This window comes from Gossypium hirsutum, chromosome A12 (genome assembly GCF_007990345.1).
Source record: "Gossypium hirsutum isolate 1008001.06 chromosome A12, Gossypium_hirsutum_v2.1, whole genome shotgun sequence".
NCBI classification, from domain to species: domain Eukaryota; kingdom Viridiplantae; phylum Streptophyta; class Magnoliopsida; order Malvales; family Malvaceae; genus Gossypium; species Gossypium hirsutum.
Window position 1 is genome coordinate 398,949 of NC_053435.1, and position 53,459 is coordinate 452,407.

The 53,459-nt window shown below is 33.5% G+C and overlaps 4 protein-coding genes across 32 annotated transcripts in view; all 4 read right to left on the minus strand.

The window, feature by feature from the left end:
- The window catches only part of LOC107931374 (protein TIFY 4B), a 5,427-nt gene extending 876 nt beyond the window's left edge, over positions 1 to 4,551 (minus strand). Inside the window, exons 1-6 of the mRNA XM_016863255.2 lie at positions 4,138 to 4,551; positions 3,860 to 4,002; positions 3,530 to 3,699; positions 1,745 to 1,835; positions 1,488 to 1,650; positions 1,190 to 1,243 (exon numbers count right to left, since the gene is read on the minus strand). Coding sequence (XP_016718744.1) covers positions 1,190 to 1,243; positions 1,488 to 1,650; positions 1,745 to 1,835; positions 3,530 to 3,699; positions 3,860 to 4,002; positions 4,138 to 4,255 — 739 coding nt within the window. The 5' untranslated portion in view covers positions 4,256 to 4,551. The remainder of the gene's footprint in view (positions 1 to 1,189; positions 1,244 to 1,487; positions 1,651 to 1,744; positions 1,836 to 3,529; positions 3,700 to 3,859; positions 4,003 to 4,137) is intronic.
- A 23,959-nt stretch (positions 4,552 to 28,510) lies between these two features.
- Positions 28,511 to 31,454, minus strand: LOC107931397 (VAN3-binding protein). The gene is made up of 7 exons (XM_016863278.2): positions 30,919 to 31,454; positions 30,734 to 30,841; positions 29,784 to 30,216; positions 29,428 to 29,658; positions 29,280 to 29,329; positions 29,116 to 29,173; positions 28,511 to 29,021 (listed from the first exon to the last, which is right to left on the minus strand). Exons 1-7 carry the CDS (start codon positions 31,294 to 31,296, stop codon positions 28,759 to 28,761), a joined length of 1,521 nt encoding a protein of 506 aa, XP_016718767.1. The 5' UTR covers positions 31,297 to 31,454; the 3' UTR covers positions 28,511 to 28,758.
- A 2,970-nt stretch (positions 31,455 to 34,424) lies between these two features.
- LOC107921053 (uncharacterized) lies at positions 34,425 to 38,017 on the minus strand. Of its 18 annotated transcripts, XR_005905956.1 has the most exons (5): positions 37,646 to 38,012; positions 36,363 to 37,085; positions 35,190 to 36,245; positions 34,938 to 35,086; positions 34,425 to 34,696 (listed from the first exon to the last, which is right to left on the minus strand). XR_005905956.1 is itself a non-coding variant. In XM_041082371.1 (2 exons), exons 1-2 carry the CDS (start codon positions 37,892 to 37,894, stop codon positions 35,997 to 35,999), a joined length of 1,338 nt encoding a protein of 445 aa, XP_040938305.1. In that variant the 5' UTR covers positions 37,895 to 38,013; the 3' UTR covers positions 34,425 to 35,996. The 18 variants fall into 18 exon arrangements, 1 of the variants encoding a protein (XP_040938305.1); XR_005905953.1 differs by having other exon boundaries at positions 34,425 to 35,047; positions 35,190 to 35,268; positions 35,375 to 37,085; positions 37,646 to 38,013; XR_005905952.1 differs by having other exon boundaries at positions 34,425 to 35,070; positions 35,190 to 35,268; positions 35,375 to 37,085; positions 37,646 to 38,013.
- Positions 38,018 to 39,290: 1,273 nt separating this feature from the next.
- On the minus strand, positions 39,291 to 51,495 carry LOC107931443 (serine/threonine-protein kinase Nek2). Of its 12 annotated transcripts, none has more exons than XM_041082374.1 (17): positions 51,280 to 51,472; positions 51,071 to 51,158; positions 50,482 to 50,601; positions 50,129 to 50,296; positions 49,878 to 49,944; positions 49,449 to 49,514; positions 49,246 to 49,292; positions 49,081 to 49,126; positions 48,907 to 48,987; positions 48,739 to 48,781; positions 48,562 to 48,611; positions 48,395 to 48,476; positions 42,973 to 43,022; positions 41,838 to 41,911; positions 41,539 to 41,590; positions 40,648 to 41,106; positions 39,291 to 40,116 (listed from the first exon to the last, which is right to left on the minus strand). In XM_041082374.1, the coding sequence occupies exons 4-17, from the start codon at positions 50,212 to 50,214 to the stop codon at positions 39,487 to 39,489; spliced, it is 1,833 nt and encodes a 610-aa protein (XP_040938308.1). In that variant the 5' UTR covers positions 50,215 to 50,296; positions 50,482 to 50,601; positions 51,071 to 51,158; positions 51,280 to 51,472; the 3' UTR covers positions 39,291 to 39,486. The 12 variants fall into 12 exon arrangements, with proteins under 12 accessions (XP_040938308.1, XP_040938306.1, XP_016718817.2 ...); XM_041082372.1 differs by having other exon boundaries at positions 51,071 to 51,191; XM_016863328.2 differs by having other exon boundaries at positions 51,071 to 51,197.
- Positions 51,496 to 53,459: the final 1,964 nt, after the last annotated feature.

The window sequence follows — 53,459 nt, forward strand, 5'->3', positions numbered from 1 at the left end:
CAAGTTACAAAAATGAATATTTAAAGCCAATAGGGGAGAAAATGAAGTTATCGTCATAGCATAAAGGATACCAACATCTTTTATATTTCGTGAAAACCATCATAACAACATAGCCTTTTATTCCAGCTATGAAAGTACATCAGTTTTGTCACACTGATGTTTATACACAAACGATACAAAACCAGCTTCCAAAAAATAAAATACCCCTCATTGTCCTACTTCACTTTTGGAATAAAAAAGGTCCAGACATGAGCTGCAAAAAATTGAGGGCACAAGATAAAAGCTGAATCTGTAACAAAACTACACTCCAGGTTGGAAAGGACCTTAACCAGCTAAGCCAACAGATAAAAGTTTACTACATTAGTTATCAGGTCAGGCACGCATCTCTTTAGATTTATCAAGGTTCCACCACAGTGGTTATGTCATGGTCCAGAATCAATTAGTTCATCCTGGTGGCACACCATCTAAAAAACACCATATCCTATTTCACATCAAATTAAACGAGAAACAAGAAATAATCAAAGGCCATGACCCAAAAACTGTATGTCAAATACCAGATATCTCTATTCAAGCAGACAAGCAACTGAAATATAGCTTTCTAATAAATTGTAAAATTTGTATTCTATCATGCCTATTCCAGGCAAAAGTTTTATTTGAACACCAGTTCTTGCCTATGATCAAAGTCTGTTGAAGCTTATTTATTTGACCTGATGAGTAACAAGGAAAAGAAGTACGAAAGTTGCTCTAGGTTACAACCAACAAAAATGATTTGACACAGGAACGAAACAAGGGATAGAGGGAGGAAAGGAGTTTGGGGCACCTGGAGGCTGGTTCTATTGTATTAACATCATTATGAAGATGATAAGGGAAGGCAAAAAAGTCCTAATGAGCATGAAAACTACGAACAAGATCAAGTTTCAATCATAATTCATTAAATCAAGGATTGGCAACACAGCTGCATCTCTGTTGTTCAATTACTTAAGTTCATTATTCAAAAGAGAAGCCTTAATGGGGAAAAAAATTACAGGTTCTATAGCAAAAAGTTTAAACCTAACCCAACACCAAAACAAAATACAGCTAATGCGTATTCATGGCAAAACCATCATCCATTGCCATTAATCAGAGGAGAGGTGCTAAGCATGTAAAGAAGTTATGAAATTTTACGAGACAATTAGAAGGAAGTATTTACCAAGGCTGTCTTCAAGAGATGCATTGCTCTCTTCTCGAGGAAATTGACAGTTTTCTGCCAGATTTACAGCAAAAAAAGAAAGAAAAAAAGAAAGAGGCACGTCAATAATCAATAGAGGATTATCTTGGAATATAACATGGTTCATTATAAACTGAAACAGATTCATCCAAGAAAAAAGATGTATGCTTATTTGCTTATTACTCCTTTTTCCCACTCTAAGTCACACAAACTCCACATGGACTTAGAAGAGAAATGAAGCCGAAGTTAAAAAAGCACCTAAACCAACCCAAAATCCTACCTGTTTGCTGAGGTGGCAATATAACCATTTGTGAGCATGGGGTTGTTTTGACACTTGCAGCCTGTGAATGGCATGGAATGGACCATGGTGTGGTCCTTTGATCAGCTAGAATTTCGTGAGGAAATGAGACTGGGCTTGCAGCAAGCTGCAAGATTGCTTCAGCCTGCAAAAACCATTGTAAGTCAATATGACAACACTTATTTATAGTGAGATAAGCCATATAACATCTGAACTATTAAGAAAAGAATATAGATAACCTTACAACCAGGCATATCATCATAGACATTCACTTTCCCACAGTAAAAGATTGTCATCTGTCCTGCTGACTCTTTTGGTGCGCCTGCAATTCTGGGCAGTTGGGAAATTTTCACTCTTAGAACCTCAATCGGCAACATCAACTTAGGCAAACCAGTAATATGATATATTCCTTAAAAGAAATGCTCAAGATAAGTCTACATCAAGCCCAAAATTTTCACTCCAAATCAAGTTACTCTAAATCTTGCAGGAGTTGGTCCTTTGCTGAACTATGACCATAAGTAATTTTTTTAGATGAAAAATAATATGCACCAAACCAATAAGATGCAATATTTTAATTAGACAACCTAACATGAAATTAGGCAAGTTATCAAAGTAAAGAAGTAATGGAGTTTATCCAGTAAGGCAATAGGTGCAATCTCCTCAAAATCTTTCACTACAGAAGCTGACAGAAAACATTCATAGCCACAACCTTATGTATGATACTGTAGTCTAAACTCATACAATCAACAGGTATCTTGATACTTGGGAGGGGGTGAATGACTTTTTAAAGTTTTATGAAGACAAAACATATGATTATAAAACCAGCATATCTTTTAACTGCACATCTAGTAGGTAAAGCTTCGATCAAGTAATAGTTTTACATGCCAAAATCATGAAATCAAAGAGGAAGAGGAAAAGCATACGTTTTAGCTGCCGCTACATATATACAAGAACCTGTAACCAGTAGCCATGCAAGTTATACACCAAGGACTAAAGCAGGGCAGAAATGAAACTGCAGCTAAAAGATTTCAACTACCTGAATATTCCTGACAGAAGTATTTAGTTCCTCTAGAGTTGGTATTTATCAAAGAAAAACATCAACAAGAAATCAATAACCACACATTTAACAAGGAAAATAGTTAGACTCCTATCTGAGTGTTGTATTATACCATAACATGCATTGAAATGTAAGCTGTAGCTTTCTTGCTTCCATTAAATTTCAGTTAATCAAATCATTAAGTAAACATCCTTTACAAAAGCCATTTTGTCTCCTGTTAGTTCAAAACTCCGATCAACTACTTTCTTCATGATGAGTTCTTGATCTGTTTATGCGAGCTAGTTTGGTTTTCTCATCAAGAAATAGGGATCCATAAATTTAGGAGCAGTCCAATTCAAGAAAGCCTGAGACAGAAATGACGCTTTAATCAAAGCCGAGAAACTTTAATCTCAACCAACCACTCTTATACGCATGGGAGATGCTAGTCAAGCACTCTAACCAGCACAAAACTCTGCTTGGAACTTACTCCAAATTTCTTGTATAGCCAACTTCAATGTCATTCCATTTTGATGCCAAGACCAGTAGATTACTCTGACAAAACTAAATAAATCAACAGTTGTGCGCCACGTCATTTAGCTACATGTTGACCCTCCCACTCATCCCAAGCCACTAAATTAAATGGTTAAGAGTTTTAGAGCATAAATAGGTAACTCTAAAGGATCCTCCAGATTGCAAGTCTAAAATAATGGAAAGGAACAACTTATGATTAGCATGCCGTCATTGTTGACTTGAGGATTTTGTAGTAATTGCAAGCACAAACTCGACGTCGGAAATTACGGATACCACACAGATACTCGGGCACATGTGCGAAATTCACATTCCTTTCACATTGAAACGCTTAACAGTTGACTCTATGTTGGACAAAATTTCCTAAAGAAAAAGATAATTAAATGACCTCACCCTCATTGAACTAGGGTTATCTAGAAAGGAAAAAATAGGGTGCAAAAAAATAGTGTAAAAAGAACACCTTGGAGAAACAGAATCATTTCCAGAGATGACCGTTCGGCCAGAATTGTCGCCGGAAAAATCGGATTTCGAGGGATTTGAATGGGGACAAGGAACGGATTCGGGAACTGGAACCAAGATCCCGTTATTCGGTGTAATTTCCTTCGGTAGAACGTTTGAATCAGAAACGACCTGCGAAAATTTTTATTTAATTTGACTAGTTTGACCAAAAAAAAAAAAGGAGAAGTTTGTAAAATATTCTACTAAACTAAATACAACTTTTTCATGCCTTGGAAACTGAAATAAAATAACATAAACAAGATTAATTTATCCAAAAAAGAAATACACGCACGCAAGGCGGATATTCCGGGCAGGGAGGGTAAAGTTTCTTCCGAGCTTCAACGGCGTCGGAATCAGACGTCGTTTCTAGAAGAGTTTTCAACGAGATCACCTGCTGAATCGCCTGCGATTTGTTCCAAGACGGTCTCCGCATCCCTAAAAGCAAAGAAGAAATTGTGAAAAGGAATAGGAGTTCAAAAATTCGAATCAGAACATGCACACACTTTCACATTCAAAACAGAAAACATACATAAATTTAGAAGAGAAAAAAATAGATGCACAGAGAGAGACCTTTTTCTTTGAGGTAACGGCGGCAATCTTCGCGAGTGACCTGAGAAATGTCATCCTCAGTAAGCTGGTTAAGAGGCTTGTCTAGAGGTGACCGGGAGACCGTTTCTCCCGGAGACATGGCTTCAAATTTCCGGTTAACAGGAACCAGCTGCCTTTGGAGCACTAATTTCTCAAATTCCTTCTCTTAGACGCTGCGAGATCGATCGGACGAGAGAAAGGGGCAAAGGTCAGGGATTTTTTTTACACTCTCTTCACAGATTTCAGTGATTACTAATTTCGTAAATTGGAAGGTGCTCCAGGGTCTTTCGGACTTTTCGTTATGAAAAGAGTAAGAGAAAGTGATAAGGAAATAGAACGCGTGAATTTGAGACAAGCTTAGGTCTCCACTGTGGTGTCATCTCAGCCTTCCTTTTAAACCTTTTTCCAATTCATTACATGCATTTTTTTTATAATTTTTTCTTCGCTTTATATTTTTATTTAGGTCTAATTTTGCCCCTAATCCCTGTACTCTTAAATTTTTAAAATTTAGTCTTCCTGCTTTTAATTTGAAATTTTGAATCTCTATTTGTTTAATTTTTCTTTCAAAAAGAAAAAAAAAGAGCTGCTTAATTTTTAATATATATATTTATTTAAAAATAAATAATTTTAACATAACATAATAAGCTAGTAAAATATAGTCTTACAAAACTAATATATGAATTAAAAATAAGTAATCACGTAAATATTCAATAATAAAATATATTGTTTTTAAAAAATATTTTTATATTAATTTTTAAAAATATTCATTTTTTATTTTTATTTTTAAAATAGAAATAATTTTAATCATATATTCTATATTTATATTGCCATTTTATGTAATACCTTTAAAAGAATTTTTTTTACCATATTTAATCTTATCGTTACGTTTGGATCAAAACATATGTCTTATCATTAAAAATATTTTCATCGGTGATCTAAAGGAAACTTAAATGAAAATTCAATTCATAACGTATTTCTTTTAATTATACTTTAATTTATCAATCACAAAAGCAAATTGACTGAATGAAGGGAATCAAAAGTTGACAGACTAAATTTTAAAAGTTGAAAGAATACAGGGATGTGGGGCAGAGTTAAACCTCTTTTTGGCAGAAGAGTTAGACCTTTTTATTTATTTTTGTTTTAAGCCCACCCCGGGTTACGCCACGTAATGACTCAGTTTTCTACAAATTACCATATTAGCCCACTTCAGTTTTAATTAGAAAATAAATGAAACGAATAAAGTGGAGGCAGTTGTTCCAAAAATTTGATTAATTAAAAGCATTAAACGACGTGGAAGGAGAGAGGATTCTAGGGAGCTAAGAGTAAAAAGCAAAGGGCGGGAAATGAAGGGACGGAGGAGTTGAATCACGTGATGGAGGCAGCATAAATCGTGGTACGGATGATACAGTGTTAAGGACCCAGAAGCATTGATAGGTGCGGGGATGATCAGCCCTGTACCACCACTTGTCAAACAACCCACGTGTCTTCCACTCCCTGTTAAACCTAATGGGTGGACCACATCTTTAAGCCCCCCGCAAGTAGCACGAGCTGCCCTGCTACAGTCCTATCCAACCACGGCCGCTGGCCCACTTATCCCCTCCATCACACCACCACGTTTCATCTTTCTCTCCCTCTCTCCCCTCCCCTAATTCCAACCCCGCTTTTCCCCACACCTCCCTACACACCCACTCCTTAATGCCCCCTTTCCTTTTTCTTTATTTCGCTTAATTTCCATCCAATGCCCTTAAATTATCTTTCAATTTTTCAATTTATCTTTAATCTTTAAACCATTCAAATTAAGTCCTAAATGTCTTCGTATTTTATCAATTTAGGTGTTTGCTCAAATTTAACATAAAGAATATCTAAAACATACGAATTGAAGTGTAAACGCCTGAGTGCCTACTACATAAATAATTTAGATGTGACGTGTTAAAAAATAGATAGTGTTGTGGCCTATTGATTTTTTAAACATATCTTATTTATATATATTTTATATTATATTTGAACAATAATTTAAAGTTTAAATTAATGGCTAGGTTGATTAAAAAACATAATAAATATGTAATTGTTACTTTAAAAATTCAATTACAATGTTTTGTATAGTTTTGAGGATGTAGAATGGGATTAATCCTTATTTGTATACAAATTAATGAGTTTTTTTTCATCAATATATCATCTAATTTTACTTATAATGTATCATCAATAGAACTTAAGGTTTTCAAAATTAGACCAATAGGCGAACCGGTCAAACCATCGATTCTCGATTCAATCTGTTTGATTGAATAAATTATTAAAAATAAAAATATTTAAAAATAGATAAAAATCGATTCTATAACACCCTTAACCCTTCTCTGTCATCAGATTAGGGTCGCAGGCGTTACTAACCAATCACAACGTTTAATTACATCGTAAGTAAAACTCTAAGCTAACTATTTACATCACATCATATTGGGAGCAATACATGCTAATTTAATATTTTCATAATAGTGTCTTATACAATCAATTAATGAATCATGCCATACGATGCTAAACTTGGTCTTCCACTGTTTACACTCTTATCACTATTTATTCCCTCTTGAAAGATAAAAGTTGGATACATAACAAGACTATTCTAATTATTAGCACCAAATTATTGGTCTATACTCTACCTATCTACTTTTGATGATATTAGTAGAATGACTTACTTCACCTAATTTAAGTTTGTTATTTTCATTCCAAAACTAAGTGGCAATACTCTTACAATCCTTAATAAAAGTTTATGGGACCTTAAAAACAGTCTAAAATCAAACAGGGGCTAATTTGAAATAATTCTAGAAGTATAGGGAAAATTTTAAAAATACCTAAAAACAAAGGTCACACGGTCATGGGGAACGCCCCAGACTGTGTGACTTTCGAAGTTGGGACACACAGCCATGTCTCAGCCCATGTCTCTACCCGTGTAATTCACTGATTTGAGACAAATGGCTGTGTCTCAGCCCGTGTAGGATCTGCACCTATACTGTTTTACAACACGATTAGGGCACATGCTCGTGTGTGTCACACGGCCATGTGGCAGACTATGTCCTAAGCTAGTGTACCTAAATGTACCTTAAAACTCAAGTTTACAACTCAAGTTTACTAAATTGTGTTTACTTGGACACTAAGCAACCAATTCACCAGTCATTTAACCTATTCAAAACTCAATTAAACATGCTCAAAACAAACCAAAACAACCATCATAAGTGCCTAACCAATGTACCCTCACTGGTACCACATCCATTCAAAACCTTTATTCATACCAAATTTTCCATAATTGGACTAACATTTAGCTACTTAGGTTACCAACCTCAAGCTAAAGACATACCAAACTTTAAGCTAAACTATCATACCAAACATAGCCTCAACCACAACCATATATAAATATAACCATCATTGCACTTGAAAAGCAAAATATCATCATATTATAAACAACCTCAAACAAATGACCTCTAAAGTACATGCCATTACAAAATAAAACATCACCACACTTGAGCCCGGGATTGTCATTGGATAACGAGTCGACAATAAAATGAAGGTACCTAACCTGTACACGAAAAATAAAACCACACGTTGAGTATAACTTAGTGGTATTTCTATAATCCAAACAATTTAAACTTGATATGAATAATTAAAATGTGAGAATGTAACAAGTAAAGTTATGAACATATGTTTCAAATCAATAATACAAATTTACTCATTATTTACTTACATCCACTAGATTCCACATGTTTAAACACATATCAATTGTATTTCATATATAGCATTTCGTAATTCAATTCATGCAATAGCATGATTCATCTTTTTGTTCAATATATGAATTCATTTCAATATTCATATCCCATTTCATCATTCTATATTTCATTTTTCCCTATTAACTCAACTCGAACTTGGACGGATACACGGATCCAACCAACATACCAGTTTGGCACCCAATGTCTCATCGGATAAATCTAAAGTAATAACTAGGCTCAGCGCTATATAAGTTGACACCCAGTGCCTCATCGACTCGAGGTCGAAGAAATCTATGAACTCTTCCTATCTTATGACATGCCATTTATATTCGACTTAGCCCGAAACAGTTAATAGGGTTTCATTTCACTTTCAACACATCCAATGTTCCAATTTAACATATGTACATCATCACACATATAAGTATACATTAAATTTGATTACAACTAAAATTTCTCAATACACATATTCATAAGAATACCATATTTCTTGATACACATAAATTGTTTATTATAATCATTAATTGTTTCAATTTGGCCCAAAGTACAAGAGTTCTCACCTTAATTACTTACTATATGAAACAATTCAAAATGCAATAATTTATAACTTAGTTCGGATTATAGAAACACAAACTGTATATTTTGAGCTACTCGACGTCGACCTTGTCTTTCCCTTTCTTACTCGAAGATTCTAGGACGATGTTCGCAACGAAATAAAATAATTACAATAGATTAATAATACACAACTCAGTTTTCATTAAATTTCAAATGTTACACCATATTTTGCATGTAAAAGAGAATGAAATATTCTCTTTCTTTCCTTTTGTTTATTATTATGACTATTATTATTATAATTATAACATGTATATATATGTATTAAATTACATAATATATATATATCATAAATGCCACATTATGACCGTTCTCTTAGAAGAGCAATGGTGTAATGGTTACTTTAGTCCTTTAATTTATTTTAATCTATAATGTAATTTTTAGCCCTTATGCAATTTAGTCCTTGTACCTTAATAACTCTTATTTTCATGAAAATTTCTTACCTAAAATTTAATTAACTACATAAATAACTTCATAAATATTTATTAAAAATATTTAATACGAGTTCGTTTTACGAAAACAGTCCTGAATCTCACTTTCTGCACCCCTGACTATCGAGTCATTATAGATTCAATCGGTCAAATGTCAATTCAACTAGTTCAACCGGTTCACGAGTTAACCAAATTGACCCCTTATTTTGGATTGGTACCTTGGTCAGTTTTCGATCCAATCGATCTAACCAGTTGGTCGAGTTCTGAAAACAATAACTAAACTTCATATATTTTATTTAATACAGTATAAATGTTCAAAAAATTCATTTATACCATAAATGTCATAACTTTAAATTTAAACCCTTGACTTTTAATTTATACTTAAGTAAGTCCATTTACGCCTAGTGCAATTGGTCTGACTAGCTGGTTCGTTCTGATTTTCAAAATAATGACGAAGCTTAATGTTTATTTATTTATTCAATATAGCATAAATATTTAAAAATTTCATTTATACCGTAATTTCCTCGATTTTAATTTATAACCCCATTGACTTTTAATTTATATTTAAGTAAGTCAACTTATTTAAGTGCAAATAAATTTAATTGGTTCGATTAGTTTGATAAGCACAAGCGGTTCGATTGATCCATCCGATTCTATTAAATAAATCATCACAAAATAAAATAAGATGGTTTAAATACCCTTCAATCGATCTAATATATTTTTCTAGATCAGTACCCTAAACAATTTTCGATTCAATCAATTAATCCAATCCGATTCAAACAATAATATTCAAAATCTAAATTTGAATTATAAACAATAAAATTTTAAATATTTTAATCCTAAAAAAAATAAGAATAATGAATTGATAAACCATAAATTTGAAAGATAAAATTTTGCAAAATTGAATTGCAAACGCTACCTAAAGAAAAAAGTGTACAAGAGGAGAAAAATAAATCATGACTAAAGGTATAATCAAATTGAGTTAAGCTATTCAAACGTTGCTTATTTATGCACAAAATTCGATTTTATAATCTTATTTAATAAATACCGAATCTTTTATCATTGGATGAAATATGAATTTTTATCTGTATGCGTTGCGTCGGGGGACGCTACAGTCAACTTAAAATAAAAAATATTTTATTTAAATTTTTTAAAATTTTAAATTAATAAAAATAAAATTATATTTTATTATCTTTCAAAAATATTTTAAAAATTATAAAGATATAGATTATTAAAATAGTAAAATTATATTTTTACTATCATAAAAATTACTATTCAATTTCATCCCGTAAAAAATTTTCTAACTTCACTCCTACGTGGAGTATCAATAATGTTGGTTGTTATTGCCATTATTAATTTAATTATAAATTAGTGGAATCCATTCCAATTTTTTTTTGTATTCTACTCTAAAAAAATCCCACTTTCACCATTTTGATCCAACCTAGTTTTCCTAATAATAATAGGTTGTAATTTGTCGTTTGTAAACTTGACCTTGTCCTCTCAAACTTAGGGTGGGTTTGGATGGACGATTAGGTGCGGTGCGGTGCGTTTAGCTTACTTTTTGTCTCACGCTACAGTATCGCTACAGTATCTAATCTCACCGCCACCGCTATTTTTACACTAACCGCAAGTAAACGCACCGCCCATCCAAACTCACCTTTAGAGTCAATAATAACAACTTAATAATTGGGGGGTGGGGGTCATGACCAACAATATCCCCTCTTTTCACTAGAAGACAAAACACAACATCTAGACTGTTTTGTCAGTTGACGCACCTGCAGTGTTTCATTTCAATATATACAGTGTGCAGTTGCCCGTTCCACCACCAAACCGTGATTTTAATCTATAATTGAGTTAGAGTAACCAGTAACCACATTATATGTGAATTTATATATTTTTATTTAATATTTTTTAATCTTTAAAATGATAAATAATTAAGTCGATAAACTTAATAGAATTACGAGAATATAAAATCGTTATGGAATATATGATCCACCTTATTTAATTTATTTGATCGAAATGTAAGATTCGCGTTTTTTATTAGAGAAATGTAAGATTACTTTAAAGCAATTTTTAGTGTATTATCCTTGATATAAAATTTTATCATTTACATGTTCACTTCCTTTAAATCTTTTTTGTATTAATCTTTTCATAAAATTATAATAACTTAAAAAATTATTTTTTATTACGCGCCTATTGTTGGACATGCATTTAGTTTGTGGGAATGCTCCCCCAACTTTTGTTGCCCAACTTTCACATCTTGTATGTGTGATACTCGAACATGTTTTGATGGTTTTTGATTGGGAACCATCAATATAAATACCCTAAGGTTTCTAAGCAAAAATAAAAAATAAAAATTCTAAGAACAATTCCATCTAGTAAGGTTTTTTTTAGTGCTAAAAAGACTTTGGGGATTTTCGTGTATCCATATAGCTAAATTTGACGTTCTCATCGGTTGCTTGACGCGCTTGAAAATGGTGTAACAAAGTCTGAATTTTGACATTTGGTTCAAATAATAACCCGGAGATATTTATGTTCGATCTTTTCCGCCGCATTTTAACGTTTAAACCATAATTTATACTTACATTTGATATTAGAGCCAGATTAATCTCTGCCTTTTCTAGTTTTAAAAGTTTGTAAATTTTTTCAAAATAACAATGACAGATTAAACTTTTGTGCAAAATAGTTGGATTTTTTTTAAAGTGAAATTTCTAAAACTAATTATTTTATAAATAATTTAGTAAAAAAATTTAGAAATTTGTTGTTTGAATATTTTTTTTATCTGCCTGAAGTAAATGTTTGTATGTGAATTATCTAATTATTAGTTACATACATCTTTTAGATGCATAAAATTTTTTAGACTTATTGCATAGGGTATTTAGCAATAAAACTTTAGAATATGTGTTTAGGGATCCAAATAATTTTATTTAATTAGAGAATTAGCCACAACAACTTTAATTAAATGAAATTATTTATTGTAGTAAGGATCTCGTAAGGGTTATAGACATTAGATGTTGCATAATAACTTAGCAACGATCTTGAATAAAGTTGAAGGATTAATATCTAGCTAAGTTATATTCATAAATTTATTTAGTTAAAAACTAGCCACGACAATATCTTTAGTTAAATAAAATTATTAAAGTTAAAAATCACATACGGAAAGTATAGGTATTAAATCACATTGCATAATTTATTAAGATAAAATTATTAAATGATTTTTCATAGTTACTTATAGGAATTATGAAAATGAATTTAATAATTTTTATCAAATGAATAGTAAATAATTCTATCATAAAATGTATCTAATTGAATTAAAAATTTAGCCCGCATGCAATTTTTATGTCATTGGATTCATTATTTACGTAATTTGCATTGGTAAATTATGATTTATGTTTGTCTCGAATTTTTGTTAAGCATGTATGTTAATTTGTTTTGCAGTTTTACAACCTGTGAATATGTTTGATAATAGAGTAAATATCCCTGAATTAACTAGTGAGAACATTAAGTGTAACACCCCCTACCCGTATCCATTGCCGGAATAGGGTACGAGGCATTACCGGAGATTACTGAACATTTTCAGATTTTAGAAATAATCATAATGTCTCTCCATTGGGCCCTCGAAGCCCCAAACATACATTAGAAACCAACCGGAATTAAATCGGGATTATAAAAAAAATTTCGCAAAATCTTAAATTTTATTTTCATCTAAGTGCTTACTATTTCAATGCTCCTTATAATTAAACATGTTACTGTTCAATCAATAGTTTGGCACTTGTCTAAGCGTCAATGTAACACCCCTACCCGTATCCATTGCCAGAATAGGTGCGAGGCATTACCGGAGTTTACTGAACATTTTCAGATAATTCTGAATCATTTATTATTCATATTTTGAAAATAATCACAACGTCTCTTTATTGGGCCCTCGAAGCCCCAAACATACATTAAAAACCAACCGGAATTAAATCGGGATCATAAAAAGTTTCGCAAAATCTTAAATTTTATTTTCATCTAAGTACTTACCATTTCAATGCTTCTTGTAATTAAACATGTTACCATTCAATCAATAGCTTGTCCTTTGTCTAAGTGTCAAGCCACATCATTGTTAGTATACTTGCATATATTTCATATAAATTCAACACTGATATACTTATTTTCTCGACATGTCACACTTGAGTTTAATAATTGTCTTTACTTACATAATTTCCTTGTATCAACGTATCAAAGATAATTATATATGTACATGTCATGAAACATATTATTCTATTACCGTTTCTTTATAAGTATATATCAATCATTTCATTATATCAATATTTCATGCTTCATCATTTCCATATATTTTAAGTATATTTATTCCGGGAAAGTTTATATCAAACTTAGCATAAATTATATTCGATGTACTTATTCTTATTTTGTTTATCTATCTTCATAATTATTTCATACAACTATTTTGTACATATATTTCCATATGACCAGTTCTTGTAAACATTTCACACAACCATTTTATGTAACCATTCGTCATCTAATACGTATTACCTGAATATCAATTGTTCAATAGATATTGTAGCGTCTCCCATCCACGGTCTTATTTATCTTTGACATGATGCCATAGTGTCTTTCAACTATGGTCTTACTCATTTTCTGTCATGTTGCCATGGTATCTTTCAACCATGGTCTTATTCTTTTCATGTCACGTTGCCATGGTATCTTTCAACCATGGTATTATTCGTTTCATATCACGTTGCCATGGTATCTTTCAACCATGGTCTTACACATTTCATATCAGGTTGCCATGGTATCTTTCAACCATGGTCTTACACATTTCATATCAAAGAGCACACTCCCGCGAACCTCATCCTTACAGTGGGATTACTAGTCCAGGCTAAATCCCCTGTAATATAAACTCATAGAGTATTGTCGGGATTACCAGTCCAGGCTAAATCCCCTGCAACGACAATTACTTTAATGAGCTTGGATCTGAATTACCAGTCCAGGCTAAATTCAGACCCTAATTTGGATTACCCGTCTGGGCTAAATCCATTTTCCACATATTTTTCTGGAGGGCTATATCAGGATAGGATCACCCGTCCGGGCTAGATCCTTTTTACCGTCAATTCCTTTTCAGATATCCGTCGAATTTTCTTTTCATTCAACCGGGATTTTCTTCCCATTTTATCAAATATATCAATGTTACATGAATTTCCATATAATGAACATTCAAATCATATTCATATCAAAAACATGCATTTCAAGCATTTAAGAATATAATTCAAGTTACATGAACTTACCATATTGCTTGTTTGTGTTTATAATTTCATTAATCCGATATCTTTTCTTTTCCACGATCAAGTCTCATATTTGAGTCGTCTGGATCTTTATAAATAAATTTGATCATTATTTTCATTCATTTCATATTCTAATGCATTTAATTAATGCTCTAGGAAAAGTTACCATTTTGCCCCTAAACTTTTAATTAATGACGATTTCATCCTTAGGGGCTGGAAAATATAATTCTTGCAATTTAATCCTTATTTCCAGCTATTATTCTTATACATATTGATAACAATCCATGAATTCTGTAAAATATCAGAATTTTTCCATAATTTCAATACTTTTCAATTTAATCCCTAAAACATGTTTTCCCCCTATCTTGAACTAAATTAATAATTTCATTCAATTTTGTAATTTAAATAATAAAATTAATCCATTTCATGCAATTTGGTAATTTTTGGCATTTTTACAAAATTGCCCATAAAGTTTTACTTTTATTCAATTTAGTCCTTAAGCCTAAAACATGCAAATTAGCCATGCTTGCTGAATATTCATATATATATTTTCCTCCTCCTCCTCCTCTCCATTCCACATCCTTAAATTTATATAACATGCTTATAAGTAACATTATCAATAATTTCACTATTTACTTATATGTATATTCAAAGCTGTCCATTTGAGTCATAGTCACTAAATTATTTATTTCTTGAGTTACAGAACTCCAAATTAAGATATGTAAATTTTATCTGAAACTAGACTCACATATATTCTTACCATAAAATTTTTAGAATTTTTGGTTTAGCCAATTAGTACATTTTATTCATTAAATTCACCCATATTCTGCTGTCTGACAGTTCTAACCCTTCTTCACTAAAAATTAATTATCTCCTTGCACAGAATTCAAATGATGTTATAGTTTGTTTCTATTAAAACTAGACTCATTCAGGATTCTATAAATATAAATTTAAGCCCATAATTATTTTTATTCATTTTTTTATGATTTTTCAAAGTATGAACAGGGGAACCCGAATTCATTCTGACCTTGTCTCACAAAATTCATTATATCTCAAAATTTAAAAATCCATTGCTTACACTGTTTCTTCTATGAGAAACTAAACTCAATGATTTTTAATTACATATTTTTTTCATCTTCTAATTCGATTTCTACAATTTACGGTGATTTTTCAAAGTTAGACTACTGCTGCTGTCCATAACTGTTTTAGTGCAAGATATTAATTACCATGTTATAACACCCTTATTTTCTTTTTCTACACCATTTCTCATCACTTTCTCTTATTTTCTCTTCACTAACATATCAAGAACATAGGACCTTATGTAAGAAAACTCTACTATAACATTATTTCCATGCTTTGTTAATAATAACAAACTTTAAAACATATTGAAATCTTGATGTACTTACCTTGTTCTCTTGATACCAATCTTTAACTTGATTTTCTCTCTCCTCCAGCTTCTATTTCTTGAATCCAACTTGATATTCTTGCTCCCCATGGTCTCCTTAACATTTCTCTCTCTTAGTAGCTATGGAAATTCTTTTGATTTCTAGGTGAAAATTGTGAATTTTTGGTGGAAGGACCAAATTGTAAAGAAAAGAAAATTTCTTTCTTTTCCCTCTCTTCTAACGTTGGTTGCATGCATGGAAAGATGATGAAAATTCTTCATCTTTCCTTCTTTTTATACCAAATAATTAATAATAAAATAATAATAAAATAATAATAAAATAATAAAATATCTCATTAAAATAATATATATCTAATTAAATAATCATAAAATATCATCAACATATCATTACTTTCTAGATTTCTCTCTCTTCCAATTGACCATTTTCCCTTTATTATCTTTTGATATTTCATCTTTGAGTCATCCTTTAATTTGGTAAAATTGTAATTTAGTCCCTCATAATTCTTCACCTATTCAATTTGGTCCTAATTCATCAATTTTCCTTGGTTTCTAGATCATTCCACCCTTAAAATATTTGCACTATTAGTCCTTTAACTTTTCATATTTACACTTTAATCCTTTAAATTTTGAGCATTTACTCTTGGGCCATAAAACTTTTCTCACTTTTACAATTTAGTCCTTTCTTGAATCAATATGTCATAATATACTTCCCAATATTGACATAACTCAAAATTTACCTTTTTGTCACTTTATTTCCTTATTTTACTATATTACTGATAATATTTTACTGTAAAAATTTTGGGTATACATTTCTCTCCCCCTTAAAATAAATTTCGTTCTCGAAATTTCCTTGTTTTCTTTTGATCATGAATTTCATTATTTCTATAATTCTATAGTTTCTTTCTGCATATATTTACCTAGTTTATCATTTATATGCATTCTCTATCCTTTAATTTCACATTTTATTTTCAATTCAATATTTCACATTTGCCTCTCAGAACTTTTACCAACAGAAATAGAAGATAATATCATATGAATCTTATTATCAAGTGTTTTATCACATGTATTGGCTTGAAAAACCAAAGAAAGATAGAGTAGTACCATTTGTGAATCAATCAGACTTGTGATAATTTCTATCTATTAGCATATTTATCCAACCTTTCCATATATTGATTATAGCATCCAAACATGAACAGTTGTATATACCTCTGAAAATATCAGTACATATAAAATACCCGTACAAAATCCCCAAAAATTTTTACTGTAATATACTTATTTATAACAGCTATATTCACATTTGCCTCTCAGAACTTTTACCAACAGAAATAGAAGATAATATCATATGAATCTTATTATCAAGTGTTTTATCACATGTATTGGCTTGAAAAACCAAAGAAAGATAGAGTAGTACCATTTGTGAATCAACCAGACTTGTGATAATTTCTGTCTATTAGCATATTTATCCAACCTTTCCATATATTGATTATAGCATCCAAACATGAACAGTTGTATATACCTCTGAAAATATCAGTACATATAAAATACCCGTACAAAATCCCCAAAAATTTTTACTGTAATATACTTATTTATAACAGCTATATTCAAATATTTAATTTATTTACCAATCCATTGACTAGTAAAGTCATCAATAGTTTCACATCATTCAGTTCACTGAAGAAACTAATTGGGAAGGAATTTTCAGTTAACCATTCTGTAAATAACATATTTGAACAAATCGATTTTCCTATAAATAATTTCTTTATTTAACAGTGGTACTGTATATCCCAGCTAGTTTTCAGAAAAATTTTGATGTATCTATTCAGAACCCATCTTTACCTATTAACTCATTCTCAATTCCGACTATATTATCAATTGTTCAACCATTGAACTTTTCACTTTCCACTTCTGAACTTAATCAATATAAATCTCATGAATTTCATTGCATATAACTGTACTAGTAAAGGGGTATAGATCGTAAAGTCTCATAATTTAATTGTCATATATTTACTCACATAACATTTATCGTTCTCAAGTACTATAAAACATTTATTCGTACTTTTACAAGTTCTGCTTCATCATAACTAACATTTTTATCATTTACCTCGTAACGAAAATTGTTTAATTTTTACTTAGCAGATGCCCAGTAGACTAGATAGAACACTTCAGATATACGAGACTTATACAGAGGTGCATTATTATGCATTATTAAACAAAGAACACTGAAGTGCTATACAGAGAGTACAAATGTGCTGAATGTGCTAATAATCAGAGAACACTAACGTGCTAGTAATCAGAGAGCATACTGAGTTCCCTTAATATCCTAGTAGTTCTAATTTCGTCTACTTGGGCAAATTATTTCATGCACGTATATCACTTTTACACCTTTCGCATAATACTTTTACATGCTTTATAATTTAATCCTTGTGCCAATAATCCGTTTATTTATGTCTTCTTTACCTTTAGTACATGTAATATTTTTCAAAATTTACTATTCATCCATAATTTAATAATAATCCTTATCATGTACTTCATATACCACTTTTATATATTTTGCAATTTAGTCATCAGCACAATATTTCATGTAGCAATATAATTTACTTTTAATAATACACATAACATTCATCATCAACATGTATTTATTCATACCTTTCTGAATTTCGATTCATTCTAATCAACTTTTTACTCATATTCTTAAGTATCGTTTTTGGTATTATCGGAATTATCTTCGGTTAGAAGCATCTAATTTTATAAGTAAAACAAATCTCATCAGAGTCGGGAGATATCATACTTATCACATATTATAATGACACGTGTTTTTAGACTTCACATATACTACGTTTGGTCCGAGAACCGACTAAACCGTAGCTCTGATACCACTAAAATGTAATACCCTAAAATTTTTACAGTAAAATATTATCGGTAATATAGTAAAATAAGGAAATAAAGTGACAAAAAGGTAAATTTTGAGTTATGTCAATATTGGGAAGTATATTATGACATATTGATTCAAGAAAGGACTAAATTGTAAAAGTGAGAAAAGTTTTATGGCCCAAGAGTAAATGCTCAAAATTTAAAGGATTAAAGTGTAAATATGAAAAGTTAAAGGACTAATAGTGCAAATATTTTAAGGGTGGAATGATCTAGAAACCAAGGAAAATTGATGAATTAGGACCAAATTGAATAGGTGAAGAATTATGAGGGACTAAATTACAATTTTACCAAATTAAAGGATGACTCAAAGATGAAATATCAAAAGATAATAAAGGGAAAATGGTCAATTGGAAGAGAGAGAAATCTAGAAAGTAATGATATGTTGATGATATTTTATGATTATTTAATTAGATATATATTATTTTAATGAGATATTTTATTATTTTATTATTATTTTATTATTATTTTATTATTAATTATTTGGTATAAAAAGGAAGGAAAGATGAAGAATTTTCATCATCTTTCCATGCATGCAACCAACGTTAGAAGAGAGGGAAAAGAAAGAAATTTTCTTTTCTTTACAATTTGGTCCTTCCACCAAAAATTCACAATTTTCACCTAGAAATCAAAAGAATTTCCATAGCTACTAAGAGAGAGAAATGTTAAGGAGACCATGGGGAGCAAGAATATCAAGTTGGATTCAAGAAATAGAAGCTGGAGGAGAGAGAAAATCAAGTTAAAGATTGGTATCAAGAGAACAAGGTAAGTACATCAAGATTTCAATATGTTTTAAAGTTTGTTATTATTAACAAAGCATGGAAATAATGTTATAGTAGAGTTTTCTTACATAAGGTCCTATGTTCTTGATATGTTAGTGAAGAGAAAATAAGAGAAAGTGATGAGAAATGGTGTAGAAAAAGAAAATAAGGGTGTTATAACATGGTAATTAATATCTTGCACTAAAACAGTTATGGACAGCAGCAGTAGTCTAACTTTGAAAAATCACCGTAAATTGTAGAAATCGAATTAGAAGATGAAAAAAATATGTAATTAAAAATCATTGAGTTTAGTTTCTCATAGAAGAAACAGTGTAAGCAATGGATTTTTAAATTTTGAGATATAATGAATTTTGTGAGACAAGGTCAGAATGAATTCGGGTTCCCCTGTTCATACTTTGAAAAATCATAAAAAAATGAATAAAAATAATTATGGGCTTAAATTTATATTTATAGAATCCTGAATGAGTCTAGTTTTAATAGAAACAAACTATAACATCATTTGAATTCTGTGCAAGGAGATAATTAATTTTTAGTGAAGAAGGGTTAGAACTGTCAGACAGCAGAATATGGGTGAATTTAATGAATAAACTGTACTAATTGGCTAAACCAAAAATTCTAAAAATTTTATGGTAAGAATATATGTGAGTCTAGTTTCAGATAAAATTTACATATCTTAATTTGGAGTTCTGTAACTCAAGAAATAAATAATTTAGTGACTATGACTCAAATGGACAGCTTTGAATATACATATAAGTAAATAGTGAAATTATTGATAATGTTACTTATAAGCATGTTATATAAATTTAAGGATGTGGAATGGAGAGGAGGAGGAGGAGGAAAATATATATATGAATATTCAGCAAGCATGGCTAATTTGCATGTTTTAGGCTTAAGGACTAAATTGAATAAAAGTAAAACTTTATGGGCAATTTTGTAAAAATGCCAAAAATTACCAAATTGCATGAAATGGATTAATTTTATTATTTAAATTACAAAATTGAATGAAATTATTAATTTAGTTCAAGATAGGGGGAAAACATGTTTTAGGGATTAAATTGAAAAGTATTGAAATTATGGAAAAATTCTGATATTTTACAGAATTCATGGATTGTTATCAATATGTATAAGAATAATAGCTGGAAATAAGGATTAAATTGCAAGAATTATATTTTCCAGCCCCTAAGGATGAAATCGTCATTAATTAAAAGTTTAGGGGCAAAATGGTAACTTTTCCTAGAGCATTAATTAAATGCATTAGAATATGAAATGAATGAAAATAATGATCAAATTTATTTATAAAGATCCAGACGACTCAAATATGAGACTTGATCGTGGAAAAGAAAAGATATCGGATTAATGAAATTATAAACACAAACAAGCAATGAGGTAAGTTCATGTAACTTGAATTATATTCTTAAATGCTTGAAATGCATGTTTTTGATATGAATATGATTTGAATGTTCATTATATGGAAATTCATGTAACATTGATATATTTGATAAAATGGGAAGAAAATCCCGGTTGAATGAAAATAAAATTCGACGGATATCTGAAAAGGAATTGACGGTAAAAAGGATCTAGCCCGGACGGGTGATCCTATCCTGATATAGCCCTCCCGAAAAATATGTGGAAAATGGATTTAGCCCAGACGGGTAATCCAAATTAGGGTCTGAATTTAGCCTGGACTGGTAATTCAGATCCAAGCTCATTAGAGTAATTGTCGTTGCAGGGGATTTAGCCTGGACTGGTAATCCCGACAATACTCTATGAGTTTATATTACAGGGGATTTAGCCTGGACTAGTAATCCCACTGTAAGGATGAGGTTCGCGGGAGTGTGCTCTTTGATATGAAATGTGTAAGACCATGGTTGAAAGATACCATGGCAACCTGATATGAAATGTGTAAGACCATGGTTGAAAGATACCATGGCAACGTGATATGAAACGAATAATACCATGGTTGAAAGATACCATGGCAACGTGACATGAAAAGAATAAGACCATGGTTGAAAGATACCATGGCAACATGACAGAAAATGAATAAGACCATGGTTGAAAGATACCATGGCAACGTGACATGAAAAGAATAAGACCATGGTTGAAAGATACCATGGCAACATGACAGAAAATGAGTAAGACCATAGTTGAAAGACACTATGGCATCATGTCAAAGATAAATAAGACCGTGGATGGGAGACGCTACGATATCTATTGAACAATTGATATTCAGGTAATACGTATTAGATGACGAATGGTTACACAAAATGGTTGTGTGAAATGTTTACAAGAACTGGTCATATGGAAATATATGTACAAAATAGTTGTATGAAATAATTATGAAGATAGATAAACAAAATAAGAATAAGTACATCGAATATAATTTATGCTAAGTTTGATATAAACTTTACCGGAATAAATATACTTAAAATATATGGAAATGATGAAGCATGAAATATTGATATAATGAAATGATTGATATATACTTATAAAGAAACGGTAATAAAATAATATGTTTCATGACATGTACATATATAATTATCTTTGATACGTTAATACAAGGAAATTATGTAAGTAAAGACAATTATTAAACTCAAGTGTGACATGTCGAGAAAATAAGTATATCAGTGTTGAATTTATATGAAATATATGTAAGTATACTAACAATGATGTGGCTTGACACTTAGACAAAGGACAAGCTATTGATTGAATGGTAACATGTTTAATTACAAGAAGCATTGAAATGGTAAGTACTTAGATGAAAATAAAATTTAAGATTTTGCGAAATTTTTTTATGATCCCGATTTAATTCCGGTTGGTTTTTAATGTATGTTTGGGGCTTCGAGGGCCCAATAAAGAGACGTTGTGATTATTTTCAAAATATGAATAATAAATGATTCAGAATTATCTGAAAATGTTCAGTAAACTCCAGGTAATGCCTCGCACCTATTCTGGCAATGGATACGGGTAGGGGTGTTACAGTCAAACAACATCATTGTTAGTATACTTGCACACATTTCATCTAAATTCAACATTGATATACTTATTTTCTCTACATATTGCACTTGAGTTTAATAATAGTCTCAACTTACATAATTTCCTTGTATCAACATATCAAAGATAATCATATATGTACATGTCATGAAACATATCATGCTCTTACTGTTTCTTCATAAGCATATATCATTCATTTTATTATATCAATATTTCATGCTCCATCATTTCTATATATTTTATGTATATTTATTCCGTTAATAGTTTATATCAAACTTGACATAAATTATATTCCATGTACTTATACTTATTTTGTTTATTTATCTTCATAATTATTCCATATAACTATTTTGTACATATATTTCCATATGACCAGTTCTTGTAAACATTTCACACAACCATTTCATATAACCATTCGTCATCTGATAAGTATTACCTAAATATCAATTGTTCAATAGATGTCATAGCGTCTCCCATCCACGATCTTATTTATCTTTGACATGATGCCATAGTGTCTTTCAACTATGGTCTTACTCATTCATTTTCTGTCATGTTGCCATGTTATCTTTCAACCATGGTCTTATTCTTTTCATGTCACGTTGCCATGGTATCTTTCAACCATGGTCTTATTCATTTCATATCAGGTTGCCATGGTATCTTTCAACCATGGTCTTATTCTTTTCATGTCACGTTGCCATGGTATCTTTAAACCATGGTCTTACACATTTCATATCACGTTGCCATGGTATCTTTCAACCATGGTCTTACACATTTCATATTAGGTTGCCATCGTATCTTTCAACCATGGTCTTACACATTTCATATCAAAGAGCACACTCCCGCGAACCTCATCCTTACAGTGGGATTACCAGTCCAGGCTAAATCCCCTGTAATATAAACTCGTAGAGTATTGTCGGGATTACCAGTCTAGGCTAAATCCCCTGCAACGACAATTACTCTAATGAGCTTGGATCTGAATTATTAGTCCAGGCTAAATTCAGACCCTAATTTGGATTAACCGTCCGGGCTAAATCCATTTTACACGTATTCTTCGGGAGGGCTGTATCAGAATAGGATCATCCGTCCGGGTTTAGATTTTTTTTACCGTCAATTCCTTTTCAGAGATCCATCGAATTTTCCTTTCATTCAACCGGGCTTTATTTTCAATTTATATTGAGTATTAGCAATATTTCATCAATTATCATGGATTGAACATTCAAATCATATTTTCATCACATAACCACATATTTCAAGTATTTAAAATACAATTCAAGTTACACAAACTTACCTCATTGCTTGTTTGTGTTTATAATTTCATTAATCCGATATCTTTTATTTTCCACGATCAAGTCTCATTTTTGAGTCGTCCGGATCTTTATAAATAAATTTAATCATTATTTTCATTCATTTCATATTCTAATGCATTTAATTAATGCTCTAGGAAAAATTACCATTTTGCCCCTAAACTTTTAATTAATGACGATTTCATCCTTAGGGTCAGGAAAATAAAATTCTTGCAATTTAATCCTTATTTCTAGATATTATTCTCATACATATTAATAAAAATCCATGAATTCTATAAAATATCAAAATTTTCCATAATTTCAACACTTTTCAATTTAATCCCTAAAACATGTTTTCCCCCGATCTTGATCTAAATTAATAATTTCATTCAATTTTGTAATTTAAATAATAAAATAATCCATTTCATGCAATTTGGTCATTTCTGACATTTTTACAAAATTACCCATAAAGTTTTACTTTTATTCAATTTAGTCCCTGAGCCTAAAACATGCAAATTAGCCATGCTAGATGAATATTCATACATATTTTTCCTCCTCCTCCTCTCCATTCCACATCCTTAGTGTATATAACACACTTGTAAGTAACATTATTTATAATTTTTATTATTTACTTTTATGAATATTCAAGCTGTCCATTTGTGTCATAGTCACTAAATTATTTATAACTCGAGCTACGGAACTCCAAATTAAGATCCGTTAATTTTCCCTGAAACTAGACTCATATATATTTTTAACATAAAATTTTCAGAATTTTTAGTTTAGCCATTAGGTACATTTTATTCTTTAAATTCACCCCTATTCTGCTGTCTGACAGTTCCGACCCTTCTTCACTAAAAATTAATTATCTCACAGTACAGAAATCGGATAATATTCCCATTGATTTCTCCTGGAAATAAACTCATTATGAATTCTAAAAATATAACTTTAATCCTCTAATTATTTTTCTTTAATTTTTGGTGATTTTTCAAAGTCAGACTACTGTTGCTGTCCAAAATAGTCTTAGTGCAAAATGTTGATTTTCTACTTTTAATTTCAATTTAATCCTAACTAAATTCACTTACTTTTCTATCTTAATTCATACTTTATTTCTACTCAATTTTTAACTAAACTCATATTTTACTATTAAATTTCCAGCATATTTTCCTAATTTCGAATTTTCATCAATTTAGTCCCTACAACATAAAACTTATGAATTAATTTAAAATTCAATCCTTATTTCATTTCTAACTTGAATTCCTATCAATCTAACCCCTAATTCATCTTTTTATTCAACATGAACAATATTTAAAAATCTAATAACTTTCAAAATATTCACTTAATTTCATCAAAACCTTGTCCCAAAGCTTCCAAAACATCAAAATTAAGTAAAAAGGGGCTAAATTGACTTACCTATTTAACTTTCAAGCCTTGAAATCCCAATTTTTCCCTTTTTCCTTCTTTCTTTTTTCCCTTCCTTCTTTCTTTCCCCTACTCTCTGTCTCGTTTCATCCTTTCTTTCTATTTCTATTCTTTTTCTTTTTTATTCCTTTTACTTTATATATATATATATATATATATATATTATAATAACTTAATAATAGCTATAATAAAATATCTATTTAATATCCAATATCTATTTTACATTTGTATACACATATATTATTACATTTGTCTTTCTTTAATCTATTTATTATATAAATATCTTTTACTTGATAATAATATATAATTTAATAATATACTTATATAATAAGTAAATATACATGTATTTTACAAATGTATGTATATTAGTATCACACATGTCACTATACATATCATACATTTGTCAACTTTTTATTTATTTATCATATAATATTAATTTAATAATAATAAATACATTAATATTTACTTAAATAATAAGCAAATAAATATATGTATTACAAATGTGTGTATTATATTTATTATACTTGTATTTTATTTTTGCCATACACTTGGCACTCTTTTTGGTTTATTTACTTATTTAGTCCTTTTAATTTTCTTTATTCTATAATTAAACTTTCACACTTCATTCAATTTAATCCTTTTATCTAATTATCCTTTATTTAAGCTAATTTGCTTCATTAAACTTTAATTAATCACTCTCTTAACTTCGTAAATATTTTTAATAAATATTTAAAAATCTATTTTTTAGAAACGGAGACCCGAAAATGCTCTTTTTTAATAACTGTAAAAATTCAGGTCATTACATTAAGTATTAGAAGGAGAGTATTTTTTTCCCAATTGGGGTGCTTGTATATTGACTATGCCATAAGGAAATCTGAGCCACATTTACTAAAACAATCAATTAGGTTGATCTTGTTCTTACTGAAAAATGGGAGCGATCTAATCGCTTAATTATCATGTTCATAAAAAATAAGATTCCTGTTGATGTTCGTGGTTCAATTGAGCATTATGAGAATGTCCAACAATTATTATCGGCTATTGAAAAATAATTCAAAACTTCTCAAAAGTCATTAGTCAACACCTTAATGATGAAGTTCACATCAATGAAGTTCATTATCATGAAAGGTGTATGTGATCACATCAATGAGATGAGAGATTTAGCAGCTCAATGAAGAGCACTTGAGGTTGAAATGTCTGAATCTTTCGTTGTGCACTTCATATTGAACACTCTTCCACCTTAGTATGGGCCATTTAAGGTCTCCAATAACACACCCAAGGATAAGTGGTTTATTGATGAGCTTTTGACCATGTGTGATCAAGAAGAGGCTAGACTCATACTGGAAATGGGAGAGAGTGCACTGACAATTACTCAAGGAAAGAAGATGGTCCAAGCCAAGCAAAAGGGGAAGGCTAAAATGTAACCCCAAGCTTTATGGTGTTTCTTTTATAAAAAGAAGGGACACCTAAAAGAAGGACTATGTTAAGTTTAAAAATTGGAATATGCTATCTCTCATTGTTCTGAAGGTCAAAAGTAAGTTCATGCTCACTACACCAATTGTTGATATATAGAGAAATAAAGGGCGGTTGAGAATGATTCTCCAAGTAGGTAGAGAATTGTAGGTGGTAAAGATGGTCAAAAAGAGAGTTATGGTGTGTTGTTAGTTCATTCTCGAGGTTACACATGTCTTTTTTTATTTTGGTTCCATATTATCTGGGTTCAATTGATCTATTGATGTTCTTCTCTCTTAGGTACAGGCTGTCCTATCACGATAATAAAAGTGTAGTGTATGGGTGTTAGGCAATCTACCATCAGGGTGTGGTCCCTCAACATGTTCTTGTCTTATTATAGGCCCGCAGTAGGCATTCCAAGTCTTGGTCAGTGGGATCTAGTCTTCATTGTTGGTCTCAACTTGCAAGGATTTGGTAAGATTCAAGGAGATGCAGAGTAATGAGGCGAGCTCACTGGATACTGTTAATAGACTCGCAAGATATAAGTATAACAAGTCTTTAGATTAAATTCCCCTAGTTCCTTTTTTGCCCCCACTTGTTTTCTACAAACATCTTGTAAGCATTGTCTTACCTAATGTTTTTAAGTAATTGTGATGTGAATTTTATTTATTACCTCATTACCTTTTATATTATACTACCATTTTGAATTAATGAAATAACTATATATATATATAGGCACATAAATTAACATTTTAAAAGAAATGCAGAAACAATACATTTTAATTTATTCCAACAGCATAATTATCAACAAGAAAACATGTTAGATGAATATATCAGTCCAGTCCCTATCTCGAAACTAGTGGGTCACTAGGAACATGTTCAACTGATAATAGAAAAGGGTAAGAAACTAAGAAACTAAAGGGGAAAAGAAAAGTGAAAAAGAAAAGGGTAAGAAACTAAAGAGGAATAGTCTCGTAGCTACGGTGTGGGCACCTTGTTGAAGAGAACCCAAGCCATATCAAGGTAAAGCAGAAACTGTACTAATAGCCAAAAAGCGAGTCACAGGCATGCAAAGTCGCTGCACGCATTGAAAGTGCAGCACATAACAACTTATCATTCACCAAAAAAAAAAACCCATTGTCGGACTTGACCCCGCCAAGCACGGTGGTTGACTTGGCGAAGGCCACGATTGTGATTAGTGCAGCCACGACGACGGAGCATGAGTCTTTAAGTGTCGGTTAGCCATTTACCAACCTCGGAGAAGTGTTTATGTGTCTCGGTGAAGATATATTTGGGTCTTATCGTCCTTATTTTTTGAACGAGCAAAGAAGTAGACCGGCATGGAATTCTTCATAAACCATATACTCATTTCATTATAGTGCAATCGATAACGTAAAGTGCTAAGTTCATTAGAATAGCAGGTTATTGGTAATCGGGGTTAGGTTTTATGGTGCAATTCTTTACTATGGGTTGATTCAATTGGTTAAGTAGTAACGTCTCGTTTGATCTTTACCATGCATGTATAATGATTTAGAAGTTCATTCATGATCTGGACAGCCCAAATACTGTTCTTTTTCTTCTCCCTTAGCTTCATCATTCTTCAGACTTACAAAAAGACAACATTAGCAACGTATCAAGGAGCTATTTATGTTATGAGCCAGTGCAAAGACCGAGACCAGATAATCTAGAAACTCATCTTCTTCTAGTATAATTGACACTGCTTTGCATAACAGCTTGACAAAATAAATGAAATTTGCCATAATTGGAAGGAAAGAATTGATGTCAATCTCTCTATGGCGTCCTTTGTCTCTTGAACAGATTATCACAAAACAAGTGATTCCTTCAGACTGCAGAGAATCCCCCGTCTCTATAATCCATAAATGCTTGTGTTTTGCTTTCTGTAATGACACAGAATCTGATGATTTTTACTGAATCTTATGTTTATCCTTGTTGCTGTTCCAGTGCTTCCTACTTAAAATTTACTGATTCTTTTGTATAGAAACGAGTTAAAGTGGGTAACAATGCACTAAAGCAAAAAAAATACCTATAAAGAAAGCATATATAGCCCAATCTTACACACACATTTGACTGTTTGATAGATCCCTAAGTTACTTGTTCCACTCTCTCACTCTACAAAAAAAGTTACAGTCACAGCTTTTTGATTGCACCATCAGCTCAAAATGTTCACAGATATTTGCCTTGGCTTGAATGGTTCGTCCATTGCTTTGCATTGAGCTCTCTGTAAGCAATCTAGCTTAAAAGCAAGGCAGATGAGCTAATCTAAGTCCAAATTCTGGCCACCAGGAGGCCATGTAGTTGAACTTTGTCTTCTGTGCTTCCTTTCAGTTTCAGCAGCAATCAAAAGAAGCCTCGACACACCTTGAGTCCACATATCATATTCTCTCTCACTTCTGCACTCGAACTCAATAATCCCTCTCGTTTCAGTCTTCAATCCAAAATAACGATGCTGCTCTCCGCTAGCGAATAGGTGTCTCCCTGGCCATGACGGAATGTCCTTGCACACCTCCAGAACAACATCTGAAACCGCAAATATGTGTAAGTTTCTTAAGGCAGTCAACAATTTCTTATACATGAGCATTGACAACATCATCTTCATGTTATTGCAACTTACTCTTTTTCTTTTTGGTGAATGTCCCAGCAACATGCTTGCTCTTCATTTTCAAAATCACCTTCATAAGTGAGATGATTATGATGTTTATGATGTTAGTGAAATTGCTTAGGATAAAATTCAATCAAATATAAATAGTGATCTGTTGGGACTAAAGCAATAGCTACCTGGCCTGTCCTATTCATATAAACCGAGACAAGTTTCCAGTGAAGATCACCTACAGAAATGTGTAATTATGATTCATATAAACTACATAGTTCACATTCATACTCAAGAACAAATGTGTAATTATATGAAAAGGACCGGATTCGATACCTTTACGAGTTCTTTTGAGAAGTTCACTACCCTTGGCGAGAAGCTCTTGACTGCAGGCAGTAAGGAAATCCTCTGGGGCAAGTTCTCCACTATTGTTGCGGTTCGAATGGCTGCCATTGCTGCCTTTCGAACAGAATCCAACACTTGCCGTCTTCTCCGCCGGAAGGACCGCCGCAATGTTCCACACTTCCTTTAGTGCTCTTGCCTTTAAGGTTGCTGCCCCACGTAAAGCTGCAATGAAGTGAAAAAACACTCCAATATTAATCCAATGGAGCTTCATTTCAATGGAGTACAAGTTCATCCCGACACTAATATACAATAACATGATTGGTTATAGGCTTATAGGACATTTTTACCTGTAGCAGCAGCAGCAGTAAGAGTCAATATATCATCATGTGAGCGAACATTAACAGCAGAGCTCACAACCGACGCAAGATGGTCACGTTCGGCACCCATGGCTTCAGCAGCCTCCACGCATTGTGCGGCGACTAACGTAGCCGCGGATGCCACAGCCAGGTCGGTTTTGGTAGACTGTTCGTTCTTTCCCGAGGTAGAAGAAGAAGCCGCGGTGGCAGCTGCAATGGCTGCTATGGCGGAGGCAACCGCAGCGACTGAGATAGCAGCGTGCAGCTGTGCATTGTGAGCTCTGGTTTCTTCTTTCTTTTTCTCTTTTCTGTCTTTTAACCATCTCCCCACTGTCTTGGCCCCGCTGGGTGTGTTGACTCCATTACCACCACTCGTCCGACCGCCATTGAATAATGGTTGTATGGAGTTGTGGGTACGGAAATACTGCAAGAAATTTTGACCACAAACCGAATGTTTTTCAATGTCTAAAGTCTAAACCCAAAGTTGAAATTTGGGCCAAAATAAACAAGGTACAGACCTAAAGCATTATAGCCCAATAGCAGGCAATCACATGGTATAATATTATATAATTTGCAGCAGGGAAGTACTTTTTCAAAGGCCTGAAAACGAGCAGCTTTAGGTGATAAGACAAGCAAACATACATGGCTAGCTTAGAAGATCGGAAATAAAAAGGTTTTATTGGAAGAAGACAAAAGTTTTTCCCGCTCTCTATGTTCTGTTTCTTTGAAACACTAAAGCAACTCAGAGATTGGGTTTAAGAGAAAGACAAGTGATGGTGTGGTTAGCAGAAAAGAGACACAGAAAGCTGATATATTGGTCTCCCTGTCCTGTCTGTCTCCAATGTAATACCCAATTAACCATTCTTCACCACTTAAATAAAACCATTATATTTTCCTACTCTAATGCAACTAATTATCATTAACCAAGTGTAAACAAAGACCTTAACGACGTCGTCGAATTCCTCAGATGGGGAAACTGGTGGGCTATTATCATTAATCAATGGTCCACTACTGTGAGAGAGCCTGCCCGACGTTAATGGTGACACTTCCTGCAAATATAATAAACCATTTAAAAAAAAACAAATCACTAAAGTAGGCAAAAGGGTTTAAGGGAAGACACTTTTACCGATTGTGACATGATGCGTTCAAGGACGAGCTGTGAAGTAGCAGAGGAAGTGAAAGAGAACTGATTGGAAACATCAGCGGTGGCCTTATCGAGCTCCTCGGTCTCGCCATTTATGTCTTCGGGTATTGAAGTGGTGGTACAAGAGGAGTTGCTGGCTGACTTTGGAGCCGTACTAGTACCATTGACTGGATGGTGATGGTGATGATGATGATGATGAAGAGGGGCGAGGGCTTTGGACACTTCGAGAGCCGAAGCGCTCCATGACCTTGCGAGGAATTCCATTGGACCTCTTGGGCTCTCCGGCAGCTGTGTACCGGAGAGGGAAAGGTGGGAAATGTGCTCCGGTCGACGACGGGTCCTTGGACTTGCCTCTTCCATGAAGTTGAGTTGAACTAGAAATAGTACTTGAACCGAGCCTTGGTTTTGTTTCTTTAAAAGCTTTAAAGAAGAGAAAAACAGAGGACTTAAATATTTTATGGGAGGTGACGGAGGGTGTTATATATATGGATAGCAACGTTTTCGGCATGGTTTTGACTGTCCTTTTACAAATAAAAAATTCAAATTTTAAAGTTGGTTGGTTTAACTCTTCTTTTCCTCCCCTACTTTATTTTCTCTCTTTTTTTTTAATTTAATAATTAATATTACATTAGTGTAATTATGGAAGGCGAAATACGTCAAAATTGTTGTCTTCTATTGCGGAAAAAAACAATACTCAACTTGCTCCAAAACTATTAACATGATTAAACCTATAAAATCAATGAATTATGGTGAGTTGGAGCCAAAGACATACAGTGATGAACCATCCTACTGACACATGCCATTTGGGATGTCATCATTTTCATCTGCTTACTAATTTCTTTTTTAAGTAAAAATTCATATTTATAAAAGAAGCAATCATAAAATTAAAAAAAAAATTATTTTTTGTATACGGCTAGTTAATTCCAAAAAGAAGAGAGCTAGGAGGAAGTAGTTGGAAAAAATAATGGAGGGGGTGCATATGAGTGACTAAAAGCAAAGAGGCAGAGGCAAAAAGGAAAGGAATGGCAAGCCAAGGGTACAATATTGATCTTTGGATGCGTTATTGGGTTACTGTCAGTCATCATTGGTTTCAATATTAAAAAAAGTAGACTCTACCTTGTTAAGTTTCAAGTAACAAAAATGCAATCTCATCCAAGCATCTTTCTATTTTGGTTTGTGACTGTGAGTCTTCCTTATTACATGCTTAAATTTGAATTTAAAAAAAGGAAAAATAGAGGATGGATTGTTTTTAATTCTCACCAACATTAAATGGCACCGACAAAAGAAGATGCAGCAAAGCCACATAAAATAAGAGAATGTATATTCCCCACAATGCATAACATCGAGTTTTAGTTAGTGAGTGTTTTCAAAACAAGCTGGCTAATTTAATGTAGTAAATCCACACCAAATCTTGGTCAAGAAAACAACCTATGGCTATGCAGATTCAGTGCTGACACTGTTGATAGAGATAGCAGGTAAGGTAACCTCCCCTCCTTGGCTCTTGTTGGCTATGCTATGGTGTTGTTAATGTCCAAGGCCGACACACAGGGGTTTTGGGTTTTCAGATGTCCCAATGAAACGACAAAGTTCTGGCCTTTGGAACCCTGTTTTTTAGAAGAAGAAAAAAAACTATTATTACAGTTTTAGGGCACCAAAACTGACTGCTGGTGCTGGAGACACAGGGACAGAGACTAATGCTAAAATGCGCGTGCCTGGATACGTCATCATCTCTATTTTAACTTAACCCTTCTTTCATTGCTTACAAAAACAAAGGGCATACAGCATACTATTTTATTTTTTATGGTATGTTGAGACCACTGAGTTGAGTAAAGAGATGCACCCTTTATTCCCTTTGCTTCAGTTTTATCAATGATTATCAGCTTTTATTTCCACTTGGCATTCCAAATTATTACATCACACATTTTTCAACATCACTATCGTAATTAAAAATATCATGTACACTAGTTAAATTATATTTTATTTTTTTACTTAAAAATAGATAAATTAATTTTTATATATTAGATTAAAGAGTAAATTAGTCATTTTCGTTAAAATTTTATCAATTTGTACGGTTAAAATTTGACGTGATTAACAAAATAACTAAACAACGATACGTGACATGCCGCATGTACCTCATGTTGATGTACATAGACTAGTTTTTAATAGCAAAAATGAATGGAATTTTTAATAAAAGAACCAATTTACTTTTTGATCTAATATACAATAAAACGTAGTCTAATCCTTAATATAAAGGCCTCCATAATACTTTTTCCGATCCACTTTTTAATTATTCAATTAATAAAGGTTATATGCTAATTGGTAAAAAAGTTGTAGCTTCACTTGTTGAAAATCACATGGATTTATATTAAATTTAAAGTAGCAAAATAAAAAGAAACTAGAAATACATAAATGTCTACTAGGAGACTTTTATGTTGAAGGGGGATCGTAGCTGCATCTAGAGATTGCACTTATGATAAATAAAGATGATTTTTATCCCATTCTAAAGAGACAAAAATAATTAACTTACTGGAAGCTACCCATGTTCTACATATTAAAAAAAAAAAGCATCATTCTTCTGTTGGTGATAGGAACATTATTGTTAAAATGTAGGAACATTGTATTAGTTAGTGTTGATACAATTGTACAATAAAGGGAGAAGTAAAACAGGGAATGTGATAGCAATTGTGAAGGTTGATTCATTTAGTTAGGGTGAAAAGTTGGAAATTACAAATAGAAAAAGTGGAGAGAGTGTGAAGGTTACATGGTGGGAGTAAGTTTGCAGAGTGTAGGTTTTATATGCTTAGGAGTTGAATCTTTCTTCATAGTTTTTGGGTATGTATAAGTGGGGTCTCATGTGAGATTACGCTAACGTGTTGAACTTGTCATCTAATCATCATTGTTGAATGTGTGGGGTAGATGTCTTCGGTGGAATGAAGATATTTGTGATAAGACAAATTTTGTTATTCGTTTTAGTTCGATGGTATGAAACAGTTTAATCTACTTGGGATTTGTTGACCAAGAAAATTACTTTCTTAACAGAAAGCCAAAAGCTTGAAAGAGCGGATGGTTAGCCTTGAATTGGCTACCCCCATTTGCTCGGGTGGTTAAGATAGCGAGAGATGAGGTTTCTAGTGACCCTTAAAAATTGTTGGCTGGTGGAATTCATCTCTCTCCGGTGACCTTCCGACTTATCATGATCTTTCTATATGGGAGAGTTCAATTCTTAATATAATTAACACCCAATGTAGCTACTAGGTCTTAGATAAAAAATATATTTAGAGAAAAAAAAGTTGAAATTAAAAAAATATAGAAGTAATGAGAGATCAACAGTCAAATTTAACCTTGGATCATCTTTTGTCTTTTGGGACGATCAGATTCAGGGCAGTCCTGTAATGGAATTTTCTCATCTTTTGGCTTTTTGGGACGACCATTTGTTTACTTTAGGATTAAATGGAAACTATAGTTTAACTTTACATACAGTACTCACATGGTAAAAATACTAGGACGCTGGTCCTCACTTACTTTTATTTTCTTTGCCAAAGTTAATATAAGAGGTAAAAACAACATCAAAGCTTTAACACTGCAGGTAAAAGAAGGGCAAACTGAAGTACCAAACTATACCATTTACTTTAAACATCAAAGCTGTAACACTGCAGCAACCAGTAAACAATAGGTTTAAACATAAGCTCAACTGTAGCAACAGAAACCCAATGCCACTGTCAAAGCTTGAAAAAGCTTCTTGTTCAATATTCCTGTGCACCTGATTTGGGCATTAATAGTTAATACTAACTTCCATCAAGGTTTCACAACGCCTAAGCTGTTCCACTTGGATGTCAGAAAAAAGGGAACTATTACATGAAATAAAAAACAATTCATTTAACCCATAAGCAATAAGTTTTTTCACTGTTCCAAAAGCAAATAATGAGAGTATGAGAGAGAGATAACATACTATTTATGGCTAGTGTGTAATTACTATTTTTGCATGAGGTGGTGATACTTACCCAGTAGATAATAGTAACCATTGTAGATTTTGAACTTCATTCGTCCACTGCTGCATTAAGCAGAGCAATGCTTTGTCCACTCCAAATAGTCCCAACAGTGGGGGCTTTCCCTGTTATTTAGCCAGATAATAGGCTGAAATAAACAACCACTGAGTGCAAATGATAGACAAATGAGTAAAGCACAGTACCACCTTAAGGTTACAACACAAACAAAAAAAATATAACTATGAGGTATGGTGTGTTGTTGCTCACCTCATCCCTTAATCATTTGGTTGGTGGTTCGATTCCTGCTAATGAGACTAGAGGTCATTTCATGTACATCTGTTTACCTCTTTGGAGAGCACCCATGGCGAGGGAAATAATCACTATTACCGACAGTAAATACCTTAGCTACAACCAAAAAGACAGATAAAATATTCAGATATAGAATTCAATACCTTAAGGTACCCAAGACAATGGTAGTTCTTTTCCCGTTTCATAAAACCATTTCTCATTCTCTAGATTCAAGCTTTAAAATGTTCAGCTTCCAACGAACAATCTATAATTTAATAAAAACAAAAAAGAGCAAATAGATTGAAAGCAAATTACAGCAATAGAAGGAAAGATGCCAAATTGAAAGTATCATAAATGGTTATATGTTAAATGCCAAGTACATACATGCTAAGATTCACACTTACTGATGTAAAAGAAAAAAAATTCCGTTCAACAATTTAACTGTTTCCTGCATCTTTTTACCTCACAATTTTCACAGTGTTAATAGATAGCAAACAATACTACATAAAAGGAACATATGTTAATTGACTACAATCCAGAGTCAAACAGAACATTTATTAAATACAGAAAATATAGAACAACATTTCTATTATGCAAAAGAAAAAACAATTGAGTCACTGCATTAGGCACACATATTTGTGAAGGAACAATAAGAGTAAGTGAATCTGAATGTGAGAGAAGTATAAGGACTAAAGCTCTCGTAAAAATGCCTACATGATGAAAGCCTAAGCCCTACCAACATGAACATCCTATGTTCCCACAGGGGAAAGATATCAGATGAGCTAATCATTTATTAGATTGTAAACCACTGCCACCATAATACTGCTTCGTAGTCTCACGTGAGAATTCTGCAAATGTCATCCCATCCTTCAATCGTGCTGAAAGTGGTGGAACTATTTTTTGAATTTCCTGAGTTAGTGCATTTTGGTCTTGATCAGCAAAGTAATGTTCCTCAGCTTGTTCCAAATGATGAACGCTTGGGTTGTAATGTTCCATGGGGTAATCTGAGATCGAGAAAGTTTTACTCCAAGCAGGCTGCAAAAACACAACGAAAGTTTCTCTGCTTAAATTTTCGAACCTTGCTGGTCTACGCACACAGTGAAGGGTAGACCGTAGCTTTCCTTTGGATAAGATATCTGCTGATTCACCAACCTGAACAATGAAGCTTTCAGGAGAGGCCTTCACCATGAAGACTTTATTCTTGTTAGGGTGAAAAACCTGCAAGTATGAATGCCCACTTGGTGAAGCACATTCTTGATCGCTAGAATTGGAAAATTCACTTTTTGCTGTAGTTCGGTGTGAGGACAGGAGAAACATGGGATCAGTCAAAAGAGTGAAGATACCATAGTCATAATGCCACTGTTGCCATAGGTTGGGATGAATTTCACATAACCTAACTTCATTACCAATTGTGTCCAAATTAGCACCTTTCATTAAATTCTCCTTGCTTCTTGCATGATTATTAGGATTTCTTTTACTCGATCCCTTCTTTGGACCAGCTTCTCTAAGAACAAGGCTATCAACCATTGAATGATAATGTATAAGTCGTCCTTTTGCTGCACATGATTCCAATAAGCTTTGCTCAAGCTCATTGCCTCCAATGGCCCTATCACATATTCGAGCAAGACAGAGCCCTATTTCCATCATGCACAATCCTAGTGCCTTGAACATATTCTCAAGATTATCAAATACATCATCCTCAAAATCACCGATACTACCCATAGTTTCATTTTCCAAATTCAAAAGGCTACCTACTCCGTCGCTTGGTTTACTTTCAATGGCTTCCATACCTTGAGCATATTTGAGCTGCATCGCGAAAGAGGAGACATTCCTATCTGGGTTTTTCAATGGAACATCACTCCCCAAGTTGTGGTCCTAAACATAGCTTAAACAAAGAAACAAGAATAATGAATAACAACAAACAATTTTTTTTAGAAAAAAGATTGAAGGTAAAAACAAAACATATACAACTGAGCTACCTTTTTCTTTTCTTTCCATATAAAAGAAGAAAGGTGTTAATAAACTTCTACTTTGAAATTAAAAATGAAAAATTGTTGCATATAATTAAAAACTTCAAATCCAATAAGATAACACTTTTAGCAAAGACACGAAAATAAATACTTGATGCTATCCTAATTGTAAGGTATGGGCTTGAAGTTCACATTGAAAGTATGAGATTTCACGGTGGGTCTATACGGCAGTCGCCTCTCCTACACTCACTAATAACTAGCTTTTGCTTATGATTCTACTAAGGTTCGTGTCAATAATATGATTTTTTTCCCCTTTTTGAAGCTAGGAGAGGTTGAATACGGGGAGAATTTAAAACTTAAAAGTCTTAAGTCTAGAACTCTGTCAAAAATAAGAACGTAAAGAGTAAAATTGAAGCTAATTATGGCTATGTATAGGACAGCGAATAAACTTTTTGTTGAAATTACTCTGAGAATACGTTTGCGATCATCGGGGCTAAGAAGAGCCAGCTTGCGAGCAAGAGGGAGGAGCTTTCGTCGGAGAAGCGAAGCGTCGGGAACGTTTGTAATAGCGAAGAGGCCAGGGCCCGTCGGCCCCAGGTTTTCCATTATCATTCTCTCTTGATAATGGGAACACGATGCGGAAGAAGATGATAGAAGCAAGAGATCCGAGTACGGAATTTCGTAGAGCTGCAAAATTTCGCATCCTTCTTCCATCTTTCCCTATTCACTGTGTCCCCGCGAGCCGCCACTTAAATGTTGATTCCTCGTTTTAAAACGAAAGCTCCAAGCGACAAATGTAAAGGGCAAAAGTTATCGGGGTGTACATGTAAGATCACCAGGGTCTAGATCCACCCCCCAAATCCTATTTATTTTCCAAATCTAGTATTTCTTTTGTATCCTAATACGACTGCGTTCGGTTGGTCGAAAATTTTAAATTATATGTGAAAATTCGTATTAAATCAAATCTTAAATTTTTATACTAATTTTGGGTATTGAAGTTTTTCTTTTTATACTTTATTTTTTACAAAACAAGCATTGTTTTATAGTTTTTAAAATAAATTTTTGAATTTTTTTAATAACTAGTAGAAAGTAATTAATAATACATCACGAAAAATTAAAACTAATTATAAATTAAATAAAAGTACATTTACTTCCATTCGAACAATTACTATATTGTAGCTTACAAATCAAAATCATAATTCAAATCCAATTTCTCATTTAAATAATACAAAAAAATCATTCCAAAAATAGTATAAATTCATATTATTTTATGATAAATATCAAATTTGTAACACACTCACCCAATCCGATGATTTAATCTGAGCTCCGAAATGTCACAGTTGTTGTCGGAGCAACTATAGTTGAAAACACTAGAAATAAAACCATTAAAATCATTGTAAAACAAATAGATTTATCAAGTTTCAATTAAACTTACGAGTACTTAGTTACTAATTTGAATATGAAATAGAGCTAAATTGTACAATTTTAAAACTTTGTAATAGGTACCGATGCCCTTGAAAGGTACCGGTTTTATTTCAAACTTCGATGTTCATAAAATTGATTTTAAATATTTTTTAATATTTATATCTTAATTAATTTAGAGAAATAATTATGACATAAATATGTTGTTATCATTTTCATTATGGTAACTTTTGCTTTGACCCACAATAATTTTTTATTTGGTACGTGATGCTTTGCAGTTGAATTGTAAATTTTTGTCAATATAAAGTTGATGAATAATTTTTATATTTAAAAGTACAATAAAAATGAAAGTTACGCTACAGGTGACTTTTACCCGCAAGTTTCACACCTTAGAAAAATCAAAGGGAGTCGCATTGGGTGTGAAATTTGGGGTAAAGTTGCCTATATCATCTGCAACTCTCTTTGTCGCTAAAATTTTTATATCATTCCGATAATCATGTTAACGAGGTCTTAATTTGTTAGTTAAAAGGAAAGTCTTAGATAGGCAGGTATTTGAGTTTGAATTTCACCTTATCCAATTGCCACGTGTAAAATTTATTTGATTTTTTTACGGATGATAAGCATAGGTTTCGATTTTTTGTTTCCTTTTCCAGGGTGACCAAGGGGCTCAGTTATAGACAATTTCCGCTTTCCAGCAATTGCATATTGCAACCATTAGAGGGGTTATGCAAAAGATCCAAATCCGCATCAGGAATCCACCAGCTGTCTTCGAGTAAGAAGACATCCTAATTTTACAACTTTTGAAACTAGGGAAAGGGAAAGGGGCAGGGCAACGTCAATTATGTACAAGTGGCATCACTGACGAAGCATTAGTTTTTCCAAGCTTAGACTTGGGTCTCCTTGAAGCTCTTAGCCAACCAGATTGCAGTTTCCCTGGGAGACACTTTCTCTGGTCCAAATGGCTTCAACAAAACCCCAAGTTCGTCATACCTTTGTTGTTTTAAGAGCCTTGCACTGAATTCAAGCAGCCCTTCCAATGCCTCTGCACGCTGCTGGTACGACGAAGTGTCGAACCGCCGTTGCCGTGACTCAGAAGATGAATGGATTGATACTGCAGCACGGTTATGCTCAGAGCCGCCTTCACTCCCATCTTGTGCAACTCCAAGGCTTTGATCGCTGACATTCGATGTGGCGACAGCTTTTTCCAAAATCTGAACCGTACACTTGTCCTTTGTTATAGAACGGTCAGCACTGTCAATCGATGAAGAAGAAGAAGCGCACTTGGAGGTTTGACGAATGGGTAAAACCGGGTCGTTAGAAGAAGCTAAAGGGAACTCTGCAATCTTGTCAATTCGTGGGGCGTTGACAGAGACATCTGGGGAGTTCGTGGTGGGAAGTGAACCGACATTGGCTCCATAGGGGGTCACAATGGCTGCAGTCCTTGATGGCAATGGAAGAGATACTCTGCGAGATGAGTAGGATGATTTGCTTGATGGCGTTTGTGATACTGGAACCTGCACATATTAACAGGCTAAGTACAAATGCGCCCAGATTTCATTGAAAGATGATCGTTCTCGGTTCACATAAATATTGCATATCTAACATAAGAAAATGACCAGGATTTTCAACTTATAAATGTTCATGATTTCTCTGTTTCGAAAAACTCAAGAAATTAGGCTAGAGTAGTATTCAAGGATTAATCACAGAAGTAAAAAAGCAGAGGTCAGCTGTCATCAAATTAGGCTAGAGTAGGCCTCATAATTTGGTGAAAGGGAAAGCTTTCTACATGGTGTTTATAGTAGAGACGGCCAACACTGTAAAGTTATAGCTTTATCAAGCTAGCCTTACTAATCAAGGGATCAGACCAAAACATTTTAGAGAGCATGAAAACAACAATTACTGAAGTATGAAAGTCTTAATCTCAAATCTCAATTACTTGGAAATTTAAGAATAGGGAACTTGAGAGATGATATATACATGTCACCCCCAAAGCACCAAAGAAATTAAGATCATTTAACTCTGATATAGATAAATATGTAACTTACCAAATCATGTTTTTGACCAGTTTTGGATATCTTCGATGGTATTATATGCTTCCTTGGAGTGACGGACACTGCTGGAGTCAACCTTGGGGTCTTAGCAACAGCGGAAAACTTTGTGGCTGTTGACTTGTCAGCTGTAATATCTTCATTGTCAATACCAACAGAAAATTCTGTGAACTTTTCAAACAAATAACTTGGGATTTCCTGCACTCTTCGAATACCGCTTAAGGAGTCTTGTTCGGTTTCAGATACACTAGGGTTCAAGGCCCTGTCGTTGCTGAATGACCGCCTTCTGCCTATGTCACTAAAACGCATACTATCGTTCTCCACAAATTTAGTTTTCTTCATGAAGCTGGAATCGGACCACCGAGTTGGGAAGTTGTCGCACCTAGGGCTACTTGATTTCAGATGAATTTTGAGGACATACGGCTGAAGATGTGGGTGAGTGAGCAACTCTGAAGCCTGAAGGCATTTCCATTCATGAGGTGCTTTAGTTTATAGACAAAAAGTAGTTGAAGGGTTTAAGCTTGCAACAACTATATTCGAATCTAGAAAGCTAATGCACCGAAAAAGATGTTTTGACATATATAAAATGTTACATGCATTTATTTCCGTTTTTCCAAAATTTGAACGAACTTATATCTCAACTTTGAGGCCACAAGTTCAAAGTTTTAAGAGAATTGCTAAATCACCAACTTCTTGAAAGCTAATATCTGTCAGCCTGATCTAATTATTGATAACTTGATCCACTACCAAAAGTAAAATACTAGTAATAAGTCCAAGTACTGCTTTTCATCTCCTTTTTCTGATACATGTTATTTCTCTTGTCGATATCTCCTGTGTTTGCGTCTGTAAAGGCAGTATAGGATAAACGAGAAGGGAAAAGAAACATACACTTGGCCTAAATTCTGGATTCTTCCGTAGCATGCTTTTTATGAGTCCGCGACTGAAGCACAGGAAAATAATTAGAGAAAACAATGATAACAATAAAGGCAGAATGTCATTCATGCAGTGAAAAAAGACTTGCTTTGATTTAAATCTTTAGTTAACCCCTTGTCCCATGTTCAAACCTTTGACAACCCCTTGATAAAAGGAAAAAGAGAAAAACAAAGAGCATAAAATATTAAAAAAAAGTGACATTGTATTTAGAATGCAACATTAATATCGTATAAGAAAGAGGATAGGAGACTCACAATGCACTGGAGTACATGGTTGGTAAAGGAGCCACCATAGACTTATTTATTTTGTTAATGAGAGCCCGGATATCCTTATAAGAAGACATAAATAGAAGTTAGCTGTATGTGTTAAAAAAGGCAAAAGAATGGAAGACCATTAAAGGGATATGCAACATCCATGAACATGACATCATTCCTCATCTTACAGGTAGCATATGGACATTTATCTTCCAATATGATTCTATTATCTGACACTATAATTAGCAATCCAACTTAACACTAGGATGTCAAGATCAGGTCCTAATTTATGACGAGTGTAAAGTGATGATCTATGTTACAGTGAATCCACCTTCAACATATGTGAAAACAGATGCCGACTAGGCTAGGATAACGATCCTTCAGACAATCTTCAATCTAAGACACAGGTTGCAAGTCAGTCCAAAACTAGGGTAATAATCTTTTCCACCAATTAAATTTGATTAAGTGATGATCTATGTTACAGTGAATCCCCTACAACATATGTGGAAACAGATGCCGACTAGGCTAGGATAACGATCCTTCAGACAATCTTCAATCTAAGACACAGATTGCAAGTCAGTCCAAAACTAGCGTAATAATCTTTCCTACCAATTAAATTTGCTTAAGTGATGATCTATGTTACAGTGAATCCACCTTCAACATATGTGGAAACAGATGCCGACTAGGCTAGGATAACGATCCTTCAGACAATCTTCAATCTAAGACACAGATTGCAAGTCAGTCCAAAACTAGGGTAATAATCTTTTCCACCAATTAAATTTGCTTACTTTTAAAACTCCATTCAGCCTAAGTTCTTAATGGGAATTTTCATGTTGTCGAACCATAAGCACTTTAATTAGGGATGAGAAAGAGAACAGGAAAACAAAACAGGGACATGTTAGAAACTGAATCACCAGCATTCAAATGGACAATACTTTCAAACATCATAGTACTCAATAACAAGATGCTTATTTTTTGAGTCCTAAAAAGCAATTGAATAGAAGTTTTGTGATGATCGGTTCATTTTCCAGATTGCTAAAAGAATGTGATTTTTTTCCGTACCAACAAAATTTTGATTACGTCAAGAAGTGGCAAAAAGTAAAGGTCTTTGTCAAAGGCAGTTATAAAAACTTACAAAAGCTTTAAATGCAGGCTTGTGAGCTGTCATTTCGTACAGGCAGCATCCTGGAAACATGTATTACATTAGATATATTCTGAATAGAGACAGTGAGAGGGGAAGAGAACAGCAATGAAACTCAGATTTTACTAAAACTTTAGTAGTTTTTCTTTTCGACTATTGGAACCCACCCATTGTTTGAAAAGTCAAAAAGGGTGGGCACCGAAAGTAGAAAGTAAAAAGTAAAATTGGTTGGCAAGTTGGGTTAAAAGTTGGCATGGGATAATTGCAATTTTGGTCCCTAATTGTATAGGGACATTGCAAGTTGATCCTTGAACCTCAACTATAAATAGGCCTAACCATTTCTTACTTTCTTCATCCCACACTTGCCATTCTCTACTTAAGGCAATTGTTCTCTCTCCCTATTTGTAAACTTTCACTTGTATTTTTGGAGTGAAATATATTTGGTAGTGCCCAAGGACGTAGGCAAAATTTGCTGAACCTCGTTAAAATTCTAGTGTTCTTTATTTTTGTTCTGCATATTTTGCAAGTGTCATTGTAGTGATTTATTGTGCTATTAAATTACGATAGAGGGATATTCTGGCTAGGAAAGATCTGGTATGTAAGCGATCCTCGTGATCCACCTCTCTTTCCTGGGAATTGAACTTAGTGTGATTTTTCAGTACAATAATTTTACTCTTTCACACGCTTCCGCGCAACAATTGGTACCAGAGCCAGGTTCGTACTTGGGGAATACGACCGTTTACGGTACTATTCACGTATACAGCACTATTCACGTATACGGCACTATTCACGTATATGGTACTGTTCACGTATACAGTAGTTGGGATTGAGGAGAAAAATGGCAGCAGCATCGTCATCAGCAAGGACTACTGTGACAAATGCAAAATTGAAGTAAAGAAATTTGACGGTACCAATAATTTGGTATGTGGCAGTGTGAGATCCTGGATGTCTTATGTCAGCAAGAGCTGGATATAGCCCTAGAAGAAAAACCTGACAAGATGGATGACAAGGAGTGGGCCAAGATCAATAGACAAGCGTGTGGTACAATCCGCCTATGTTTGGCCAAAGAGCAGAAGTACTCCGTCATGAGGGAGACATCAGCGAAGAAGCTGTGGGATACATTGGAAGAAAAGTTTCTAACGAAAAGTCTTGAAAATAGGCTTTATATGAAAAAGAAACTTTTTCGGTTCACGTATGCACCCGGTATGTCGATGAATGACCATGTGAACTCATTCAATAAAATTTTAGCAGACTTGCTAAATTTGGATGAGAAATTTGAAGATGAAGACAAGGCATTATTGTTGTTGAATTCCCTTCCTGATGAATATGATCATCTTACCACCACATTGCTTCGTGGGAAAGATTCAATCACATTTGATGCAGTCTGTAGTGCGTTGTATAGATCTGAGACTCGAAAGAAAGATAAAAGAGATCACAGAGATACAACTGCAGAAGTCTTAACAGTAAGAGGTCGTTCACACAGCAGCAAACCTGGTAGAAGGGGTAAGTCCAAAGGGAGACCCGCCAAAGATGAATGTGCCTTTTGTCGTGAGAAAGGGCATTGGAAAAAGAATTGTCCTAAGTTACAAAAGGGCAAGTCTATTTCTAATGCATGTGTAGCGGAGCATGATGAGGAGTCAGACTTTAGCTTGGTTGGCATGGCAATGGCATGTCAAACGGATGAGTGGATATTGGATTCGGGATGTACTTACCATATGTGTCCTAATAAGGACTGGTTTTCTAGTCTTGAAGAACTAGAAGGTGGAGTTGTTTTTATGGGCAATGATAGTGCCTGTAAGACAATGGGTGTAGGTACAATCAAATTGAAGAACCATGACGGCTCAATCCAAGTTCTGACAGATGTTCGCTATGTACCCAGCTTGAAGAAAAATCTCATCTCATTAGGGGCCCTAGAATCTAAAGGGCTCACAATCACTTTGAGAGATGGATTACTAAAGGTAGTAGCTGGGGTATTGACGGTGATGAAAGGCACTAGAAGAAATAACTTGTACTATTTAAATGGAAGTACAGTTATTGGATCAACATCAACAGCTTCTGCGAAAGATGCAGATTCAGAGGCTACCAGGTTATGGCATAGGCGATTGGGACATGCTGGTGAAAAAGCTTTGCAGACTTTGGCGAAGCAAGGCTTGTTGAAAGGTGCAAATTCTTGCAAATTGGAATTCTGTGAACATTGTGTTCTGGGCAAGCAGACGAGGGTAAAATTTGGTTCAGCAATTCACAATACGAAAGGAATTCTGGACTATGTTCACAGTGATGTGTGGGGACCTACCAAAGTGGCTTCTTTGGGAGGTATGCACTATTTGTCACTTTTCTTGATGATTATTCAAGAAAAGTATAGGTGTATCTAATGAAAAGAAAAAATGAAGTTTGGATGCATTTCTGAAGTGGAAGAAGATGGTGGAGACTCAGACAGGTCGAAAGGTCAAACGACTTCGATCAGATAATGGTACTAAGTACAAAAATGATCCATTTCTACAAGTATGTCAAGATGAGGGCATTATGCGACACTTCACTGTTCGAGATACACCACAGTAGAATGGGGTGGCAGAACGCATGAATCGGACTATACTGGAGAAAGTTCGATGTATGTTGTCCAATGCTGGATTGGGCAAGGAATTTTGGGCTGAGGCAGTTACATATGCGTGCCATCTAATTAACCGATTGCCATCAGCTGCAATAAATGGAAAAACTCCTATGGAGATGTGGACTGGTAAACCTGCTACTGATTATGATTCTTTACATGTTTTTGGTTCCACTGCATATTATCATGTAAAAGAATCTAAGTTAGACCCAAGAGCAAAGAAAGCATTATTCATGGGTATAACTAGTGGTGTAAAAGGATACCGTCTCTGGTGTCCTGATACAAGGAAGATTGTTTTCAGTAGAGATGTAACTTTTGATGAATCAACCATGATGAAGAACGAGGATTCACAAAAGGATGACAAAACCAGTAGTACTTTGCAGCAGGTGGAGTTTGAAAAGGTTAATGATGATCCAGCTAATATTGAAAGAACAAATGATGAAGAAGTTTCGACCCAAGAACTTCTACAGCAACAAGATTCAATTGCATATAGGAGGCCAAGAAGAGAGATTCGTAAGCCTGCTCGCTTTGACGATATGGTGGCCTATGCACTTCCAATTGCAGATGATGATGTTCCTTCCACTTACACAGAAGCAATAAGTAACTCTGATGGTGTAAAATGGAAGCAAGCTATGAATGAAGAAATGCAGTCTCTTCATAAAAATAGGACTTGGGAGTTGGTGAGACTGCCCAAGGGAAAGAAGGCAATTGGATGCAAATGGGTATATGCAAAGAAGGAAGGATTTCCTGGTAAAAATGAAATTCGATACAAGGCTAGATTGGTAGCAAAGGGTTACGCTCAGAAAGAAGGAATAGACTACAATGAAGTGTTTTCTCCAGTTGTGAAGCATTCGTCTATTCGAATTTTGCTAGCCTTGGTTGCGCAATACGATCTTGAACTAGTTCAGCTTGATGTGAAGACAGCATTTTTACACGGTGATGTGGAAGAGGAAATCTATATGACTCAGCCTGATGGATTCAATGTTGCTGATAAAGAAAATTGGGTTTGCAAACTGACAAAGTCGCTTTATGAATTGAAACAATCTCCGAGGCAGTGGTACAAGCGATTTGATCAGTTCATGAAAGGGCAAAGGTACACAAGAAGTAAATTTGATCATTGCGTATATTTTCAGAAGCTACAAGAAGGAACTTTCATATACTTACTCTTATATGTTGATGATATGCTAATAGCATCTAAGAGCAAAGTTGAGATTGAGAGATTGAAGACTCAACTCAATCTCGAGTTTGAGATGAAAGATCTAGGTGAAGCTAAAAAGATTCTTGGCATGGAAATATGTAGAGATAGAGCTCATGGCAGAGTTAGCTTGTCTCAGAAGCAGTATTTGAAGAAAGTACTACAGCAGTTTGGCATGAACGAGCAGACCAAACCTGTAAGTACCCCGTTGGCTTCTCATTTCAAGCTTTCTGCACAACTATCTCCTTCGACGAATACAGAACGAGAATACATGTTGCAAGTTCCGTATTCTAATGCAGTGGGTAGCTTGATGTATGCAATGGTGTGTACAAGACCCGACATTTCAGAGGCAGTTAGTATAGTGAGCAGGTATATGCATAATCCTGGAAAAGGACATTGGCAAGCTGTGAAATGGATTCTACGGTATATTCAAAAGACCGTGGATGTTGGATTACTGTTCAAGCAGGATAATACACTTGGTAAAGGTGTTATTGGGTACGTTGATTCTGACTATGCCGGTGATTTGGACAAGCGAAGATCAACTACCGGTTATGTGTTTACACTTGCTGGAGGACCAATAAGTTGGAAGTCTACACTACAGTCTACAGTTGCATTGTCAACCACAGAAGCCGAGTACATGGCTGTAACAGAGGCTGTAAAGGAGGCTATTTGGTTACAAGGTATGGCTAAAACCTTGGGGTTGGTTCAGGAGCATATTAACGTGTATTGTGATAGTCAAAGTGCTATTCATTTAGCAAAGAATCAAGTCTATCATGCACGTACAAAACATATCGACGTACGATTCCATTTTGTGCGGGAAATTATTGAAGAGGGGAAAATTTGTCTTCAGAAGATCAAGACTGCAAATAATCCCGCAGATATGATGACCAAGGTGGTAACAGCAACCAAGTTCGAACATTGTTTGAACTTGATTAATATCCTGCAAGTTTAACAGTTGAAGAAGGCACTATCAAGTATTGTTGTCAAAGGCAGAAAGAATTGTGTGAAGATAAGATTATCCTAATCAAATCTTCAAGGTGGAGATTATTGGAACCCACCCATTGTTTGAAAAGTCAAAAAGGGTGGGCACCGAAAGTAGAAAGTAAAATTGGTTGGCAAGTTGGGTTAAAAGTTGGCATGGGATAATTGCAATTTTGGTCCCTAATTGTATAGGGACATTGCAAGTTGATCCTTGAACCTCAACTATAAATAGGCCTAACCATTTCTTACTTTCTTCATCCCACACTTGCCATTCTCTACTTAAGGCAATTGTTCTCTCTCCCTATTTGTAAACTTTCACTTGTATTTTTGGAGTGAAATATATTTGGTAGTGCCCGAGGACGTAGGCAAAATTTGCTGAACCTCGTTAAAATTCTAGTGTTCTTTATTTTTGTTCTGCATATTTTGCAAGTGTCATTGTAGTGATTTATTGTGCTATTAAATTACGATAGAGGGATATTCTGGCTAGGAAAGATCTGGTATGTAAGCGATCCTCGTGATCCACCTCTCTTTCCTGGGAATTGAACTTAGTGTGATTTTTCAGTACAATAATTTTACTCTTTCACACGCTTCCGCGCAACATCGACCAAAATAAAATTTTAATAGTTGCAAGCTACCTAAAGACCAAATATCTGACTTAGAACCATATGGTATGTCAGCAAGTAGCTCGGGGCACATATAACTAGGAGTTCCCACAACCTGTATGTAGAGCAAAAAACTATAGTATTAAAATAAAGCAAAAGTTAAAACTGCAAAAAACTCCTACGATCTCTCTGATACTCACAGATGAAGCAAGATCGTCGGAAGTCAACATTTTAGCAAGACCAAAATCACCTGCATAGGTGAACGTCTTAGAAACACGCTATGTTTAAAACACAGAGCGCGAGACAGAGTCACAAAGGTGAGAGTGGCACATGGTAAACAAAGTAAATCACAAAAATTAGGCATTAAGAACAATTACCTAGACGTATGTCTTGATTTTTTGTCAAAAATATATTTGAACACTGAAACAAATGATCTTTTGTCAAAAAAATATATATACATTGAAGCAAAATTATAGTTTTGAATGCCTTAAGAACAAATTTGCATGCATTAAACTGACCAAACTTCACAAAAAGAGATCACCAACCTTGACATCACGATGAAGAATATGGTTGACATGCAAGTAATCAAGTGCCATTAGGAGTTGAACCAGCCACGTGCAGAGTCTCTGTGTATAATTTATGAAGTGGAAAAACAGAAGTACGATTTAAAGTGTTACAGATAGCCAAGTCCTTGCAAAGTAGGCCGAGAGTTTAACTACCTCCTCAGAGAACTGCACGCCATTGGCTCTTTTTATAGCTTCAGCCCTGCAACGTGCAGTTGAAACATGGAGAAGTGAGATGAAAGAGCAAATAAATAATGCCCAAGGCAATTGTTATTTGCAAAACAATTTAAAAATACCAATCAGATAGCAATCATAACTCACATATCTCCTCCTTCACAGTATCCTATGATTATGCAAACATAGCAGCCCTGCAAAATAAAATAAGAAACAACATTCAGTGGAAATATTAGTTATTAATGCATATAGTAAACTGTAAAGATTATAGAGCTTTAACAGAGGAAACAAAACATGAAAACTATGAAACAAAGAAGCATGAGGCAGAATAAAAAGAAAAAAGTACTTACTCTCTCTACCCAAGAATCTTTGTATTCCACAATAAACGGACATTTTACCCTAGAAATCAGGTCCATCTGCATCGTAGGAACCAAAAGAGCAATTTAACACACTGTTTGAACACTGGAACATAACTTCGCGTATAAAAGATGCCAACCGTGGAGAAATTTTTAAAAAGCAGGGGAACAAGAACATCATTTAATATGCAAATAATGAAGTATCTACTTATTCATAACCAGCCATACTAGATCTAAACAACTTGCAGATGTTTTTAATCACAACATTACCTATGAGTCAAGTAAATCTTTCATTTCAAAACTTTCTCAGAATTTTGATGATATCTCCAAATAAATCAACCAACTTTTAATAAAGACAAGCGAGATGTAAATCGCGTCACATTGTTGTAAGACGAATGCAAGCAGGACAATAAAAGAACTCACCTCTTGATGGGCAGATCTACGGACCCTATCAGTCTGGCGAGCAAGGCGTATTTTTTTCAAGACATACCTAGAACGAAAAGAAGAATGCAAGCAAATATCAACTAACACAATACGACAATGATGATAATATCAAAACAAAGGAATGTAACTAATATAGTGCAATCCTATACATACAAAAAGTGCATGGACACACATAAGCGAGCTGTGAAATTTGAACAACAGAGTGAAATAGAAATTGCAAGTAAACTTACTTCTTCTTTTCATGTTTATGCCTCACAAGAAGAGCAGAACCAAAAGACCCTTTCCCAATCTGCTCTAGAATTTCATATTGCTCCATATTGAAGGATTTGCCCCGCTTTTGCTTCCAAGTCAAAGGGCTTTCAACCTTACTTCAACAAGTATATTAGTTTCCAATATTTCTGCAATGTAACACTAACATTAAAACAAGAGAATCAAAAAATTGAATCCTCAGAGAAAAAAAGATGAGAACTGAACGCAGAGCTGACTACTCTCATAAATCAGTTATAAACTAACTTACTGCGGAAAAGCAATATACATACTTCAAAAAAAAATCCACAAAATGAACAAACAAACAAACCAGTACCGCTCTAAATACGCCAATAAATTTCCGTTTTCGTTGAGATGAAGATAATTGGTTAAGACTCGATTCGTCCTTTAAACCGGAAAGTTGAAGTAAACATTTTCATAATCATTTCTACAAATCCTGAGCCAAAATTAATATTCAAGAAACGTTTTAAAATCATGTTACGTGCAGGCCTAGGTAAAATCCAAAACAAACGGACAAACAAACAAAACCACTACGTCTATGTGTACGCCAATAATTTGTTGTTTTCGTTGAAAAAGTAAAAAAAAAAGAAAAAAAAGAAAAAAACTAGATAATTAATTGGCTAAGACTCGAGTCGAACGTTAAACCGGATAGTTGAAGTTAACATTTTCATTTCTACAAATCCTAGGCCAAAATTAATATATTCAAGAAACATTTTAAAATCATTTAAGCAACTCTTAACTAGAGGCCTACGTAAAACGAGTCGCTCTCCTCTAGTCTGTTTCTTTAAAACAACTAAAAGTAAGAAGCTAAAAAAGTAATAATAATAATAATAATAAAAGACGAAGAGGTTAAAGAAGCAGTTTCTTCTATCTATTGTTTCATTGAAGCAAAAGAAGCAGTTTACCTTGTGCGAAGAAGAAGAAGAAGAAGAAGAAGAAGAAGAAGAGGCGGCTGAAAGAGAACAAGCGGGATCTTTTCGAACACCTTTGAAACTAAATAATTAAAGAAATAGATTCTTCATTTCGCTAAAACTTAAACAAAATGTCTAAATCAGTTTTTGAATTTACTGATATCATGGAAATTGAATTTCAAAAACACGTGAAAGATTCTCACCTTATTTAGAGCAGCAGTAATCTTTTATTATTTTTATCATTAATGAGTTTGGGAGAAAGATAAGGAGGAAACTGAGAGAGCGGCAAATGAGCGAAACTTGTGTAGAGAAGGCAAGTATTTGAAATTCAAAATATACTTGAAAAGGAACCAAAGGAGGTACACGGGTTTCGGATTCTCTACGACGCCGAACCGGGATTTGTTGGTATCCTCAGCCTACGGTTAGTTTATGATTATTGTTGTCAAAAAACGACAGCGTTTTAAAAGGTTTCGCGGAAGGCAGTTTGACGGTGAGATTGATTTGACTGGCTACCTTACAAAGATTGCATTTGGACTCCTCCAGATTCCAATTGGCCCTTTAACCTTATTTATTTATTTATTTATTTATTTTAAAAACTAATACTGAAACTTAAATTATATATAAATCAGGAAAAAAAAAACATAAAAAAATAATAATACCAATACCAAAGATTCTCACTCTCTTAAACCTCCCAACTAAATCATTTATCTATTTTATTGTAATTTAAGTTATTTAATTAAAAATATAAATTATAATAATTTTTTAAAAGTATTTAGTAATTTTATAATTGAGTAGACATTGATATTAATTTAATCAAAGCTTAAATAATAATATTATTATTATTTACAAATTAATATTGTTTTTATATCATTAATAAAAATCTGGTGTCGGCTTTAAAAGCCCGAACCAAAGAGTTGAAGGCCCCAAGTTGATATGGTAGGCCCAATAAGGTAATTGAAGTCAATTAGATTGATATGCTTGAAAATGAGTTCCCAACCTTTAAATTGGTTGAAAGTAAATGCCTATTGGTACCAACTACCAAATCTTCCAGCTCAGGTGAGACCCAGAAAAAAACCATTCAGGGAAACCATAACAATTTTGCTAAATTCAAGGTTTTATTGGTTCTTCTTAGGACAGTCAGTGCCACCATTTCTTTAAACTTTATGTGTTGTATTTGTTGTTGTTATCGGACAGGTAGTTGTATCTTGGGCTAGGTGTATAGAAAAAACTGTAAATTAGAATCAACCTATTTAAGTATACATTATTTAAGTATTTATGTCTAGACTTTTTATTCTCGCTAATGCTTTGTATTTTAGGCAGATGCCATTGGCTCAAACGGGACAATGTCTGACTTCTGTTCCCTTTTATACTCTCTTCTTTCATCTCTCGAGTGTGATTGGTGTATAAGAAAAGTGAGAGGAAAAGACATAAGAGGGATGATCAATTTTTATCCTAATACATAAAAATTAATTCTTCCAATTTGGAATGATGAGAGGATAGAAAATAAGAGAGAAATATATGTTAGTTCAAAATTATGAATTTTTAAATTTTTTATTTTATTTTCTTTCATTTTTCAATTCTACCAAGTAAATTGGAATCATGAGATGAGAGAAAATAAAAGAGAAGTGGATGTTAGTTCAAAATTATGAATTTTCAGATGTTTTATTTTATCTTCTTTCATTTTTCAACTCTACCAAGCAACGAAGAAAAAAAAATTACTTTCTTTTTTCTCATTTTTCATCTTTCCTTCCAAGAACATTTATGAAAAAAAAAATATTTTTCATCCTTCCAATTTTCGTAAAATCGTATTACTTATGGTAGGTATCATTGTGGGGGTGATAACTACTTGTAACATAAGTGTTGTGTGCCAGCAGGAGGTTTATAGAAATTGGTATCCTTAGGCTATCAATTTCTTCATTAAATTTCTAGTTATGTACTCTTGGTGATGTACCTAACATGACCCTCCCTTCTAAAATAGGGCTGAATGATTTAGTTTTTAGAATTTGATTCAATATTCATGGCCTTGTAAAGGGGATTAATTGAAGGTTTTCTAATATTTTTTCTTTTAATAGAACATAAATTCTTAATAAGTTTTAGGAAACATCCATCTATTAAACAAAAGAAAAGTAACTTAACAACAACTTCATGTTGACAATTTTTTTAATGGGTTGGTATTGATTACTGTAGAGATTTTATCTTTTAAATTTGTTTAAGTGCGTGAAGAGATAATTTAAAGTGATGATCAGTTTACAAAACGAAAATGCTTTGTCGAGGGCCTAAATAAGATGAACCATGCACAATTGCGTATGGTATGAGTCAAACCTTTACTCTGAATCATTAAGGACATTCGTGGGTTAGCATGTTACCCCTTAAGTCTTTGAAC

Coding starts and splice junctions, on each gene's coding strand:
- LOC107921053 (XM_041082371.1), bottom strand. CDS start 37,894: ATGGAAGAAGGATGCGAAATTTTGCAGCTCTACGAAATTCCGTACTCG. Junction 37,086..37,645: donor ATCGCAAACGTATTCTCAGA/GTAATTTCAACA, acceptor AGCTATGTTTAG/GACCACAACTTGGGGAGTGA.
- LOC107931397 (XM_016863278.2), bottom strand. CDS start 31,296: ATGGAAGAGGCAAGTCCAAGGACCCGTCGTCGACCGGAGCACATTTCC. Junction 29,659..29,783: donor TACTGCTGCTGCTGCTACAG/GTAAAAATGTCC, acceptor ACTTCATTGCAG/CTTTACGTGGGGCAGCAACC. Junction 29,330..29,427: donor TCTCAAAAGAACTCGTAAAG/GTATCGAATCCG, acceptor ACATTTCTGTAG/GTGATCTTCACTGGAAACTT.
- LOC107931443 (XM_016863389.2), bottom strand. CDS start 50,214: ATGGAGCAATATGAAATTCTAGAGCAGATTGGGAAAGGGTCTTTTGGT. Junction 48,477..48,561: donor CCGACGATCTTGCTTCATCT/GTGAGTATCAGA, acceptor CTCTACATACAG/GTTGTGGGAACTCCTAGTTA. Junction 40,117..40,647: donor CTGGTCAAAAACATGATTTG/GTAAGTTACATA, acceptor TAATATGTGCAG/GTTCCAGTATCACAAACGCC.